Source organism: Zosterops lateralis, assembly GCF_965231275.1.
Source record: "Zosterops lateralis genome assembly, chromosome: 2".
Classification (NCBI taxonomy): domain Eukaryota; kingdom Metazoa; phylum Chordata; class Aves; order Passeriformes; family Zosteropidae; genus Zosterops; species Zosterops lateralis.
Window position 1 is genome coordinate 66,752,542 of NC_139763.1, and position 72,089 is coordinate 66,824,630.

The 72,089-nt window shown below is 40.4% G+C and overlaps 2 protein-coding genes across 4 annotated transcripts in view; one reads left to right on the forward strand and one right to left on the reverse strand.

Annotated features, from left to right (window-relative positions):
* SMAD9 (SMAD family member 9) overlaps positions 1-17,240 on the forward strand; it is a gene marked incomplete at its 5' end in the record, with an annotated part of 22,222 nt that extends 4,982 nt beyond the window's left edge. Inside the window, 5 exons of one of the 3 annotated variants that reach the window (XM_083881852.1) lie at positions 1,854-2,111; positions 4,903-5,040; positions 6,836-7,057; positions 11,182-11,438; positions 15,578-17,240. In XM_083881852.1, the coding sequence (XP_083737978.1) occupies positions 1,854-2,111; positions 4,903-5,040; positions 6,836-7,057; positions 11,182-11,438; positions 15,578-15,721 (1,019 nt within the window). In that variant the 3' untranslated portion in view covers positions 15,722-17,240. The remainder of the gene's footprint in view (positions 1-1,853; positions 2,112-4,902; positions 5,041-6,835; positions 7,058-11,181; positions 11,439-15,577) is intronic. The other 2 variants (XM_083881853.1, XM_083881854.1) reach the window with 2 other exon arrangements.
* Positions 17,241-27,224: 9,984 nt separating this feature from the next.
* Positions 27,225-34,288, reverse strand: RFXAP (regulatory factor X associated protein). The gene is made up of 3 exons (XM_083854343.1): positions 33,731-34,288; positions 31,078-31,185; positions 27,225-29,155 (listed from the first exon to the last, which is right to left on the reverse strand). Exons 1-3 carry the CDS (start codon positions 34,175-34,177, stop codon positions 29,045-29,047), a joined length of 666 nt encoding a protein of 221 aa, XP_083710469.1. The 5' UTR covers positions 34,178-34,288; the 3' UTR covers positions 27,225-29,044.
* Between the last annotated feature and the right edge of the window lie 37,801 nt (positions 34,289-72,089).

Sequence of the window (72,089 nt, forward strand, 5' to 3'; positions counted from 1 at the left end):
CAGGTATCCTGGTGCCTGTGTTTCGAGGCAGATAAGAAGATAACTTCTGCAGTGAACTCCCTGCCACCAGTCCAATCTTTTGCATAGTTTTAGGGCTCAGTTCTTCAGGTCATGGGTAACTAGCAAATTCCCAGTGGTATATTCCAGTGGGTGGGGAAACACATTGTTTTAACCCCTCCTCTACTGCAGCATGGTGCTACATCAAGCAAGAAGCTGTAAACCCATTGTTGGTACCAGGCACTGTAAATGCCCCTGCTCTCTGACTGACTGATGTGCATTCCAAGCAGAGTTCCTGCATCTTCTTCTCATGCACATGTTTTGCATTATCTATACATTATTTGCTTTATTCAAAAGCAATTATTCCACTCTTTCATTAAGCTGGATAAATGAGAGTTTGCTGTAATTAAAAGTTGCTAGCTAACCAACCTAAAAAGAATTTGCCTCACCTAGATGGAGCTTTTTGGCCCAAGTGATATGTTAAAACACATTCAAACTGTATAGTCCCATCAACATTTAAAACCAAGAGTGCATATTGCTATTTGTTTCCATAGACTAGAAAGGATAGACTGGAAGATGATAATGCTGTTGTGTTTTAGGCCAGAGGAACTCTGGATACTAGGTAAGTCAATACAAGCCTGCTGAAATGTCCCTTATACTGGGACAATTCATCCTTCTCACAATAATTCAAATTGCCTCCTTATCTTCTTTGGTGGCTTTTAGATCTGCATGATAACAACTGGGAATTCATTCCCCCTACCTGTGTTGAAAACCTTAGTGAAGAAAATTAGGCACTACGTGAGCTAGTAACTAATAGAGAAATCTTAGGGTACAGGAATCACCCATTGTAGGGGAAGCTCTCCCCACCAAGGACTATGGAAGACACAGTTAAAGCCTCAGGTTGAACTCTCATATTCAAAATTATTCAGCAAGCCTCCTTGTGTTCCAGCCTAGGGACTGCATCTTCATAGGTATTTCACTAGTCAGGATTTTTAAAGTGTTTCAAGTCTTAATTCTACTCTTGCTTCTCATATGTCTGAATCCAAAGTAATTTGGATCACCTTTGGGTTTCTCAAAGGGGCAATGCTGTTAAGAGTGCTGACAGTGTGAGATGAAAGTGAAGAGAGCTTGTGGGTAAGCAGTAGCTTCTACTAGACTCATTTTTAAATGGGTTAATTTGGAATTCAGTTTTCTGACCTGCATTTTTCATGTCCTAAATACCAACCATTGACATATGCCTTCTTATGCTAGATCTTTTCTAACTATATTGTAAGAGCTAAATTGATATTGCTGCAATGTTTGAATTGCCATTTACATTTCCTTTTAAAGATCCCACTGTCTGTCTGGCAGCATTTTCAAGAACCTGCCAACATTTTAGATCTGGTGTCTGGCTTCAGATCTGTACTTCCTTTTGTCCATTTGTAACATGCTGGTAGTAAAATATGCAGTGTATTGCAGAGCACTACTAATTGTTATTAAACTTGACTGTGAATTTGGCACATTCTGGTGATAATAGTTAGAAAACTTCTGATGTGTTCAGTTTTTGAAGAAGGAATAGGTAATTTTGAAAGGGATAGATGTACCACCTGAATTTCTTCATGCCATACCTGTGAATGCTCAAGTCAAGATTCCTTATTTTGCATGTGGAACTGCTGTAACTGACTGCAGATCTGGAGAAAAATGTCCAAGAATTCAGCTTTTGATTCTTGGGTTTGGACAGGTTTGTTACTCTTCAATGACTTGTATGCAGACAGCAATATTTGAGCAGCATGGAATATGCCTCTTTTCAACTTACAACAAGGTATACTTTCAAGAATACAGCTTTAACCAATTTTTTCTGTTGTTTTTGTTTTCAGTCCTACCTCCTGTACTTGTTCCAAGACACAGCGAGTTTAACCCTCACCTCAGCCTCCTTGCCAAGTTCCGAAACACTTCTCTGCACAGTGAGCCACTGATGCCACACAATGCCACTTATCCAGATTCTTTCCAGCATCCTCCATGCACACCTTTTCCATCATCCCCCAGCCACATGTTCTCCCAGTCACCTAACAGCATCAGCTACCCTAACTCACCAGAAAGCTCTTCTGGACCAGGAAGTCCCTATCAGCTCACAGGTAAGAATGAGCTTTGGGATACCCTGACTGAGGCATTTCAGGGTCTTGCCAGGGCCTGGGGTCAGGTAACAATTTTGTGCTCCCCCCAGATTGTAGCTGCAGATCAAACTGTTGGATGGAATGGACTTGGAATGTGATTTATTGTGACTGTCTCTTGTATATTGTGTCTCAGTCCTTCTGACAGATGCTCAAGAGATTGAGAACTGTAGTCATCCTGCTCCTAGAAGTGCCTGGGTGAGATGCCATGATTACTATGGGGGGAAAACTGAGGAGAGAAGCAGGTGTGCCAGGCCACCTTCTATCCAAAGCTGCCCATCCAAACTTCTGGCACAATTCATGGAAAAGAGGACTTGCAAGACCTAAGTTAGGGACCTAGGATGGTCAGGGTAAGAATCTTTAGGAACTCCATCAAGAGACAGGATAAAATGGGGAAATTGGTGTGCAGAAGATTTTTTAAGTTTATGGCAATCCCACTGACTGTATAAATTTCAGAAAGTTAAGGTGTTTAACAATCTGGCCCAACACTTGGAGAAGTCACCAGGCAAGTTCCTATGACTTTGGAACCTGTTCCACAGTTCTGAGATTAGCAGGTTTATGTCACTCAGATTGATTGTGTTGTGAACTCCTGACTTAGTACAGCTCTAATTACCTGAAAATTTAACTGTGCTTTTGCTGTTAATGCAACACAGCTAAGAGTTAGTTTTAATATCAAAATATGGTTCAGATTCACTTCAGCACTTTAACTTTCAAATAGTTTCAGTTATGTCAACTTTTTCATAATGATGAATTCAGGTCAGAATCATGTAATCTGAGATTTTAGTGTCTCAACTATGAAGCATTTAAATTCAGGTCCTTAATGATATGCCTGTTTAATTTTAAGTGCAAGAAAGATGTTTATTTTACAAGGTGTAGCATTTGAACTTCCTTTTAAGCTGAATACTTTCAACAGTGTGATGTTTTTCCTTCCCTCTTCATTCACTGAATGTACCTTCATTCATTTCTTCTCTAGATATGTATTTCTGATTAAATCATATTTAGCAACACTGAAACATTTCATCAAGTAGTAAGACTTGTTTGTCTTCTCCAATATTTTTCTTTCACCTCTGTATAACTAATCTGGATTTAGTGGAGCTGGTCCTGACAGGTAAATCAGGCCCATTCCAGCTGTGTAATGCCTCTGACTCGTGCATTTAACTGAACTTGGGACCTTGCAAAGCTACTTAATAATGGAAGTGGCTCAACCTGAGCTTCAGTATATCACAGCACACGCATACTGATAAGCATAATTTGCCTGTGTAACAATCAGTGATGGAAGACTATCTAAAGCAAACTGGAGTCACATTGAGAACCTTGAGAGGGATTGCTGTGACCAAATATAGATGTCAACAATTCAGGTTTCTGCATGTCATGGAATTGTCTCTACTCTCTCTGTAATCAGTAGAGGAAAACAGACACTCCTAGAATAAGATTCATTGCATCTTCTTGTATACAGCCAATACACTGTGTCTACAGGTTTCTATTTTTATTTAGTGGGTATAAGGAGACCTAATGTGACTAGTTTAAGAGCAGACATTAAAAATACTCATATAACCACGTGATTCTGTGATTGTATTCCTTTCTGTAACTTATTTTCTCTTCCACTATTTCTTGATTTTGTTTTACTATTTTTTGTTGGAGGGTTATGTCATCTAAGTGTTAGAAATGTCATGTAGTGTATGAAATTCCTAGGTCCTGAGCAGTGCTTAAATAGAATAGAATAACATGGCTTACTTGGAAGATTCAGTGGCTGTCTCATGAGACAGTTCACAGTTACCCACTCTGGGTCAAGTTCTTCCATTTTGAGGGCCAGCCAAGAGACCCCGAACACAAGAGGGAATTTCATTCTGGAACAAACTTAAGCCCTTCTTAAAGAGGCCCTTGGCTCTGCAAGCTTGTATATGGCTGTAATTTGCATATAAGCCCATTGAGTTTCTGTTCAAATGAGACAAAACTACACACTTTTAGTGCTTATGCACTGAATGTTGACATTTTATAATATGAACATTAAGTCGTTTTTAATTTGGCCTTCTAAAGCCTCCAGCCTTTCTGGATAATCCCTACTACAGAGTCACCTTCTGTTTTCTAGCTCATGTTGTTGTAAATGAAACAAATCAGGAGCTGAGCAGTTGTGACTTGATAATTTTCCCCCCAATGTTTTTATGACATCTATTGGTCTTTGATGGGAGAGTGAACAAACCAGGAGAGGGATAGACTTCCCTTGTAGGACAGAGGAAAAAAGAACAAGTCTGGAGGGAGTTTTGCCAAGTCTGATTTTTATAGGTTTCCACAGGCTTTTTCTACAGATTATGAAGAAAGAGAGCTTTCTCCCAAAGGATCAAATAAAGTGAGCTTCTGCTCTTAAATCTTCCTCCTCAAGTTATAATTAAAGAGAGAATTCTGGAAATAACAGATGAAATTGCATTACTTTTTTAGGGTAACAACTGGTGTTAACAGAGAACTTGATTTTACATAGGTCTAGGCCAGAGGCACTGTTGTGACCATCCCTCTCTCTTTCAAGCTCTGTATGTCCAACATGACAGCTTTTCCTTCCCATCTTTGCTGAACATGCAATGGCTTAATCTAGAGACTGACAGGAGCTTAGATTCAGATTTGTGCTTTCTCCAGTCTTCTCAAGCTAAACGATGCTGAAGTAAATAAAATATTCACCAGGAAAAAAACAGAAGGAAATTATCAACATGCTGACTAAGGTGTCTTCCTTTCTTTCTCCTTTCTTTTTTCCTTCTTTCTGTAGTGGAAACTCCACCTCCACCCTACCATGCAAGAGAACCTCCAGGAATCCACAATGGACGGTCAATGGATGCAATAGCTGAAAGTCAACTAGTGCTGTCTTTGCCCAGTGGAGGTAAATCTGCCGATGGAGAAGCTGAAAGTAAATAACCATTTGTACTATTCTTTAAATAAAATCCCTTAAGAAAGAAAAAAAGTTATTTGTACATGGAGATTTAGTGATATGTAATAATAAGTTTCAGGCAATTTTGCAGTAAGGTTTTGTGCTAGGCCCATCCATTATCTAGCAGGATAGGTTGATGTAATATTTCCATGAATTATGTGCAAAGTTACAGAGTTTAAGCCTTATTTGCATCCATGGACTATTACACTTAAAAAGCTGTTAATGAAAACAAACCTTGTTATCTACATTGTAAAGATAAACATATCAAATCAAGGATGGTGGGGCAATATAACACACAAAAGCATTATCAATATCAGAACTCATTTCTTTATCACCTTCAGCTCTAGGTTTCAGGTACTTTAAAGCCTTATGGTAGGGAGTTTTTTACTGCCATCTTTGTGTTAATGTTACATTACTGGCTAGCTAGAAAAATAAAGGACATGTTCTAGTGGAGTGCAAAGATATTTTGACAGAAGACCAAAGTCTTTGTCATCTTAGAAGAATTCTTTAGTGGGAGAGGTGTTAATGGTTTAAGAAGGGTCCAGGGTCCTGCTTGTGCCCCTCAAAGCAACTTGATGACCTCTCCAGCACAGCCTCTGCTACTTTTGGGCTAGTACTGGCTAGTATTGATGCCCCCACCATTCAGAGCCCATTGCTACAGAGTAGGAAGGGGAAATTGAGTTCCTTTGCTGGCTTTATGCTTTGGCTTCCTGCTACTGCGAAGGAAAAGTCACCGTTGTTCTTTTAGTCCATCATATTGTGTTCCGAAAGAAATGTCATTTCTAGAATGAGGACTGAACACTGCACACACATGCACATTAAAAAAAATATTGCCAGCCTTCTGAAACAGCAAGGAATGTGTATGTAGCATGGGACTGGAGCAGAAGGAAAGTGGAGGGATAGTGCTAATTATGGATGGGGACACAGAATGGCTGGATAATAACAAGTTATCAGACACCAATACTTTTAAATAAATTGTCAAGCTAGTTTAATCTCTTTATCACAGCCTACCATCCCTGATCACTAATCCTAGTGAATATTAGTTGGAAGTTTATTAGAGGTTATGCAGAGAGGTGCTCTGGGGGCAGGCGGGCTCACATGTCTGTGGTGAGCAGGCAGGATAAAGTTTCCTACTAATTCCTGTAGGACAAATGAGGCTCAGTGATTCTGTTACATTTTTGAGTCTTTCTCTGTCTCTGACTTAGAAAACCTGGGCAGGGATAGATCCAAAAGAAATGACCTTGCTGTCATTTCTGCTTATAGTCTCATATGGAAGAGGAAAGCCTGAAAGTGTGCAAAAATTGAAGTGATTTATTACTTCTGAACTACAAAGTTTACTATTAGGCTGAAGGCCTAATACCAAAAACTTGGCTCAGTTTTGGCTTGCTTTAAGCCCATCTGTCATCCCTATCTCCTGCTGGTGTGCAGAGCAGATGTAACCCTTACTATTTTCAGTGTATAGTTTGGGTCTCAGTTCAGTGAGGAATGTCAGGGCAGTTGATTTAATGCAGTGGAGTTTCCACTTTTAAGAAGAAGTTGGGCTCCTCAGAGGCTTAGAGTTAAGCTGGTGCACTAACCTTTTGCATGTTTGGGACTTCAGTCATAAAATCAAGAAGCAGTGGAAGCTGCTGTTGGAATAAAGCATGACACAAGTATGACTGTTTAGATGAAGAGATGGTGGGCTGAGAGTGGGAGAGAATGAAAGAAAACAGAGAAAGATTGTTTAAAAAATATTGCTGAAACCTGAGCAGCTGCTTAACTTTATTTCCTACAGACTTTCGGCCTGTTTGTTATGAGGAACCCCAACACTGGTGCTCAGTTGCCTACTATGAACTCAACAACCGGGTAGGGGAGACTTTCCAGGCCTCCTCTCGAAGTATCCTTATAGATGGATTTACAGATCCTTCAAATAACAAAAACAGGTTCTGCCTGGGTCTGCTCTCAAATGTAAATCGCAATTCTACTATAGAAAACACCAGGAGACACATAGGAAAAGGTAAGAGGAAATCCTCTCTCCTCAGGAATAATATTCAGAGCTCAGAAGATCCATGCATTGCATTAACAAACCTAGCCGATTCATCAGATGTGCTTGCCTTAAAATCAAACCTCTGACATTACTTCTGAAATAGAAGAAAAGCAGAGGATTCTTTTCTGACTGGATAACAGAGTAACTCCTTACAAAGGCTATTTACTTGGCCAGCAAAGAGAAAAATGTTGTTTATAGTTGTATGTTCTAATTTAGCAGTATGTATTTTCATTTTATTTATTAGAGCTTCTGGCAACTGGGAATATTGCCATTAAAATGCCACTAAAAGGATAATTGCTGGTGCCTGAGGGCTGCTTCTCCTCCCACCAAATAACAAAGGGAGATGGATGAAACACTTAGCAGTTGAGTTACTTAGCTGAAGAACTCTGGTAGAATTATGTTTGTAGCTTCCCCCCACCATTCCGATTCCCAGCTTTGTCAGCTTTTCACTAGTAAAACTAAGGCGATTATTCTCCCAGCAGTGGTTGGTGGTGCAGCTCTGTATGCTGCACCTCTGGTGCGCAGATGCCCTCAGCATGCAGTGTGACATGCTACTGGTGCCAAATATGAGGAGACCACACCTGGACACGCATGGCCACACACTCTGTCCCAGCTCCCCAGGGCTGTGTAGGGTTTAATATTCTCCCAGAACTTACTGTTGTTTGTGGTGGTGAGTCAGAAGCCCTGTGCCAGCCACTTCTCTATGCAGATGAAGCTTTGCCTGTTCTGGTATATCCAGTCTAAACTCATTATCTTGCCAACCCAACCTCTCACCAGTAGCTGCCTGGGAATGCATTTCCCACTGGGCTAATTAACTCTAATTGTTCCACTCCTATTATCTTGTCAACCTCACCTCATTTCCCAGGCCTAGAGCAATATTTTAATTGGCTCTTGATGGTCTAGTGTTGAATGACTGAATAGGAGGAAGCTCTGAGACAAATGTGATACAGTTTTTGCAAAGAGCAGTGAACTGAAGGCTGGAGCAGGCGATGTTGTGCCTTTTCTATTCCAGTTTTCCCTGGAATAGAGAACGCTTATGTTGCAGATGCTACAAGTGTGTGCCATAGTGGTTCACAGTGCAGAATGCAAATGTGTTGTACATCTAGTTCTAACTTACTTAGAAACTAAAGCAAAGATTTACATCCTATCAGTGTAAGCTGTCAGATATAGATCAAAACTGAGCTGGGCCCTAAAAGAAAAATGACAAAAGATCCCAGCTGTCATTTGGTGATGTTACAGCCTGTGACTTTCTGCCCCAAAAGACAAAGAGACAGAACAGAAATAAAGTTAGGGAAATGTTAATGGTCTTCATCCATTTAAATGTGAAGATCTGTCTTAATTGATTAAAAGTCCTTTAAAGTCCTACACTAGGAATGTGCCCAAGGGAAGGGAGCAGGTTGCTCAGAGGAGCTTAATATATCAGAGATCCTTAATTTTACTGCTCTTCCCTGTTTATGCAAATCCTAAAAAACATATAAAAGTGGAATACAAGTGGCACCAGTGCAGGCCTGCAGAAGAGCAGCTCCAGAAGGGTATAGTTCAAAGGCATGGTGGACAGATGAAAGCTGCTGAAATGGATACAATTGTCTCATGTTAACACGGGAGGAAAAAAAGAGTGAGTAAACAAGATTAGCTCAGTAGGATAAGGATATGTGATTGAATTGTCATCTAGTGTATCAGTGTTAAACCATTTCCTGGAAATACCACATCAAAGCTAAAAACAATCCAGAACACAATGCAACATCTACCAGCAATTGGACCTGTTTCAGCAGTCAGACTTCAAGGACAAAAAAGAAACTTTTGATCAGTGTCAAAAAGATGTGGGTGCTTGGAGACTGCTGAATTTTCAGTTTTTGCAGGGAGGAATGATTACCACCAAAACATATGGACCTTTGATTTGATCTTCTACAAATAAGTATTTAGCTGCTTGGTTTCCTTTAGGATGCTTTCCTCTGGTGAATGAATACTAGAATAATAGGAATACACATTAATTAGTGTTGTATTTATTGATTTAAAAATTTCACAAGAAAAAAAAAGATTTGTAATCTCTGCTTTCAGAAGTGACATTGATGTTTTTGTTATTATTATTGAGCACAATATTTGGGCAATGCCTTTGAAAGCATTCATTTTTTTCAGAAAATGAGTTACTTAATATTCTTTGAAAACCCAGCCTTTAAAATTTTTCACCTTAGCACCCACTGTGGTGACCCTAAATCTGTAGCTACACCTGAAGATTTGAAATATGGTGCACGTTTATGTCCTTATTCTTCTCTCCCTACCGTCTGTTCTCTCATTATTTCAGAAAACTATAAGGACTCCATCAAGATCCTTTCTGTCCTTCCCTTTTATCCATTTCCATGGGAAGGAAGGTCAAGTGGCAGCAGTCACAGTGTGCAGCTCCCCAGAGTGGCTGATGCAGTTGGAGCTGATGCTTTCCTGTGGCTGCTGCTCCCAGTGCAGTACCAGAGTGTGCTCCGAGCCACACCCCTGCCACTTGCAGCTATTTCAGATCCTGTGGGTGCTCAGAAGTCAAGAAGACAGACTTTAAGGTTCCCATCTGAGTCACTCTGGAAGACTATGGGAGAGTGTATTTTTCTCAGTTTCTTTTCCCACTCAACCTGCTTTCCCCTGTGCCATTCCCACTTCTGTTTAGACGTTGTTTTTGTCCTAAGGATGCGCTGCTACCCCTTGTTATTATGGCTGCAGAATGATGAACACACTGGGAATATATAACAAGTCTTTGTTTGTGTGAAAGACGCCAGGAATAAAGCTAATTACAGCTGCATTATTAAAGCACAGTTACCAGTAGCTTTGCAGGCAGTCTACCGAGGTTCTGTGAGCATTTGTGTGTGTTTGAAGGGTATACCTAGAATTAGACGGGAGGATTTTTTAATTTAGTGATAGTTTTTACAAGAACAAAGAACTGAGTTCTTCCACCTCTCTTGGCCATGGGAAGGGTTAATTTCCCCTAATCTAGCCATGGGGAGGGTGACTGTCTGGGAATTTTCACAGGATGACTTGGCCCCCTTCAGGTTGTGGCTTCATGCTCCCGTTCAAGCAGTCAGGGTCCCTATTGCCACATTTGCACTGATGAAGATCTCACAAGATCTCACTGAAAATAAATTTCGGCTTGTTTGTTTTTAAATTTATTAGCTGGTTCACTTCCTCAGCCTGGACAGCAGCCCAATCCTCAGCTGTTGCTGCCAGCATGAAAGCAGGTGTGCCAGCTGGGGCAGGGAATGGGAGAGCCTTTTCAGCACCTGCACAGGACTTCCATGGCTTTAAGTTGGCTCTGAGCCTGCACTCTGTAGCAAATGGAGTGAATCGTCTGGTCACAGTTCCTCTCTCCATCTATCAGCTACAGAAGGCATCTACACAGTTATCATCTTACAGATGATTCCCAACTTCAAGCTTGCTGAATTAGGCTAAGATAAATTCTCCCACCAATTCAGGAATGTTTTCGTGCAAGCAAATATCCTTGGTGGTCTTTGAAGGGATAGAAGTGCTTCCACCTTAATTTCCTCAAGTCACAATCAAAATTTGAGTTAGTATTGGTAAGTCACTTGAGTACTGAAAAGTTCAGAAGAAAATCAGTCATTTTCTTGCTAAAGGTCACTTGGAACAGGATCTGAGGAGTAAATCACATCACGTAAATGCAAATACATGGTTCTGAAGTGGCAGATAAAACAAAATACAGAAAAGCTATTTTCAGTACACACCATGCTGTGTTTTAAATGTATGACAGTAGGATCCTGTAGTAAAACAACAGTGTGCAGTGAAGTTGGTCTTGGCCAGTATGCACTTGCTTAACAGTGAAAATACATTTAGCTGTGTAATGCAATAGTGATTTTTCAGTTCTTGGATGGTTTTGATTGATGTTTAGGATATGGTTGGCATGTGTTTGATGTTTACATATGTGTATTTTGTCATTAAGTATTAAGCTGTTGGGTAAAAGTAAAGCAACCTGCACCAAGAACCAAAGATCCTGGAAGGATCCTGGGCTTGTATGCCCAAACCAGTAAAAAATTAATTACTGGCATAAAGTGTGTTGTGAACAATGGATAAATAATACATGTTATATTTGGTTTTTCAAGGTGTTCATCTTTACTACGTCGGTGGGGAGGTTTACGCGGAATGTGTCAGTGACAGCAGTATTTTTGTGCAAAGCCGCAACTGTAACTACCAGCATGGTTTCCACCCAGCCACGGTCTGCAAGATCCCCAGTGGCTGCAGCCTCAAGATCTTCAACAACCAGCTCTTTGCTCAGCTGCTTGCCCAGTCAGTCAATCACGGCTTCGAAGTGGTGTATGAGCTGACCAAGATGTGTACTATTCGAATGAGTTTTGTTAAAGTAAGGATTCTTTGCTTTCTCTTGCATCCTTGCTAGCTTTAGTGCAAAACTAGATTCCATCAAATCCATTCCAAATAGCAATTCATACTTCCTGTTTTCCAGTGTTGCCTTAAACTTACAGGTGCTCAAAATCAATAGCTTTTGTGGTCAACCTGAAAATCTCTTAGATTACAAAATGTAGGTATTCTATAGGCTCTTTGTGGAAAATAGAGAATGCATGGTGATATTCCTCCACTGATTGTTCAAAAAGCTCAACTCAGAAGGGCTTAGCAACACACAAATGTTGTAGCACATATCTTAGGCAGTTGTGATCTCTCCTATTGTTACTGGTTTGCAGTAAAGCTTGATAAAGTCATTGATCTGAAAATAATGTCCCTATGTATTTAGGCTAATTTACAGTCTCACCGGTACCATAGACTTGTATATATTGTCTCAGTCAAGAAACACTGGGTCCTATTTCATCCCTCAATGAGCTTGCAGAGAATTCTTGTTGTTTGCCATCTGCCTGATCCCTGACAAATAATGTCTTACTTTCTGATAACATTCACTCTGGCCAGCCACAACCAGAAGGGTTTCTTGCAAGCAGAACGGAAAACTCAAAAGAACATTTGACCTTTGCCCTGTTATTTGGAAGAGACAGGAGGCCACCAAAGCCATTACTGTTCTGATGTCCTTCATATCTGAATTTCACAGTCTGCTCTGTGGGAAATCTATCAATCTTTGTGGGACTTTCTGAATGGCCTTCTCACCAGAACAAGATCTCCCAACTCCTTTTAGCACTTGGGATTTATTTACATGCCTGTTGTAGCATCTAACCCCTAAAGAATGGCAAGTGTTTCTAGACAGTTTCCAGATGATGCTGGACCACTTGCTATAGTGCTGCTGGGAGTATTCAGCCTGCAAACTAGAGCAGTTGCACCATTAGAAGCCTGTGGTCCTGCTAGATACCATAAAAATTGTTTGAGCGTGTTCCTTTGTCTTGCAGATTTGTTTATATACAAATGACTGAATTGATATGATTAAATTCACATCTAAGATACCAAAAAGTGCTTGAGGCTGGAGTCCAGTTTCCTCAAGTTCTGCAGAGCCAATAAGCTGAATCTTATATATCTTTCTGGTCTAACTTTTTCTAGCCATCCTTGAGGACCCATCTTCTTAAGTCTTCAAGATTATAAAGAGTGCCCTGTAACCTCTCTCAAGAGTTCAAGCCAAATCTCCATGCCCATGACCATGCTGTTGCTTTGTTCTTGGGAGGGAACTGGTATCTTGTTCACATACAAGCATTAGGGCAAAAAAAAAAGAATGCAAGAAACCCAACAAACAGCATTTTCTTTAATGGAAGACATGAATGGGCATGTTGTTTGCAAAGGCAGTGTAGCCAGTTACACAATATTTTCATTATCTCAGCCATTCAGGGGCAAACTCTTTGATGTGTTATCTGCCTCCATGCCCAGCATGGCAGCAGAAATGGTCGTGTTGATGCACTTCATAATGCTGCTGCCATATTATCACCTTGCTTTGTTGAAATACTAGCAGTATTATTGTGCCTTAGGCACCAGAAGACCAGTGCAAGAAGTTATTTTGAACTCTTTCCCATGGTGTCTGGAAAATTACTATGCAAATCTCATCTAAGCTCTTTCTTCCTGGCCTGCAAATATGCTTTCTTGTATTTGGACTTCCCAAAATATTTTCCTCCCAAGGAGTGAGCCCTCCTGTGTTCAGTCTGGTGCCAGGAGTGACCCTGGGTATTGGGGATGCAGTTCCCAGAGGGGCCTGTTTTCTGTCAGAGCCACAGTCCAAGAGAGTTCTCGTGTGCAGGGCAGTGCTGTGGCTTCTCCACTGACTCATGTCCAGATACTGCTGGTCATGTACAGCCCAAAGGTCTGGAGACTCTGCCTCTGACTTCACCAATGCTTGAGCTACCAGCTGGGAGGCAGGGATGGGTAGGGACCAAGAATGAGAAACTTGCCAAGACTATGCCATCTTCTGGATGCAAGGCATGGGACAGAGGAAGGTGAAGTCTTGTCCCCTCTGATGCCCTTTGTGTGCCCACAGAGCAGCTGAGAGGAGCTCAGATGTGGGTGTATTCTCAGTGAGAACAGCTTCCATCCACCGAACACTGCTGATAACCAAAGCAGGATGGCTCTTGCCTCCTCTCCACAGGTGAGGCAGCTGAACTACAAAGGGAAGAGATGAAGAGTTTCAAGCCAAGGTCTGAACCCAGCACAATCCCTCCCACATTTCCCTGGGTCTTGGGGTTAAGGGGAACACCAAGACTTGAAATTCAGCACTCTGGAGCATGGAGCCCAGGCTGGAGAGAGCTGTTTCCCACAGGAGATAGGAAGTGTTGGCAGGAGCAGCAGGACCCATGGGGGTACTGGTATCCTCTTCCCACCATCTGTGGAAAACACCACTGAAGCTTGGAAAGTTGTACTCACTTTATCCCCTCATTAAGAGTACTCCTGCTCTGGGCTCCTCTCAGTCCTGGGGTGAAGGAGGCTACCTGCAATGCAAGGGTGATAAACAGGGAGCACCGGGGTCCTTGCCCTCCTGGCATTTCTCCTGGGGGTGCTCCAGCCAGACAGAATCACTGGGAGTGTTTGGGAGTTGCCAGCAGAGGGAGATGGCCAGCCGCTTGCCAGGCTCCCCCAAATTTGGCACATCGTGCTTGAGTTGCTGTTCCTCTGGATTTTCTGTCCTGCCTGCCAGCAAGGTGTGCCAGCTCCTCTGGCACTTGCTCTCCTGGCTGTGTATCTTCACTGCAGTTCAGTGCTTGTGACCTCACCATCTCAAAAGTCTGACTGTGCTGGCATTTTATGTGAACATTTACAGAACATCAGTCTGAGGGTCTGTGAATGCAAGCTCTTTCTATTCTGATAAATGCTCTGCAGTGCAGAAAAATGCTGCCTAATTGAAAGTACTCTGGGCTTTGGTGGGTCTGTATCTTACTCTTCTGTGTTCTTTCCCTTTTTCTTCATTAATTAGCATGCATTTTATCCAGACCCCTTATGGTGACATCTCATTTTAATGTTGATACTAATTTTCCAGCTGTCATCTAAAGAAGTGGCTGCTCTGGCAGCTTCAGCTTTCTGAGCTGCTCAGCACTCTAAAATTTTGGTGACTTTGGCAGCCATCAGTCTTAATATACTTCCATGTCCTTTTTTTCATGACAAGAATACTGATCTGCCTGCCTGTCATAATGACAGATATGATTTAGGGTCTGATCAGCATCCCACAAATGAAGATCCTCATCCTGTAGTGGGACCATGTTTTGCACATTGCCCCGTGGAAATCTGAGTTCAGTTCTGCCAGTGAGACAGCTGGTGAGCTGCAAGACTTTGGGCTGTGACTGGCATGCCTTGTGTTGCTGTGATGTCAGGCTGCCTGCTTAGCACTGCTTAGACCCTGTGCCTGCTTGAATCATAGCATATGTTGAGTTAGAAGGGATTCATCAGGATCATCAAGTCCAGCTCCTGGCCCTGCACAGCACTAAGAGTCACACCCATGGGCATTGTCTGAACACTTCTTGAACTCTGTCAGGCTTGGTGCTGTGACCACTTCCCTGGGATGCCTCTTCCAGTGCCCAAACACTCTCTAGGAGAAAAGCCTATACATAGGCTAAGTATGGTACATAGGAACTGCTGGAATTTCCAATAAATACTTAGAAATTCTAACAGACTCACAGGATGAATCTGTACCAATACATGAAGCACTGCCCAGGACCATTGCCACTTCCTGTTAATGAAAGAGGCTGGCCTGCTTTTTGTTGATGCCAGACAGCAGGCTGCCAGACTTTCCTGTGTATGTCCCTGGGGTGCAAACAACAGGACCATTCCCCACAGGCTATTTGCAGGCAGACAAGCTTGGAAACAGGCCTTTCCATGCCAGTTGTTCTCAGCACCTGGAAGTGTGACTGAGATTTTTAATTTAATAGCATCGAGACCCTGGTAATTATGATAACAATGACATTAAAAAGGAGCAAAGCTTCTAGAGAAAATTATCCCTAGAATAATTAAATCTTGGGAACTTGGGTGGTGGACTATCTGTAGTTGTGTTAGACTATCAGCACTGGAATTGTGATTTAATGTTTTGGGTGCTTTTTTTTTATAAAACCACCTCACTTTTTGGTCCTTTTATAGGGCTGGGGAGCAGAGTATCATCGCCAAGATGTTACAAGCACGCCCTGCTGGATTGAGATCCACCTGCATGGACCATTGCAATGGCTGGATAAGGTGCTGACACAAATGGGCTCACCTCACAACCCCATCTCCTCAGTCTCTTAAGAATCATCTCTAGAATTCCCTTAGGATAGATGCTATTGCAGGCAGTGGCTTATAGAATTCCCATGAACAGAAGCTTCTATATGTAGATGTATGTAGATGTAAATATATCTAAACATAGTCTACTCTCTTCTTTTTTTTTTTTTTTTTTTTTTTTTTCATTTTGTGGTTTCTAGTTACTCTGATGCCAGTACAGTAAGTTTAGAAATTCAGGTATAGCATATCTGTTCTCTAGTACAAAATAAGCCAAATTCCTGCAAAAGTGTCAAACATTTCCTGTGAGCATCTTCATTCCCCAGCCAAGCCAGTAAACGGTGCAAATTCCCAGCACTTTCATGTGGGTTCAGAAACCTAGATGTAGCTGTTCCTAGTAGGTGAAATTCACCCCTCTGCAGGCAACCAAAGTCAGATGTCTGTGCCATTTATATTCATCTTACATCCTGATTTCAAGCCCAGAAGAGGACCTAAGGTGGTGCACAGGACATATGCATAGAGATGACTTTTATCTGAAAGATGACTTTTAGTCTGAAAGACTAAACTGCAATTCCAGTCTGTCTCCCTACTGCAAAGCATGATGGGACAACAAATCCTCCGAAGAGCTGAGGCACCCCATCTCTCCTGGGATTTGGCAGGAGGAGGGAGTCCTGAGGACATGTTCAGCACAGGAGCCTTATCTCAGAGCATTCTGGACAATCTGAGTAGTCTGATACTGTTAACACAGTAGGGTATGGTACTGCTGCACTGAAAAGCAACAAGCTCCTAAGAAAAAAATAATAATTGAAATATATGTCCATGAGTTAAACAAACTAATTAACTTCCAGTGCTTTTTTTGCAAAGTACAGACATACTTGCATATGTGTCCAGCATGTAAACTGAATTCTATCCATACTACAGTACTGATGTAGTTTGTTTTAAAGGTAGGACTGTCTGTATTTAAACTGCTGTGCTGATATCAAGGGCACACCTAAAAGGGACTTGAACTGTGATTCAGAAAAGGGAAATTAAAGAAGCATTGGAAAAGCAAATAATTACTTTATCATCCCTCTTGGGAACAGGAAGCCCCACACTCAAAGGAGAGTGAGATGACTCCCACCTCACGCAATGAGATCCCCTGTCCTGAGCCAGTCCTCGGGATCTGACTGCATTCTCTGTCTGACTGAGGGGGCTTCCCTGCCAGTAACTCCATACATCCCCGTGGATGGTTTCTCACCTTAAATAGAGGCTTCTTCATTTGCTGAGCTTTTGCCTTGCCTGCAGAGGATGGTGAGGTAGTGTAAGCCACAAACAAGTGAAGAGTGAATCTATGTGCAGAACCTTGTCTCTGTTCCTTCTGTAAGCAGGAAAACCTATTGACCATGCCCTAATCCCATCCTTGCAAAATGCTGTTCACTTGGAAACCTTTCCTAAGAAGACAGGTGAAAGAAACTTTTACTACATTTTGATGGTCTTTCCTTTTGCTGAAAGAGTCAAGTATTGTTTCTTTCTAGGCATAACAGTCCACTGAAAATTTGGTTTATTTAAGGGTCAGAAAGAGTGATAACAACTCCAATATAATTCCTACATAGAACACAGTAGAAGTATTAGTGGAAAAAAATGTTTTTCAGAATATTTCTATTCTTCTCACATAATATCTGGTACTACACATTTTACTGCATAATTAGAGGAGGACTCCTAAAATCTTCAGCTGTATCACACATGCAAAAGGAAATAACATTCACTGGAAAGTTACAGTGAATAAACTAACAGTGTTACTTCATTTCAATGCATCTTCAGCTGCCTGCAGCATTAGCAGGGCACAGAAGGATAAATTGTTAAGTTTGAGCAGTAATAGCAAGTTTTATGGGAAATTTGTTAATGCAAAGAACCCTATTCTGTCACCATTTGACATCAGCAGTGTCACTGTGAGATAGGAAAAACTTTACAGTCTCTTGCAGCAATGAAATCCAATAATAATAATAATAATAACAATAATAATAAACAGAAAGTCCAGCTGTGCCATTTACTATTTAGCAGACTTTAGAGACATGAGTTTGGAAAAATGCATATTCCTCAGCTCCCTCTGTCATAAGTGATCAGGTACTGGTAATGTTTTTTAGCATGTTTATTGCCCCTCTTCTCCAGTTGCACCTTTGGTCCAGGATGGGCACCTTTTGATTTTGCTCATTCCTTTTTTTTTAAGCAGCTAAGAACAGAGGAAATCACTTCTACTGTCCAGGATCTATCTCTGTTCCTTATCCTAGATTCCTCCTTGCCATTTAGGAAGGAGGCTTTAAACCTTCTTCCCTTTTAATGTAGAAAGGAGCTTAGGTGTTCCTTTTAGACATTCCCAGCATTGTCATCTTCCTCAGAGAGAGCAAAAGGAAATGTCCCGAGGTGCATCTGTTCTTGGGCAGCTCCAAAACTCGGTTTTCTGTTGATGCTCTGGAGAAAAATTGGCTAGCCAGTGAAAAGAAGCAGCTTCTTCTAGAGCATTATTTGTTTCACCACAAGGTATTTCAAGTAGGTGAAATACACTGCACTCTGAGCACGCTTGTATCTTCCCACTCAGTTTAAGGGGAACTTGGGGTCACAAGCTCAAATGCAAACCACTACATTGGATGTATTCAAAAGCAGATGAGTGGAACCCTAATGAAGATGTGGTGACTTTCCCAGCCTAGTAATGATGCTGGCCCAGTAGAGTGTTTGTTTGGTTTAAATGAAAGTTGGTAAATTCAGAGAAGTTTTTCCTTTCCTTTATGTCTACCTTTATAGTAATCATTTTACAAAAAAGGTTTGGCTTCCTTGCTATCCATACACACATCTCATTTAAGGCAGTCACCTTAATACTGCCTTACCAGTAAGAAAAGAGCCATTTCTGGAGCATGGTTCTTCTGACCCATTTAAAACACCTGTATTAGGATGAGAGAAATTTCAGCAAATCCAACTTTTTGCTGAAAACCGCTGTGTCAGTTGTTTCCTATTTTGGTGGTTTCTGGGGGCTTACCCCACTATGCTGTGCAAACATGCTGACAGCTCCTCCCCAAAGCCCACAGTACACAGGAGGAGTGGTAACAGTGGATGAGATAAAAAAGTAAATAAGATGACCCCTGCCCAGATGCAGAGATAAGAAGTAAGGCTAATAAACCATATATTTCCCTTACTTTCTGAACATAATTTCTTTTACAGGCTTCTCTAGTATATGCGTGTTGAAATTGGTTAAAAATTTATGTTTCTTACAATTTACAGTAATATAACTTTGTATCTCTAATGTCTTCCCTAGTTTGGAAGGAGATAATTTCTGTTGAACGGTTTTCATGAACCGTTAAACCTGTAGTCAATTTAAGGTCTTTATAAATGTACTACCCATTAATACTCAAGCTTTGGAGATAGTCTTCCTGAGAGATTTAAAACCACTTACAGCAAGACTACTTAGTTGAAGGCAGATTTTTAAAATGTGTTTTTTTGAGTCATCAACAGTTCATAGCCTCTTAAAAGTTTCTGTGGAGGAGTACCATGCATCAGCAAGCAGTGGTGGGAGTCTAATGAGACAGAGGCATAAAGCACATTCAGCATGGTACGTAGACCACTTGTTTTCCTATTAAATAGGAAAGATGATGAGAGAAGATGGCTTGGCTTGCTGCCAGTTCTTCAGCAGCACCAGTATTAATGTGCTGTTTGTTTCCAGAGGTGTCTGGAGCAGATCTCTTACCCTGACTGCCTGGAGCCATTCCATGGCACTGCTGCTTGGGTGGCTCAGTCCCATCCTCTTGCCGTGGAAAAGCTGCCCAGGTAGGACATAGCTGTGGCTGTAGCATTGTAAGGTGCAACACATGCTTTCCCTTTCCATCAGTGAGTATTCCACCAACGTCTTTACTCCTCATCAGAATGCTTCGCTGAGCTCACTCTGAAGGATAATGTGCCAGAAACATAAAGGGGAACCAAAGTAGCATCAGCTGGAGTTGAGGAAATCCCTTCCATGTCTCCAGCAGGTACTGTGTCAAGACTTTCACCGCCCTGAGCGGCCTTCTCCAAGCAGTCTCTGTCTGGAGCAGGGTGTCAGACTTGATGCCATGGTGAGATCCCTTCCAATATACATTATCCTCTGGGTATCTGTGGAGATTTGGTGCTAACTGTTTGCCACAGGAAAGAGCTCTCTGTTAGCGGCTGTTTCAGGATGAAACATTTTTCTCCCTAGCTATTTTGTATTACTGTACTCTCACCATAAAATCAGCACTCCAAACATCTCTTGCTGCAAACATCATTTTCACCACACCCCTCTTAAAATGCAGAAAACAAGGCATTTGTGATTGTCACCTTATCTAATCTGCCCTTGTTTTCTTCCTGGCTTAAAACACCCACCTTTGTCTATCAGCTCTGCAGATCAATCTCACCAGTGACTAAAGAGTTGCACAAACATCTGGATTCACAGACACAGCTCAGGCAGAGACTTTGCTTCTTGACTGCATGGAAACAATTAATAAAAAAGCCTGAATAATTTAGGAACTTCAAAGGAGTATCAAGTATAAGACTAATTTTTTTGAACCAAGACTGCTCTGGTGCAAGTATAACTTTTAGGAATACTTTAGTACTACATGATGCTCAGCAAAGGAAAGAAACTTTACATCCTCTGTACTATTCACGTCTTCCCTTGGCTCCTCATAATCTAACTTAATACAACCAAAATCAAACACAACAAAAAAAGATCAATGAGTCATAAGATAGAGTAATTAAATACCATTTTTCAAACTTGAGAAGTGCTGCCCAAAATGTAGATTTATATCACAAGAAGGCCATGTAGTTATAGGACAAGTGGGTAATGGCTTTAACTGAAAGAGGGTAATTTTAGTTAAGATATTAGCAGAAATTCTTTATTGTGAGGGTGGAGAGACACTGGTAAAGTTATTTTGAAGAAGTTGTGGATGCCCCACTCCTGGAAGTGTTCAAGGCCAGGTTGGATGGGGCTTTGAGCAACCTGGTCTACAGGAGGGTGTCTCTGCCCATGGCAGGAGGTTGGGACCTGTTGATGATCTTTAAAGGTCACTTCCAACACAAACTATTTGATTATGATGATGATGATGTCCCAGATCGTTGCCAAGCCAGAAGCAAGACTTTCTTCCTTGCTATGGAGAAATCTGGAGAACAGGCTGTTACTCGAACATCTGAACCCAAGCCCTTCTGAGTGAGTGGAGATCTACTGAAGGGGCTGAGAAAATTTTTATAGAGGATTTACAGTTGATGGGTGTTCTGGTAGCCAGAAATGCACTGAGATGATGAAGACACTGAGGAGGAGGAGGAGGGAGCATACAACTAGATAAGGTCATTGCTGGAGATATTAAAGCAGTACATGCTCAGGCAGCCACTCTGTTCACCACAAGCTTTTTACATTCACATCTGAACTAATCATCAAGGCTTGTTTTAGGAGCAGCTTGAAGTACCACAATCCTTGCTTAGGTTTTTCCTATACATCCAGCCTTGGAGAGTGTGCCAGCTCCCTGATTAAGCCATTCAGTATAGTGAGGCAAATGGTGTCCCCTGTGCTCCAGAGAGCAGGCTCTGGTTTCATTTGGGAACCACACTTGGAAGATCACCCTCTGCCTTGCCACAAGCCTAATGAAGAGCTCATCTTTGAGGCACTGTTCAAGGACACTATAAACATACCCAGGATGTGCTCCTCAAAGAAAGATGCAGTTTGAAAAGAAACTGCACAACTGAAAGATGTGGACTATATATAGAGAGAGCATCTAACCTGGGAATTGAGACAAACCAGCTCATTTCAAGATAAGGTGGGAAGGAAAGGAAAAGTCATCAGGAACTTTCATGAGGACTCCTGACTATGAAATCACATTTTTAACAATACATAAGGATGGACAAGTGTGCTTCCCTAAGTGCAACTAAGAGGTCAAGTTACCATGAAAAGAGAGCGTGACAGAGTTGGTCCCATCTTGCGCAGGGAGAGAGATTCTATGAGACTTTAGATCTCTGAATAAAAAACTTCTCAACCTGGAGGCTTCATTGCAGCCACTGAAATAGGGCTCGTTCCTCATGGCAGCTCCAGGAGTACCTTTCTGCAAGATACAGGAAGCCTGAGTGGGCATTTAATCTTTGTTCAGCTGAGAGAAATCACTTTGCATCTCTAGTACAGACACTTCTGCATGTTGGGGACCAGCACAGAACACAACCTTGGGTTTGTATCCATCATCTACCCATAGGAAGCTCCAGAACAGCCAGGAACAGCCAGAATCCTGTTACGTGTTCACCCCAGGGCTTTTCAGACACCTTGCCCAGGCGTGCCTTACATTACATTGCCATACTAATGCCACACTTCTCTGCCAGGGAGGAGAGGCACATGAGAATCTTAGCAAGAGGACACCTCCACTTGCACCTGGGCCATGCTTGCAAACTTGGTGCCTGTACCAATAACAAATCTAATTTGCAGGCCATGTCTCTTACGCAAGGTAGACAAAACCACTATGTCCTCCAGAGTCAGCTACTCTTCCATTACAGTTAATGTGAACATTTGCAGCTAATTGTGAACACATTTTAGATCTTCAGTCATAGTGTTTTTATTATCCATGGATGCTGCTATTTTATATTCTGTGTTAGTATTCAAATAATATTGCATATAAATAGTATAGGGTGAAATAGACCAACCAGTTAATAATTTTAAATACAGACCTCATCAGCAAAGAAAAGCTAGAAAAAACTTGGTAAAATCTGACCCCTTGCACTTTCACAGTAGAGAACAAGCACATCATATTTGAAAGTGGTTTATTTGATGCTAAAGTGTGTTGTCTTATTAATTCACAGTTATATCCATGAGAAGCTTTGCAAACGAGAGCAAGGGAACAAACATAATGATGAGCAGAGATAATGTGCATTCAGATAAATTTTCTTCACTTACTCAAGCAATTGGAGTTTTTAATTATTTATAATACTTTTAAAGTACAAGTTAAATGTACCATAACCTGCTTTCTGCAGATAAGTCAGTGTTAGCAATTTAAACCTTCATTTCATATCACCTCTGTGATATAAATGGGGTTGAGAAGTGAGACAAGAAAGTGAAGAAACGCCTTTTTGTGTGGATCAATGAAACCATGAAGTTGCAAAGCTCTATGCAAGGGGCTAAAATGGTGGATTTGAGCAAGGCGTGTTAACTATGGGGTTGTGTTAACTATGATCTATCAGTCTAGTGAGAAAAGCACCGTGAGTCATCCGTAGATTAACAGGAGTCATTTCTGTCTATGAATAATTCTGCCCTCTGTTTTCCATCAGAAGCAAAGCAAAACATCCGCACTATCCACAAGTATTACTCACGGTTTGTGATATTGTGGAAACCAGCATAGGTCTCTGTATAAAGAACAATACTTGGGCTCTTGCCTCTGGAGAATGAAAGATCACAGACACAGCTTCAGGAGTGCGAGAGATCCAGGCAGCTCAGAGCCCTCAGCCAGCCCCAGAGCACTCTATTCCATGCTGTGTTGTACCAAGAAGGATGGAACAACTGCTAACCAAGGAGACACTTTCATAAGCATTCCTCCTGCTGCATTTGATTTGAGGCATTCTGAAGACAACACATTTGGTCTGAACAATACACTTTTTAACGCACTCCACTTTCTTTGGCCAGAATTATTCTATTGTAAAAGGGATTATGCACGTCTTGTGTTTTACTGTTAATAAAGATATTTCTGTTTTAAGAGCTCCTTCCTTTGTTGTCTCCCACTTTCTTTTAAAGAGATTGGCTGTAGGTCTCAGTATGACCACAAGGTTCTTTGGGAACGGGAGCATCTAGAAAGCCTTTATTCATACAAATCACTCTTAAGACAAGAGGAATCACTAATTGCACTGAGTAATTGGATGCTTGACACAAGAAAATGTATTGAAAATTAATTCAGCCTAAAATTTCCATGTACAGTATATGAATCTCTCACTGTCCTGTGACAGATTTAATGATTCAAGTGTATAGTTCAGTTTTCTTTTGATGGGGACAGCTCTGATCTGACAGGCAGTCAGTGAACAGCAATGCTGCCCTGTGACAGAAGCCTTCCCTCTGGACCAGACTGACAGTGGAAAGACAGACTTGCAGCTGTGTGATTCTTGAACTGCTCAAGGACAAAGAGAGATATAGTAAGAATGTACTCTTACAGAAGTGTTGTGTTTTCATCTTCCTAAAATTCAGTTTTTGTTCTGCAATAACAGAAGGGACTAGACAACATAATGGGGCTGGGAGCTACACAGACAGCTCTGGTTTGGGAATCCCATCCTATCTTCTCCCCGAACAGGAGAGCGCGGCTACCAGCACATCTCCCAGTGTCTGCACCAGTCCGACGGTGCTGCTGTCACAGACTACCAGAAATACAGGATAGGTCAGCTGCCTTCTGCTGAACATCTCTATGCACAGCTCCAGCAACTTCCATTTGTTTTGACATAAACAACTTGTTCAGCACTGTCTTAACAAACACTCCCTGTGCCAATTTTTTGCCCTGAGGGTTTGGTTTTTTTAAAAGTTTAATCAGATCTGTCCAACCAAATGAGCTGTTCACCTATTATAAATTGACCATTTAAAACAAAATCAAATACGTTATTCTACAATTTTTGCCAATTATGTTTTCACATATACTCTTACACACTGAAAAGTAATCTGATTTTGCTTTTATCTAAAATTACTTTCTATAACAAGACCTTGAAACACAAAATACCATCTAGTCAGAACTGGCTGTTTTAGAACAGGAAGACAAGCCCATACAAATTTAACAAAACAAAAAAGAACAGACTTTTTAAAAAGAAAAACCAAATATTTTACTCACTTATTGGTCCAGAACTGTTTTATACAAAGTTTTTCAAGTTCTTTTTTAAAGAACAACTTTCACAATGCTAAATACAATAAATCCCTACAGAACAAGTTTTGTACATACAAAAAGCACAGCTTGTAAAAATCCATAAGACTAACAAATACTGCTGAAGAGATATTATTTAGTGGATCAAACTGCTGCAATATGAAAGTAAAGTAGTACTTGATAATAAGCACCCAACCCATTTGGATAAGCTCTCTTCAGAAATGTGGATTAATACAAAACTATTTTTATAAATAAAACATGGGATTTAACACTTACATAATATAGTGGTTGGATTCTTAACCCAATCAGTTGCAAGTTCATTTTAATTGGCTGAAAACCTGTGAAGTCTAGCACTGCAGCTGATTAGAGATCTGTTGTCTTAATAAAAGAATTTTAACTATACCTTTTTGAGAAGAAAAAGACTAGATTTTGAATTATTTACTAGTATGACTTAAAAGCTTCAAAATTTAATTTTAGTCACTTAAAAATTAGGGGTATTCTAATCTGTAATTAAGTTATATTTCACATATAAGAAGTTAGTAATTTCAAATAACTCCCTGTAACAAGGTTCAACTCCCAGTTTCATACTTTTCACCTAATACTTTTTAAAGCTTTTTGCCATTTATCACTTAAGGAACTTTTATATGCAAATCCTTTTACATGATATGCACAATGAAGCATTTCAAACCTACTCAAGTTGAAGGCAATGAACCCTTGCACTTGTCCAAGATCACCTACTTGTAGTTTTCTGAACTGCTGGATTGACTTCTTGATGGCATGTTGTCTTTGCGTTTCGTGCAAGATTCTACAGGACATAAATTTCTCATATCCCTGAGCAGTTGCTGTTAGGTAATGCCACTGGACTGGCTCAACTTCAGAACTTTGTTTCGCAATGTCCACAGAAAGTAATTGACTTCCATTAATGATTGTCATCAAAGAATGACTTGTTTAACTGTAAATGTTTATATAGAAAAATGTTAATTTATTATAACTTTGGTAGGAAAAGAGTGTACAGCTAAACACTGCTACCATGAACAAATTTTATTAACGAATTAAATATTAAAATGAAGGTTTACAAATAATTGGATGAGACTTCTTCAGATTTTAAAGGAAATATCCCCTTAACACATCCCTCAGCCAGTGCTACATGGAGTAAGAGGGTAGCATTGATTACATGAGCTCAGTTGGGAATTCTGGAAGAAAACACAGACTGGCCAGAAGGCAGAGACTTTGGAGCATTGCCAGAGACTTGTGCACAAGAAGCACCCCCACATAACAAGTTACCAGAAGATGAAAGAGGCTATGCTCTATTTAGTCATGGATCCTGCTGTGTGGCAGGAAACCATCAGAGGTGGAGTAGTCACTGAGGCTGCTGAAGAAGCAGGTGAGTCAAACCAGTTTGCAGAGGTGAAAGCTATCCAAACAAGCCCTACAGATTGTTGAAGGAGAAAAGTGACCTGTCTCTCCTGACTCCTGGATGGTGGCTAATACCCTATGGAGGTGGCTGCAAAAATGGAAGACCAATTGGCAATGCAGGGATGAACAAATCTGGGCTGGACTGCACCTGCACTGGGGCAGGACATCAGTGCACAGGTCGAAAACATGACTGGAAAGGTACATCAGGTAGATGTTCACATGCCCAAAATACACACCGCTGAAGAACATCGAAACAATGAATAGGTAGATAAGGCTGCCAAAACTGAATTAACTTAGGTACACTTGGACTGGGGGTGGAAGGGTGAGCTATTTATAACCTGAAGGGACTATGCATCATCAGCTGCAACAGACAGATGGGCTCATCATCAAGGGGTGGACCTGACCATGGAGGCCGTTGCACAGAATGAATCCATGAATGAGAAGCATGTGCTGCAATCAGCCAAGCCAATGAAGTAAACTTTTCCTGGAACAGAGGGCAGCAGCTGGGTTCCCAGTATGGTGAGGCCTGGCAAACTGCACCAGTGCCATGAACACACCAAGGCAAGTGTTACATACTCACCACGGTAGAGGCAACAACTGGCTGGCTGACAGCACACCCTGTAAACCACTGCCACTGCTCAAGACACCATCTCAGGTCTTGAGAAACACATTTTGTGGTGACACAGTACCCCAGAGAGAATCGAATTAGACAATGAGACTCATTTTCAAAATAATGTCATAAACTCTTGGGCAAAAAAACATGGCATTGAGTGGACATCACACCCTGTATCACCCATAAGCCTCTGAAAAGATTGTGTGGTATAATGGACTGCTGAAGACTATGTGAGTGTTAGGCATGGAAGTATTGAGGTGTAAATTTAACAAAAGCCACTTGGCTGGTTAACACCAGGGGATCTGTGAACCTCCTTGGTCCTGCCCACACAAAACCCCTACACACTGGGGGAGAAGATAAAGCCTCCATACTAAACAAGTGAAGTGGCTCGGAAAATCAGGGTGGATTTCCCTGGCTCTAGGAAAAGGCAAACCCGTTTATGGGATTTTCTTTGCCCAAATACCTGGGTGTACTTGGTGGGTAATTGTAGGAAGATGTGGGAACACAAGATAGAGGTAGTGCTGAAGGCAATCTTGCCCCTGATACATTGCAGCTGTGTTAATTACCCAAGAGTGGGAACAGCCTTGCCCTCACAGCTGGGTGTGATAAAGAGTGAGTTAGAAGTTGGGAGTCTGGTGGCCTTGCTGTGATGAGGTAGGGAGCTGCCTGTGAGAGCAGAGAGGGAAAGAGGCAGAGCTCCTTGGAGCTGCCAATGGGATTGCAACAGAGGAAAAAGTATGAGACTTTTAAATAACAAGCTGCTGATTGAAGGCTCCTGAAGTTTTATTGAAGCAGCACTCCAAGTCTTATGGCCAACTCAACTGCAACAGGTAATGCAGAAGGATGGGGAGACCTGGTGTGTCCTCCAAGGAGATTTAATCTTGGAGGGGAAATAATTTGTGGTGTAACTTGTATGCTGCAAAAGTAAAGCAGCAAAATGACATGAGCTGATGAAGTGTGAATTTTGTGAGGAATAGAGCAGGAGGCACAGAGCCCAATGTTGTTGCCCAGTAATTAAGCGTGCTGCTTCTCCTGTCCTGAGCATTCATCTTGATGGAATCTAGCCCAAGTTACAGCCTGATTTTGGACATCTGGAGGTGTGGAGGATACTCTTGAGATGGGAAAATAATACCTATCTGTGAAAAGACAGGGGATAGCAGGTAATAAAAATTTATAAATCTGTATGTCCAGCCAAAGTCGACCCATCACAGCCCCTGTGCTGTGCTGTGCTCTGCTCTGGTGAAACCCCATCTGGTGGACTGCACCCAGCTCTAGAACCTACCACACAGGAAGGACATTCACCTGTTACAGCAAATCCAGAGGTGGGTCAGATGTTGATTAGAGGGATGGAAGACCTCTCCTATGAGGTAAGGCTGAGAGAATTGGGATTATTCAGCCTGGAAAAGAGGTGGTTTCAGGGTGACCTAATAGCTGCCTTCCATTATCTGAAGGGAGCCTACAGGAAGGATGGGAGAGGGTTTTTTTACAAGGACATGTAGAGACAGGAAAGGGGGAATGGGTTCACAGTGCAAGAGTAGATTTAGATTAGCTATTAGGAAGAAATTCTTTCCTGTGAGGGTAGTCAGGCACTGGAACAGATTGCTCAGGAAAGGCTGGGTATGTATATCCCTGCCTGGGAAGTGTTCAAGGCCAGGGTGGACAGAGATCTGAGCAACCTGGTCTTATGAAAGGTGTCCCTCTTCACAGCAGGGGAGTTGGAACTTGATGATCTTTCAAGGTCCTTTCCAAGTGATCAGGAATACATCTGATGCAGGTAGCTGATTTATGAGATGCAGACTGAGATGCAAATTGAGCTCTGGGTGGGAGTGAAGACAGAAGGCAGTGAACTGACAACTCTTTGCATAACAAAATGTGGGAAGATGAGTGGCTAGACAGGTGAATGGACACAGGGATGTGGCAGGAATGGAACACTCGAGAGAAAGAGCAAGGCTTGCCTTAGACTGTGATGGTATAAAAGCTCAGTGGTTCCTTTGTCTGAAATCCCTCCTCAGAGGCACCAGCCCAGGCTGCTTCTGTGTTATTACACTGCTAATAAATTGCTTTATGGAACAAGGTTGTGCCCGAGACCTGGGGTCAAACCAGTAAGGAAATCTGGTCTGACTTCAAACTGGGTATGCAGGGAGTCAAGTGAGCACCTGTCAGATCACTGGAACTACCCGTAATGAAGGAGCTTTGGTCCCAGAAGTTAGTCTGGTACTGGGAGAGTGACTGTCAGAGAGTCTCTTGAATGGTCAGACTGGGAAGTTTGACCATAACACAACCTAGGCCATTCTATGATTCACTCCCAAGTTTGCAGACACCCAAGCAGCCCAAAACCTCAAAAGTGCAAAAAAAGAAACAAATACGTAACAACACCGACTTCCATTTTTGTTTAAACACTGAGATTCTTTGTATTTATACAAAATACAGATCCTGTCCCTCCATCAGCACCAGACTCATCTGCAGATCACTGATCTTTCCTCGTTACCCAGGTGCTCCTTGAAACTGTTGTTGCCTTTGTTCCAAAGCTTGTTGACTTAACAGTTGCTGTTGTTTCTGAAGAAACTGCACTACTTCCGGGCTTCTGAGTAGGGACTGAAAGAGAGAAAGGGAACTTTACTTTACATATGTTAAAAAGGTATCACAGTAATATTTTTCCATTACATGAATTTGCACATTACCTGCTGCTGTTGCTTAATATCACAAAAACCCTGTAAGTGTAGCAAAGAGGAGTAATCTATTAACGTACTAGAACCGAAACATCTTTCAGTTGTGCTTCAGTTCTAAAGCTGTGCTTCAATTGAGCTAACTTCTGCATTTCCCACTGCAGATAGCTCAAAAACAGTTTAATAAATGAATAAAATACTGTAATCCTGCAGCAAAGCTCATGTGCCTGTCAGTGTTCAAGCATCAGAACTGTGCCTGTAGCACATATTTTAGTTTTAGGCAGTCCTGTGAAGAGCAGAGAGTTGGACTCGATGATCCTTGTGCGTCCCTTTTGACTCAAGATACTCTATGACTTTCACTGACTGTCCAGAATTTCCCAACATTTCAAAACAGCAGTCCATCCACAGGGAACGAGTTAAAAAAACTTCCCTGCATTCAATCAAAAGACAAAAGTATCTAAAAGTATTTGCATCTGGCTCCTGGCCCGAATAGTTGCAGTCTGTAATCCAACTCTAGTTAGTCACACTCATTTCTGCAGGGTGGCAGCCCAAGTGATTGTAAGGTCAAATGGAAAATAAGGTTGGGAATTTATCCTTCCAAAAATTAATACAGGAAAAGGGTTTTTTTCAGCTGAATGAATTCCCTAGATGCTTGCCCATTATCCATGATCAATTCAGTGATACAACCAAAGACCTACTGCAACTGCAAGTCAGAGGAGAAAGAGAGAAGCAAGAACCAGATCAAGGGGAATCTGAATTTCAGATATACTGAAAGGAATCCCGAGTTCTTAAAGAGCCTTGACATAATTAGTGCAAAAGCTCTGACCATCTATTAAAAGAACTTCTGGTTGCTGTACTTCTATAAAAAATAATGTTTCATTCATAAGATATCTTTCAAATTTAATTAAAAGCCACATCAATAGAAACAGCCAGGAAAGGGGATAGCAAGCCAGTAAGTGGGGCATGAAGAACAAGATAATATCAAAACTACTCCATAGTTCATTACTTGTTTTCCTCATCAACACTGAAAAACTATGAATAGCCTCTAAGTTTCAGACACAATAACTAAAAAAGTGCTATCATTGAGAAAGGATTATCAAGAAATACATCTAGGTAGCTGTATACTTAAGACTGACATGGTGTTTCTTTTATGGCTTTCCAAATTTCTGAACAAGCACTACAGCACTATAATGAGTATTGTTAAATTGTGTTGCACAGGTAACAGAGAGAAGACAAACAGTCCCAATAGCTTTTGAAGAGCAGGGACTGCCAAATATGTAACAAAGAAAGTTGCGATGAAGAAGCCAAACAAACTGCAGGTACTGAATGATTTCCCTTCACTGGGCTTAACTTGATAAAGGAGAAACCAGTGTTTAAAAAACTTATGAGACATGCCATTCATGCAGGCTGCAGATATTATAAATCACACTGCTTGCTTAGAATTTGTTTTATCAACACACATATATACAACTTTAAGTTTGATATGATACATCTACAACTTCTAAAACCCACCATAGTAAAGCTTACACTGGACCTAAAGTCCATTCATTGTTCTACCTAAGGCTTTGGCTTAACAAGCTAAAACCATCTCAGTTATACTGTAGGCACTATTTACCCTAAAGAAACCATCACTGTTACTACCAAAACTTCAGATCATTAAATTCAGTCATCTTAGTGTTCTTCACAGAGAGGCTGAAGCACATATCTGTGAAGAATGTTTCAAATTTGAAAATAGGTACATGCAGTGCATGCTCGTTAAACTGATTTTCTTTCTTCACAACAGTGACAGGTAAACATTGCTGCACTCCTTTTATTTATTTAAGTTCAAAACCTCTTGAAAACAAGACTTACCAGCCTCTTTTTATTCAATACTTGTTCTAAAAGAGTAGGTCTTGCTGGGCGATCTCCAATGGATCCTGATCTCTGTTTTGTAACAGACACTGAACCTTCAACATTATCCTGCAAATGACAGAAAGCAAAAAAAAAAGGGGGAGGTCAGACTATAAACTCTGATAGAGTGATACACAGAAAATCACAGCAGTAAAGACCATTTGCCTCCTCAATCTGCAGAGGAAAGTAACAGCACAGAAATGGAAATCTATCTATTCAAGACCTGGCCTCTTCTTTCTACCTCCTCTCACTATTTCAGCAGCAAGAGTGAAGCAATGCAGCTGAGTTAGTCTTCTACACTGCAAAACTGAACAGGTTACTAGGGTGAGTTAATGGCTTCAGTTTATTTGATTGCATTTCTTAAAAATGAACTAATTCACAACAGGTCAGGGTCCAGCTTGTGAAAAAGAATATTTACCATTTGTAACTGGGCAGAAATGACAATAATCCTTGTACTACCAAACAAAACATACTTCAGAACACTATGATGAACTTGCCAAAGCCATAGGCTTTTTTTTTTCCCAAGTTTATTCTGTTCCTTTACAATCACCAGTCATCTGAATTACACATACTAATACAACGTGGCTCTACAATCTGCTCTAAGGAAAAATTCAATGTTGAATCCTATGTGTACTACATTCAAAGCTTACTGACATTTCCATTTACCTGAAAGGGTTCAGAAGCAGGAACAAAGAAAACTATCCTAGAATCTTTCACTTCTATCCTATCCACAGAAGTGAAAAATAAAACTCCTACTAGGAACTTCTATTGAAAATGGCCTTAATAAATACAACCGCAAAAAGTAAGTTTAGCACTAAATACCTTGCTTTCTTCTGCAAGTTTAGGCCCTAATTTCCTTACATTCAAAGCAACCTGCACTTGCACAAACTGGGAAAAGAAAATCCACCCTATTCCAACATGCAATAATCACTATTTCATGCTACAGATCAAAAAGTTTTAACCCATCACTACACGAAATGCAGCATTTTTACTCTTCTCCCATCTTGTCCCCTTTTCTGAACTAGCACTAGTATTTGTGTAGACACATTGTGAATCAAGCAGGATGAACTATCAAGGAAGGAAGAGAGAAGAGGGAAAGTCATGCTGGTATATAAACGTAGAATTCATTCTCCTCTTGAATAATGTGTGCAGCTTCTCTTACTTCTCTTACCTGAAAAGAGAAGTAGCTACTAGAATTAGAAAAGGCTCACAAAACAGCAAAGATTATAAAAGTGCATAACTTTTTCCTTGGAAACAAGCATGCTATGCCTTTTTAATTCAAGAAGGAAAAAAACTTAGAGGCAAGCCTTCCAAATATCACAAACACAAGAGGAATTGTTCTAATGTAAACACTGCCTGGCAAATTAGGTTGACACCAACAAGACTCAGAAACAAGGTGAGTATTCACACCAGGTAGCAGAACCGAAGAAACTACCAAAATGTAACAGAGGCTCAGAGCTTACAAGGGTTCAGCAAAAATCCAAAATACTATATGGACCACGTATCACTTATAGTTACAGAATACATCAGGAAAAGCTCAGCAAGTCCTTTGAACTGAAAGAGAAGGTGAGAGAATATTCTCTAGCAGCATCATGTACACTTAGCTTTTTTCAAGGACCTGCCTCATGGCTTTTACAGACATACAAAAGAAGATTCTTTTGTGTGACACCCAGTATGGTTACAGTATATTTAAATGAAGAAAGAACAGAAACAGGAAAAGATTTTGGTCGTCAAGTTTCCAGTTAGATCAGTTCCCAGTCACACAACTCCAGATACAGCTGTGATGACATAAAAGGGTTGTTTTTAGCAGGAAGGCCGGGTAAGATATTTTTTTTTCCTCTGGCAATCACGAGTTTTCACCTGCTGCTTTGAGCACAAACCACTCAGCACCTTCAAGTGTAAAACTATTTCCCTTTTTCTGTCTCATCTAAATACAAGATCTGAAACACTGACTCTGTACAAAGTGGCCATCCTTGTAGTCACTTAAGTTGCCTAGAGAAGTCCTAGCCCAGTGGTCCTAGCTGAGTCCACAAACTGTAGGAAAAAGAATATTTAAAAAGTTGAACGTTACTGTCAGTTTTCCCGCTGATAGTATTTCCCCATCTAAACAATACATATAAGCTTATGCAAGTTAAGTATGATGAACTAGCAGTGGTCGAAATATTTAGCTGCCATTTAATATAGAAGTAATACCAAAAAAGCATCCTGAAGAACCTACACCACTGATTTTTATACACCTGATCCCCAACGGCCTTGGCGACTTTAAAACCCCAACACTTCAGCACCAGCTGAGAAACGAATCTGACATCTCTCTTGGATCGGTACTTTCCTACCGCGGGAAAAAAAAAAAAAAAAGCCACGCTGCAAGCGAAGCATCTTCTACCAATATTTCTATACTTGGAATCTTCTGGTATAGCTGTAAGCTTCTACAATTCATGTCAGAGCTGAAAACAAGCGGAGTTTGCTCTGGCAAGCAGGAGGAAGGGCGAGTTGTAGGACGGCCCTAGACCGCTCCCCTTTTCTCTGGCCGTCTGACAGACAGAGCCCGGTTTCCAGGGAAGCCCCCATTCCCAGGGAAATCCCCATTCCCAGGGACAGCCCGGCCCCGGCTCACCTCGGCCCTCTGGCCGCCCCCCGCGGCCGCCGCCCCGCCGCCAGCCCCCAGGGCCTGGTCGCTCTTCTTGCGCTTGTACTTGTCCTTGTAGATCTTGTTGCGGTGCCGCTTGCACATCCAGGGCTTGCGCTGCTTTACCACCTGCGTGGTGGTCTCGCTGCAGCCCTCGTAGGTGCAGCTCTTGCACTCGCCGCCCGCCGCCGCCTCGCCGCCCGCCGCCGCCGCCGCCTCCTCCTCCTCCAGCTCCTCCGGGCTGGCCGTGCTCTCGCCGCCCGCCGCCTCCGCCTCCTCTTCCACCACCTCGATCTCGCTGGCCGTGCCCAGCTCGTAGAACACCATGAGGCCGCCGCTGGCGGACGGCGGCAGCTGCGGGTCTGCGCTGGGCTGCAGCACCACCCCCGCCGCCCCGGCCGCCGCCGCCTCCTCCTCGCCGCCGCTCGGCTGCATCACGAACAGCGTCAGCTGCTGCTGCTGCTGCGGCGGCGACGAGGAGGAGGAGGAAGAAGCGGAGGAGGCGGGAGCGGCGGCGGGGCTGCCCTGCAGGGCGGCGGTGCCCAGCCCGGCCCGGCCGCTCCCGGAGAGCGCACCGCGCAGGCGCCGCACGCACCGCGCATGCGCCCTGGCCGTGCTCGGGGGCGGGACCCGGTAACGGCCCCGGTAACGGGGGCGCTGTGGAGGAGACCGGATGGCGCTCGCCCTGGGGCTCGCCCTGAAGCCTTGAGGCCGTGTGGGAGCTCCAGGGCGGTCCGGCCCTGGGTGGTAGATGAAAGTCAGAGGGTCTGCAAGCAGTCAGAAAGTTTTAGTCCCGCTTGACGTGGGAATTGGTTTGTTAGTCCCTGAGCTACGGCGTTACGGTAGTGGGTTTTGGATATAGGGGCAGGGTGAAAGGAGAGAGAGAAAAGGTGAATTAAAGAGGGAGTGAGGAGTCAAAGAGAGGAAGAGAAAAAAGTGAATTAAAAAAGAGAAAATAAAAAAGAGGTACTGCCTAGACTAGGAAGAGAGTAGCTTTTCATGGACAGGTTTCTTGATTTCTGTGGAAATTAATTACTGTGTGCAGTCTGTTCTTTCAGATCTTTTGGGAAATAGCTCAGAGGGTTTGGAGGGACTTGGATGGTCTTGATCTCATCCCACAGTCCATACCCACATCTTGCCCCCATTCCTGTGCTGTGTTCATCTCCAGGAGCTCCAAGGCTGCTTGTCCTGGAAAAGTGCCGCCCTCCCTCCGCGTGGCCCTGTCTCCAGCAACATCTTGTTCTTTCTCACAGAGCGTTAAATTAAATGTGAATTGTTACAGCAATCCTTGTCTGTTAGTGTGAACAATCCTTGGTTTTCTCCGTGGCTATCCAGCTATGTTTTTTTGAGACATACGCATTATCTTATACACATTATCCCGTTATCTTCTGGGATTCTACACCTGCCAGCCTGCTCAGCCTCCTGTCCTGCTGTGGTCCATCCTGTGTGATGTCTGTCCAGGCCCAAGCCTTCCTGCCGCTGATCTTCAAAAGTGCTGTCTCCAGGCTGTACTTGTATCCTTGCTCTTCATCCACTGTCACTTGAGAGTGCACATACAGGGACGCAGTTTGGCTTCTCCCACTCAGCCTTTTTGTTGCCTCTAGTGACTGCCCATGTGGCTGTCAGTGGGCTGCTCCTTCCCCTTTCTTCCTTTGGATAGCAATTCTGTCCTTGGGTTACTTCTGCATGGCTGCAGAGAAGTCCCACTGGCTACCATCTTCTTGATCACCTGCTGTTGGCCTCCCTTTGTTTTGCCTCCTTACTTTCCGTGGGTTCTTGCCTTTCTCATTGCACACAGCAGTTCATCTCATATTAAAGGACACTGCTGACTCCATTAATTCCCTGGCAATTACTACAGCTCCCTTTTCCTGTCACTAAGACAAATGATTATGCTGTTTGCAGTTGTAGCCGTTCTGTTTCACCCTCGATCTTGTCATAATACACTGCTCTCTCATTTGTCAAAGTGGTTAATGATGGGTATAGTCCTAGAAAAATTGCAGTGAACCGAGTAACTCTGTCCTCATTGCCTTTGACCAAACAGTCATGGGTGAGATGACCTCTAGCTCCATTTAAACTGGAATTACAGACTGTTTTTGTCAGTGAAGACTTACTTTCCCCACATCTGCTTCAGTGTCTTTCATCTCTGTTACAGCCATGCTGGGACAACGTGCCAGAAGTTTTCTCTAGGACTCAGCCTTGATCTATGTCAGTAGTGAAACATACAAAAATTACACATAGCCTTATTTTCCTCCTGCTTATTAACTATTTTGATGTCATCACAAAATTCTTGGGGTCTTTTTCCCATTTTAGGTCTATTGAAATAATTTTGATTTCTTTTGCTTTAAATGGATCTTGAAAGAATGTTTTCCTAAAATTCTAAGTTCTCCTGACATTAATTAAAATAAAAATCCAAAGTAAAAATGAATCAAAATAAATCACATTCTTCTCCCCTGTGAGCCATACTCCTTCCATACACATGATAACTAATTAAAAGAAACAGGAAACTGATAACCTTTAAATTCCAGGAAGAAGAGTTGTTTGGGACTTTCATCCACATCTGTGAAGCCCCACTGAGACAGCAGGATTTGGCATGAGCCAGTCTGATCAGTAGTTAAAGGCTACATGAGAAAATTATTCATGGAGTTAAGGTTTCCAACCAAATGCTGTGCTGAAAACTTCCTCTCTTGTAGAATAAGTTGAATTCTACCTTAGACACTCTGGTAACACATGGGGATTTCACTGGAGACTATGTCTGGAAGCATACTTCAACTCCATGGTTCTCATTTTCCTCTTCTGAAGAACAAAGAGCAACAAAAAGCCACAGAAACCCAACAGTACATTACAAAGATATTGAAGGTGTTAATTAATTAGTAAATCAATTTGATATTAATTGAGTCTATTACTGTACTGGAATGTGAAACATTATCCAATTTTTTTTATTTTTTTTAACCCCAGAACCTTGTAATCTGCTTGCTTGAGGGCATAGAAACATACACAGTAGTTAGGTAGTAAAGTAGTAGTAAAAGGTAAAGTAGTTAGGTAGTAAATTACTGACAGCTAACAAGGCAAGTCCTTCTTAAAAAGCTGCCACTGATGTTCTCTTCTGATTTTCTGCCTGATTTGCTCAGAAAAGAGAAACACTCTGATGGAAAAGAAATCAAAAAAAAGAATTGTTTCCTTGGGCTGCACTTCTGTAAATCTGGCTGCTGGAGAAAGAAGATCATGTTTGTAAAATTTTATCATCAGTCTGTCCCTCATTGCTGTCCGGCCAGGTGCAGTCATGTCTCATGTTTTGTATTCCCAGTTGCAATTAAAAGGAGACAACAAATAAAATTATTGAAATGTAATAAGTTCATTTACTGAAATGTAATAAGTACATTTGTGCTTAGGCTGACATCTCTAACTATTTAAATAGATACTATGATTTTCTGCTGTGTCTTCATTTGTGTTTGTGAAATAATTCATTTTAATGTTCTGGATTTCTGTGCTAGTTCTTAATATCCAGTTTTTAATTGTCTCAGAAACAACATGGTTTAAAAAACAGATACAGGTTAACATTCAGAAAGGTAATAGTCATTGAAGAAGCTGATTTGTCCTGCTTACAAACCAAGATAGTACTAATGATTATAGATGAAGTAATATTTTCAAATTGTTAAAGTTACTTTAGCACTCTTCTATAAGGGATGATATGAATTTTGTTCAGTTAATTTTCTTTCTTTCTTTCTTTCTTTCTTTCTTTCTTTCTTTCTTTCTTTCTTTCTTTCTTTCTTTCTTTCTTTCTTTCTTTCTTTCTTTCTTTCTTTCTTTCTTTCTTTCTTTCTTTCTTTCTTTCTTTCTTTCTTTCTTTCTTTCTTTCTTTCTTTCTTTCTTTCTTTCTTTCTTTCTTTCTTTCTTTCTTTCTTTCTTTCTTTCTTTCTTTCTTTCTCACAGAAATGCATTTGCCTTTATCATGTGCTGTAAGAGCACAGGCCATACTAAGAACTTCTGTGAGGCATGGGACTCTGAATTCATTCATCCAGTATTGTGGTATCCCTACAAACATAATCTAAATGCAAAGTATCTTGTGACTCTATTGCTATTGGCTATTTATCATTAAATTAACAGCTCAAGTCAAGGAAAGGATTTGGAGTTTTAAAACAGAAACGAGTGGTACTTGAAAGATAAACAGGCATGAATGGGAGGAAGCTGGGAACTTACAGATTTTAAAATACATCTCTTTAGAAACACATCATTTGATGAGAGAGTCCAACTGCAAGCGTACAGTCAAGAGAGATTTTTCTGCTTTGTTGTATCTTACACTGCTTAGTCAACTCCCCATTTATTCTTCCTACTTGCTCTTGATGTTCAAGCCAAATTGAACAGTGATACATCATGGAAAGATTCAAAAGCTCAGCAGTCTGAAAAGAAATCTGCACTCAAAGGAAGGTGAAGCACAGTGATCAATGTGCTCAGTGATACAGATGCCCAGGTGCCAATGAGTGCTGAAGTCTTATCACAAATACCAAGGCAAAGGCATTTAAGGCACTGTAATCAATCTTCTACATCTTGCTTTTCACGTAAGTGTACAAAAATTTGATGCCAATTTCATCAAATCTTATAAACATCTCTGTTAGTACTGTTCAAGTATACAAAATGAGTGTAATCAGAAATTCATTAGGCTTTATGAATTACAGACAAATTTATTTTTGCAATCATAGAAATAAAAAACCTAACTAAATGAAAGTTTGGTTTCCATTATGATATGTATTCTGTTAGTATATGTGTGACAAAAATGGCCATTAGAGATAGGTTTTTTTCCCCAGGCACCTCTCATTTTACATGGTTACCTTTATCCCATGACTACAGATAAATTAAATAGGTATGCTGAAAGAAAATCTCCCCTTCCATATATTTACACATAATTAGACATAAATAAATCAGCTTTTTAAATAAAATTAACATTCACGCTCTAGTAAAACCAATCAAAAAGAGACATGAATAAAAGTGTGCAGGGCAGGCCTTAGGCTATACCTCGAACCTCACACTGGACAGTTATTAGCTCCTGTTCTCTCCACAGCTTTAGTTACTGGAGCACTACTAAATTCCAAAACAGTGTTTCTTTGATGTCCTTTTAAATTTCTGAAGTAAAACTTAACTGCAGCCCATTTGGTTAGTCTAGGTGATTTCCATTCACAGTGAATGGATTGTGTTTATTGCTTTTAGCTTCTGGGTAGGATCAGTGTAATTCTGGATGTTGTCCCCCCATGCAGAACCAACATCCTTGGATATGTCCTGAGCTGTCTCCTAGTCTATGTGAGTTGTTATATATGCCTTTGTGATATGGAACAGTGAGCACCTTGGCAGAGGTCAGCATTGCTAATTCTGATTATTACTGTTTTGCACGTTGACTCCCTCTCAATCTAAATCATTGAATTTAGGCCTACTTTCTCCCTATAGCCAAGAAACCATAAATAATAGAAAATTGCTCTACTGTGGAAAAACTAGGCATAGTCACTATGCTTAATGAAGCAGTAAATATCAAAAATTGGATAAATTTGCAAAAATGAAAAAAGAAAAGCAGTGAGCTCAGTTTTAGGCTATGGAACATTCTCTTTCAGTAAAAGCAGGGAGAGCCTTGCTTATTAAGAAAGTTAAAACTAGATGGAAGCAAAGCTCTAGCTAAGAGAAGCAATCCTCTCCTGGCAGGGAAGCATGTCACATTAGCTGGTCTTTCCATTGCCGACAGCTGTGGCTGCCAAATATGAGCAACTCATACCTGTGTCTGAACATCAGCATCTTTTCCTTCCTATCTTATAACAACTGGTAACATTGATCATGTGTTCTGGCCTTCAGGCTGACGTTCATAGAATCACAGAACGGTTTGTGTTGGAAGCGACCTTACAGATCATCTAGTTATAACTTCCCTGCCACGGACAGAGACACCTTCCTCTAGACCAGGTTGCTCAAAATCTTGTCCAATATTGACCTTGAACACTTCCAGGGATGGAGTAGCCATAAGTTCTCTGGGCAACTTCTGCCAGTATCTCAGCACCTTTAGGCTGGGAATCCCAGAGATGGTTGCAGCACTTTAGGTGGGGTCCAACAAGAGTGGAGTAGGTGGGGCAGAATTCCCTTCCTTGACCTGATGGCCAGCCCCCTTTTGGTGCAGCCCAGGAGATGATTGACTTTCTGGGCTGCGAGAAAACAGTGCCAGGTCCTGTTGAGCTTCTCACCAGGGACTCTGTTTCATGATCTAAGGGAGTCACACCTTGGGGTCACTCACCAACTTATTCACAAGTTGTGTTCTGAGTAATATTTTATCACTTTAATCAAGCAGTGAAGTATCTTCTGTGTAGTTCTCGTGTTTTGCATGTCATTTCAAGCAAAAGCTGGAAGATTTACATTTACTTCTGGCATAGTTATCTGGACAGCAAAATTTATATTTTCTATTTTTGGCTTAATGCCACACATTTCTCACATGTAAGTGTTATCAAAAGTGTCTAGGTTTTCTGAAAGATGCATTTCACACTTGAGAATCCCCTTAGTGGAAAGGCTGCCTCTAACATATTAACAGGAATTTCTTTATTGAACTAGAGCTATTTTTGCACACTTCTCTAGCATTTTATTGAAGCTGTGAAATAGCAACTTCGTCCCTCCTTTTACCCAGTCACGGAGGCTTTTTGGTTTTGTTTTTCAGTATCAAGTGTGTGTGGGGGGGTGTTATTTGATTTCCTCTGTTTAAGCCACCATTCTTTAAAGAGCAAGAGCATCACAATCACTGTCTTCTTTGTACCGCAGTGATATAGAGGGCACCCACAAGGGGAAGGGCAGTGGCATAGACTGTTTCTCACACAAGAAAATCAAGGTGCCCTGGTTTATGTAATTGCATAGTAAGAACTGTCAGTAAATAAGATTTCTTGGGTCCTCATTTATATGCTTTCCTAGCCCACTCTTCCTTTATATAAAGGCAGAGAGAAAGTAGTCCAATTCATGGCATATAAAATCTTTTGTTATATCTGCTCAATAACTTATTCCTGTTCTCTTTGAAATGCTTGGCAAATACAGGTACAAAGGAAGTTCATATGTAGGGACTTTATTATAATCTGATTCAGACTATCAGAGACTGAAAGGAATTAATTTTTGCAGGATAGAGGGGAAGGAGTTATCACTGTACAGGACTGAAGCATGGCTTGATCCTCAGTAAATCATGTATCTATGCTTAAAAAGCTATTTATTCTCTCCTTTCTCAGACTGACATTACAAGACTTTATTTAGGTACAGGAATAACATTTTGAAGACATATGCTGGTTTTGTACTGTATGCATACAGCTATTTTGCCTTTCATCTTGGCAAATAAGAACATGTCTGATTTGGACTTGAATGCTGGCCGTGAAGCATCCATGATCAACAGCCTGTTTGAACGGCCTTGGGGACCCAGCTGTTTTCAAAGCCATTCTATTAAAGCTGGATGTTTAAACAGTTTAATTTCGGAGGAGTCAGGACCCAGATTTCCAACTACATCAAGCTGATTCCAAGTACAGGAGCCTAAAACCAGCTTTCAAGGAGCTCAAAAGGGATTCATTAATGGGCCATTAGCACACAGCTTTGTCATTAGCTTATATCTTCTAATTACAATTGCTTTTATCCTTTTTCAGAGACCTAGGGACAGTTCCTTGGTTAGTTACCAGATGCCCTGGGACTGCTACTTGACATGAAACATTTTTCTCAAACACTGAATTTCTCGGTCCTGTCATGCAACATCACCTCAAGGATTTTTACTGATCTACAGTCATTGTAGCATTCTTCCATTGCAGCTACATGTACCTGATGCACATATTTCTGGAGGCGTGTCACACATTTGTACTTAAACATCAAAATTTCTAGGCAAAAGAGCTCTTCCATGTATTTTTACGGAAGGTTTTTGTGAACCCAGAAGTCCCTGGTGTCACTATTTGGCTGAGGCACATCTGTTTCTGCATAATTTTTTATGCATTCCTGCCAGAAGGATAAATGTTGCAATCCACGGCTTGAAATTCTACCAGTTGGGGTCAATGTGTTGTATTATTCAGGAAACACTTAGACCATGTCCACATCCTGGTTATTGTTTTAGAAGTATCTATTGGCATACAGAAAAATAGAAGTTAGTTTGGTCACTGCAGACTTAGTAGTTATGCTGAGAAATGCTACTGGTTGCATATTCTGGTAGAGGAATGTTAGTGGAGATTATGTCCCTTTGTGCATTGGAGAAGGTCAACTTCAGATACAGAATTTTTCCAAGAAAAGGCAGACAGACATTCATGGAGCTTTGTAAAGGAGTTACTGTGTTACAGCACTCAGAGGAGACAATCTCCTTAAAGAAGCGTGGCACAGTTTTCTCCTTTGAACTATGCCACCCCAACTGCTTCAGATTTTCTGTAACTCTGTTCAGTACAGGAAAATCCAAGTGTTGGGGCTGCAGTGATGGGGTTCTGTGTAATGTCTTTTGTGAGTTGGCAATAGGTAATGAACATTATGGATGGTATGGAGTAACTTGCAGAAAAGTATGTTCCTCGCTTCTCAAGGGCCACAAGTAATGTCCTAGAGGAGAAAACGTTGAGTCTGCAAGTCTACCTTAGAAAGGAGAGATTCATGGATAACTGTATGGGAAACATGGGAAAAGTGTGGAGAGTTCTTGGCATATTAAATATTGAGAGAAGAAAGCAGATTAGGAAGCATAAAATGCAATTTGAATATTCTCAAACCATTAAAACATTTTATTCAGTTCCCCATTTATTGACATAAGGATAATTATGACATTCTCTTTTCAACAGAATATTTTACATAAAAAATTCTCACCACTTCTAAATGTTCCTCTTTATATTGCAACTGTTGTACAATCATTATATTGCAACTGTTGAACTATTCTTTGTAATAAAGAAAATGATTCCCATGGTATTATTTTCTTATTATAAATTATTCTTCACACAACAGCTTCAGTGAAGACAGTCTTATTCCAAAAATTTTTTGAAAGTTAACTAAGGACCAAGTAATTCTTGCTCAACTGCTTTTTGTCAATAAAGAATTATGATTCATTTTTAGCATGTCAATATCTGAAAACTGTAAAATTGTTCCTCTTTGCTTCTCTTTGGCACTGTCACTTGATCAAGAGTTTTCTCATTTTTCATACTGAAATGAGGAGGACCAGTAGTTTTGGACCAGTGCTCTGAGGATAAAACTAATTGACATTCTGCAGTGTAAGGAGTACACAGATGCAGATTTTGGACTTGGTTAGTGGGGGTGAAAAATGCCAATGCTGTGTTTTATACAACACATGTTGGAAGTTTAAATCGTTGTGCTTCCCTGAAACCGCCTGTATTTCAAAAGATTTTTAGATGCAGAGAATCTAGATGTTACAGTCTGCCCTTTTTTTCTCTTTTAAATAGGCTCTGTTGATTTGATTGTTTTCAAAACAGTATGAATAAAATGAGTGTATGTCTACACATACTTGTTCACTGTCTAGTGTGAGGAATGGCTAATTGCAAAATCCAGCTCTGATTTCAAGCCATAACAGCCGCAGTAAAATCAGTAAGAACAAAGTCAACCCTGCCAATTTCCACACAGTTGCACAAATACCACTCAAAGCTGAATTTGGACCTACAAGCCCTTTAATTGTTGACAGTCTCTTCTACAACTCAAGCCTTACTTTCAAGGAAATCACAATGCCTGTACTTACTCAGACAATATCTGGAAGATCCATCTTTTTTGTGGAAAAAAAAAAGGAAAAGGAAATAGTAAAACAAAAATAAGTCACCACTCCTGATTGCAGTGGGATCTCCAAAGGCTAATAACTTATTTCTCTGTGTTTAGTCCTCGTAGTTTCCCCATGACCTGGATCTCTTGTTACAAGGGTAAGTGTGTCAGATGTTTGCAATTACATGAACAATTGCAACTGAGTTTGGCCTATTTCCACTATCAAGTCAAGCATCAGACTTGAGCTTGTATATAGTATCCTTAATTTCTTGGTAGCTTGCTGACAGCCAAGACAGCCAGCACGACTTTTTGTATTAATGTAATCCACAAGAATTGCTCTTTAACCCATGTCTAGCTTTGTTGGTCTTATCTGCTTCTTTACTCCCACATAATAAAGTGATTCTACTTAAAGTAATGGCCTTTCAGGCATTTATCAGGCAAATCAACACAACTTTTGATCTTTTAACAGTTTATAACAAATACATCATTCTATTACATTAAAAGCATAGAATACCAAGGGAGGGGTTAGACTGCCAGTGCTAAGGCATTATTACACCTTCTAAAAATTAGAGACAGTAATTTACTTACATGAGGGATACTAAGTGCCAGATTATTATAAAGAAGAATTAATCACAGAGTAGAAAATCAGGGAGCCAGTAATCAAGACTAATTGCAGGCACTGTGGAAAAAAATTACCCTGAACGGTGATTATAAAAAATTATGCTACACATGAGGATGCACATCACGTGTGTAGGAGTTAACTTTAAAACAACAACAACAAAAAAAATGTGAGCAAAATAGCTTAGGAAAAAAAAATAGAAAATAGTTGATTTTAAAGAAGGTTTTATTAGATGGTAAAAAAAGACAGTTCCCATCTATCCGAAAGGGCAGCTTTGGCTTAGAGCCAATCTTGGCCCAGTAATGAAGCCAAGGGTAGGCCGTGTGAATATTAAATTATATGTAATGAAAAATAGGTAAGGAGGCATATATGATCATGAAATGTAGAAAAATTTTAGCATCACATATAAAAAATGAGAAGCTGAAGATTTTTAGAAAATGTATTCTTCCTAGGCCTGCTATTAAATGGATATGATGAAATTATTATGAAGGAAAAGGATAGAGGCTTAATAAATATTTCTGTTAATTCATTGAAAATATACCATGTTTTTTTCCATCATAAGAAGAAATTAAAAGTGTTTTCCAGTTCTTTAGCAACTCCGGGGGATATTGAACATCTGCAAAAGAAAAATTGTTAAGGTCTACAGTCCTGTATAATTTGTACCCAGAGATCTGAGGAACTGGTTGAAATTCCTTCCTAATAAATCTTGGATTACCATAGCTGTTCAAGAGGCAGGAAGACCATCAGTGCTGTAGCATATTCCAAAGACAGGGACAATGGCTCCAAGCAATACATACTAGTTATCCTGATGTGGGTCACACATATATAAATCCTCAGTAGTGAAGACTAGGCATGAATTATAACTATTAAAGAGTTGTGTATGAAATACAGAGTAAGTGTCAATGAAGTATCTTTTTTGTTGCAAATATAACTTTTGAAGTTTGGTTTTGGTTTTTTATTGTATTTTTAAGATAGTGTATGTTTGTTTGAGAGAAGTAGAAAATGTAAGCTATTAAGGCTTTGTCAAGTTATTTGGCATTAAATCAGTGCCTTCTGATTAATATCAGTATTGTATACAATCAGTAAAGGAACAGTAAGAAAATAGTGTGGAAAGTGATTTTTAAACAGATTCTAGTCATGAATTGTCCACACAGAGCCATAACTGAGTATGAACATTTGTAGCAGGATTTTGCATAGAGTAGTAGTAATCCTGATATTTTTCAACATTTGAGTTAATTATGTGAAAGTAAATACAAAGAGCTGATGAAATTTTAAGAGTGTATAAAGATGCATAGTATGGTAAATTACAATGAGGCTGTGACTATGTCCCTGCCAACCTCAAAACATATACTTTACCACAGTAAAAACTAAGAACATGAATTTCAGACTGAGCTTACAGAATGGTGAACTTTTACTGCAAGAACATTGTTCCGAAAATTATTTAAAGGTCACAATATGCAAACATTTCACCAAACACACTTACTGTGATGTTCAGGTAAAAATGTGACTTTCAATACTCACACTTAGGGAGACAAGTCCAGTTTCCTTTAGAACACTGGCGAAACTTCATTATGAAATAAGACTAATGAGTCACATGAGCTTTTCTGTTTTAAAACTAATTTATAAAAATTTAATATATGCAAAAAAACCAATCAAACAAATAAAACCCAACCCCCCCCACACCCCCTTTACAACAGAGATTAAAGGGCAGGAATAACTTTGGAGTGAGATATAAGTTCACTCAAAAAAAAAAATCTGACATGTGGTACAACATCAATATAAATAGGTTTTTGAAGATAAAATAATAGTAAGTGAATTAAATTAAGTTGAATTAAATAGGGAAAACCTCGTGAGAAAAAAAATCCCACCAAAAACCCCAACCAACCAACAAACCCCCACCATTTTCTGGAAACTAAAGTCATACAGATTCAAATTTTACAGTAGGCACAAAATTTTAAGAGTGAAGCTGATTAACAGCTGGATTAAGCTAATGAAACAGTGGAGGATTCTCCATATTTCTGTTTTTTGGATTCAAGCCTAGCTAAATTGCTGGAAAATGTGTTTAGCCAAACACAAGATAACACAATAAAAGAGGAGCTGTGTGATGCATCTGGGAAATGGCCTGTGAAATACTGGACATTAAAATCAGATATTTAATACCCATTTCTCATGGTAAACTCTGTAAACCCTTCAGTCAACTATAGGTATCATAAATTTTACTTTTGATATTATTCGGGTTATTAATATCAAAAGACCATAGATCTCAGTCATATTAGCTAGAATAGGTTGTAAAACTGCTATTTAAATATACTGGTCAAACCAAATCTAGTGGGAAGATGTTCTGCAGGGATTTATTTTCCTTTCACTCCATTCTTGGAAAGGAATATTCCTCTCATGTAAAGTTGTGTTTTCCTCACTGTAGCAAAGGGGAAGCTTGTCTTATTTTCCATGTCTTCCCTTATATTACCTCTGTAGTTGTTCCCTATACTCACTCACAGGAATTTCCCTTAGCAGGACAATGGTCAGTACCGCTGCCTGTGCTGTTCTTGTCTCCAGAGCATTGAGAGAAGCAGAGATGGGATGTTCACAACTGGGTATTTCCTTAGCTGTGGAGATGGCCTCCATGGTTTATGGAACCTGTCCATAAACCCTGCTCTTCTGTGCAACTACTAGTGCTTTCCACAAAGTTTTTAAATCTCTTCACATTGGACAGCAGTTTGGGAGTTTGTATCTGCTTTTGTATGAATTAGGTGGAGCAAAGCACACCTCGTGCAAAACTGCAATCGAAATAATGGTACTACTTCACATTTCAAAATAGGCTCAGCAAAGAAAGACCTGGTAACTTTGTGTACAATCAATTATATATCTGAAAAGGTCCAACCTGAATGATCTTTCAAAAAGGAACATTTTCTTACAGAGAAGTTGCTGGTGGAATGACTGTCCAGCAGGCTGAGACCACAGCAATACAGTCAGGGCGAGGGACAGCTTTTGCAGATTATGTGGGAACAACAGAAGAAACAGGCAACATTTTCTGTTTCTGTCTTTCCTAAGATCCAGGCAACCCTATGATGCTGCTAGTTCTGACAGCCCTTGCCATGAAAGGACAAAGCAATCTCACAGCAAAGGTCACTTTCTGAAGCTTTTTATTCTCTCCTAAGATAGCATTTCATCTTGCTCTTTCCATGTGTAAGCCAAGAGACAGGCTTCCCAGCAGAAAGGCTTGGCTGAGGAGTTTCTAGCTGGCAGAAATCAGGAAGTGTAATGTACATTGACACAATTCTCTACCATGCAGAGTGTCATTTCTACTTTTCAGAGCTGTTCTGTGACTTCTGGCCCGGGGGAAATAAATTGGACAAAATTCTAATTCTAAATATTCTTGGCCTGGGTTTTCCCATTAAAGTTTTTGTATGAAAGCTAATTATTTTCTAGTCCCACTGTCTGGTAACAGTCCATACTGATATCCATCTAAAGAAATTAATATGTTCCAAAATTAAAGATTGAAAGATTCTTCTAGCTTGAGAAAAACTGTTTTTGCAGCTCTAGCTGTGAATGTTAGGTCATTTGCAGGAAAGACACCTTACTTCACAGAGAAGAGAGATGGAGGAGAGGAATGAGGTATGATCCATCAAGAAAAATTTATTGAAAAGAAAATGTGTTAGGTTTCTATTCTCATGTGGTTGAGATACGTTTTACCTACTGGATCATATTCTGTCTGGTACTTACCCAGAAATTCCTGTGACACAGAGACTGTCTCTGCCATTTGTCATGCTGCACCTACCAAAAGTCCCAGAATCATCAACTGACATTGCCAAGAATCATCACAAGAAAATGGCATAAGCTAAAATTATCTAAATAAGCTAAAAGCCTGTTAAACAGGCTAAATAAAGTTAAAGCCAAAGACATACAGATGAAAAATTTGTTAAATGCCTGAACGAAGTCTAAGAAATCAACCTTTCTCACTACTTTCAAAACACAATAATAAAAGAATCAATTAGAATAAATGAAATGTGATAATAAGAGAGGACCACTGCTCTCCTTCTGAATAGAGTTTGCTGCTCTCAGAGAATGTGGTGTCAGGAAGTAAACTACAGTGCAGTAAGGAAGGAGGGCCATTCACAACCCCTGTATGACCAGAAACTCCACCAAGGATAATTTCATCCAGTAGAAAATTTCATTCCTTTCTTTCCCCACTCATTCTTGCAAAGTCTAGAGAACTGCTACTGAAAAAGCAAACTCTAGTCTTGATTTGAAATTACCTTACCATCTTGATTCAAAGATAAGGGATTTAGATTTGTCTTCAGACAACTTCATAGGATTCTCCAGTGAATTAAAATGTTCCAAATTTCCTGAGAAAGAGATGCCTCACATTGTGAGTGCCACATGATTCTGGTGGAGCTGTGAAAGGTTAGTTTGGTGAGTCTAAATGTAGAATGATGTGTGAACAAGTGAATGTATTTTTAAAATTTTTACTTTTTTTCCATTTTCTCCACAACAGATCTGTTCCATAGTTAAGGTCCAAGAACTGGAAGTGTCCCTTAAGCATCAGTATCTCTGAATGGCTTCAGAAAGCAAGCTGAACCTGGTACTGAAAATATTATGGTTCATCCAGACCTAATTTTTAATTAGTCCTCTCTCTCTTAGCATCTTTTTCCTTTTTTGGTTATTCTCAAAAGACACATTTTTTTAAATGTGTCTTTTCCCAGTTTTCTTATGTGTGCCATAGAACTCTCTCTAAATCTCTGATAGCGTGACTATGGCACTTCTGGTTTTGCTATCATTCAGTTGATGCTAACCTGTCTCTGTTCTTTACATATTCATTTTCTTGTTTTCCTGATTAAAATTCTGCCTGTCATGACTCAAATTTCAAACCCTAATTACTTGTCAAAGTCATGAAAATTCAGAGAAGAAGCCTCCTCACAGTGCAGTTCTCCAAATAGTGCCTTGTGTTTGTGTTGACTCCAACCAAATCTATATGGAAAACACTGAATTAAAATAATTACTTAAACATTCAAAACCTTTTGCTGAATCAAAATTAAATCCATCTTGATCATTGTAATTATAAAATGTGGAAGCATTTCCTCCCAAATAAAAAACTTGGAACTGCTGGAGGCACCTCTCTGGGGTGGTGGCTAACAGTGTCAGGGAGCAGCAGCCTCAGAAGCCAGGTAATTAAAGTTCCTTAAGAAACTATCCTCTCTGAGAACTGTAGAGTCTTAATCTAAATCTCCTTCTGGTCCAGTGAGTCTTGAAATACTGCTCAAATGCTGGCCTCTTGGCAATGTCATAGCTCTTCCAGAGAGCAGTAAATGCTGTCAGGGAAATCATGAGGTTAATCAAAACTTTATTTCTAATAAAACCTCTCATCTAAGACAGTTCCTCAGGGGTCAATAAGAGGTGTGAGTTATGAGCATATGTATGACTTCTTTGCACCTCTAGCATCTTCGCTGCTCTTGCATTTGTTATCCCAGCATCAGTTCATTGGTGCTAAGGAATAATCTAGGCTATTTTCCTATTATTTTCCTAATATTTTTCTGGTTTTTTTTTTCTGTTTGCAAGCAAAAAGCAGCTAATATATTAAAAATTATTGGCACAGCTATATCAAACAAAACAGAAAATAGTAGGCACAGTGTGAGCACCTACTAGGAGGTGCTCAGTACCATCCTGGTTCTATATCATGGGTGATAACAAAATGAAGAGGTACAGAGATAAGGACAGTCAAAAGTATAGAACTGCTATATGATAAATAGACAAGTTGAATAGACTGGCTGAGAGGGTAGAAAGGTCTGTGAAAACAAGTGGCTAGAAAAGACAATTATGAATTTTTATTATAGACTGTTTCATCCAACACAAAAGCAAGAGACCTTCAAATGAAACAAGCAGATAAGTAGATGAAAGCAAACAAAAGAGGTGAAATTTCATACAATATTGAATCAAGCTGTAAAAAGTTTCCCTGTAGAAAGTTGTGGTTGCTACAAGTTTACATAATTCAAAGAGTGACTGGACAATTTCACAAAAGAGAAATTCAGCCAAAGTAAAATGTGAACCTGTTGTGTTATGTACAGTGGTACTATATGTAACAGTACACAACATGTGTTTAAAATATCCATTGTGTACACCACAATTGTATTAAACAATTGCATCATACAGTTCTAATATACATAGTGACCATATCTCTGGCTCAGGAAGTCCTCAACTGATTATTTGCTGGATGATTGCCATGAGAACATTTGGAGGAAGCACTACTGTGAGTGTACTGCTCTTATTGCCTTCATCAACTATGCTAACCGCTGTTCTCCTGGGGATTGTTGTTGTTTTCTTCCTGTTCTTCCTTTTTTTTTCCTCTCAAGAGAAAACTAGCCTCACTGAATTCAGTGCTACAATCTGCTCTATAAAGTGTTTCACCAAACATCCCTTAACTAGGGGATATTACCATCTGTTCCTGGCGCCTTTGAAGTTTGGCTCCTGTCACGGGCACAGAATTGACTAAAATGTTGCTCCACTCCTCTGGATGGTGCTTTTGTCAGTGAATGGGAGAAAAGGGAATAAAGAAGGCCTCCCTTCCCTCCCTCCCTGCTGGACTTTCCTAGGGCCTTATCTATCACTGCCTTTGTATTTAGATTCTGTGATTTCCAGCAGCACCAGCCCTATTACCAGTTGTTGGATATTGGCAATTACTTATGATCCATGCTTCTGGGAAAAGAACAGTTATTGCCAAGAGGAACATAACTACACTGAGGCCAAATGTGCCACGTATCAAGTGCTACCTGTGACAAACAGTACATTAACACCTTTGGAAGTCTGAATCCTGGGCTAGTTGGATCCTTCTGACTCTTCTGGCCAATTTATTCTTAAATAACATGAGGAAAATATTTTTCCTGATCATACTACAGTTTCTTCTTAAGCTGATTCTTTCATAGTAACATTTATAGGAGATTTGGTTCAGACTAATAGCTAAATATCCTAGTGAATATGAGGTTTGTGGGACAAGTATCTTGAAAAGGATGCTGTGTTGGTTTGGAAAGGGTATTGTGGTTTTTGTAGACAGCAGCTTGCAGCCTGTCTGGCCATAATTCCATATCCATTTACAGCTGGATCAGCAAGGAATAGGCTCCAGACTTGTGTCTGTAAACTAGGCTTGAGTCCACAGCTCCAGATCCACAGCAGGAGACTTGATTGAATCCCAGGGGTCCTGCATTAGCCACAAACAGAGTAATCAGTGGAGTTCGTTGTAGTTTAAAAAAAAAATAAAATTTTTTGTTTTGTTTTGTTTTGTTTGTTTTGTTTTGTTTTTTGGTGTGGGTTTTTTTTTTTTTTTTTTGTTTCCCAGAAACTGAAGAGGAATAGGAACAACAAAACATCTAATTCATGGGGAGTTATGAAAGTGGTATAGGAAATTGTGCTAAAACCAGCACTTCTGGCTTCCTAATAACTCCATCTGATACATAAAATTATATCAGGGAAAAACTTCTTTGCAATATTTTGTAATTTTTTGAAGCATACGACTAGAACAAAATTGTCACTATAATTTCTTCCATCTGCTCCCTTTGGCTACAGGTACAAGACTGTCAATTCATCATACACAAAAACCTGGGGCCAAATTCTCTGTTGGCATAAATCCACATAAGTCTTGGACTTGATCTTCCCATGAAGAACTGATTTGGAAAAATTCAGTGAAAAAACAAGAGAAAAATGGAAATAGCACTACATGACCTTCTCTTCTCATAGTTCATGGAATCAGATAAAAGATCCCAGGGTACAGTTTGTAACAGATTTCTGAGGCAAATACCTTCAAGAAGCAAACACCAACAAAGCACTGAAGCAGGAGGCCATGCCTATTTCCATATGCAATAAGGAATGCATGGCATCGTGTCTGTAGCAGATGCTGGAGGCATTGTCATAGAATTTTAATACTTGGCCATCCCTTTCTGCAGATTGCTGTTCTTGCCATCAGAAACACATTTGATCTCTATTAATCAGTCCGTGAAATGTTTTGGAATAAAATATGGACAAATGGATCTGATGGGGTTCATAGTTTTTGATGCCAAATCTAATATAAAAAGATTTTAGAAGAGGAAAATGGGCCCTCTGTTGTCTTTTGGTCTTGAAGTCTGTTGTTTGTCAACTTTAGTATGAGAAGATTTTCTTCCACTAAAACATTTTGAAGAAGAGGCTATCATTGTTACAGGAAATTCTGCAGAGAGCTTCAAAGAAAAGACATAAATGGATTTTGAGGTGGGACACCCCTCCTCCCCAAATATCACATTCCATATGGGGTACCTTAAGCCCTGAGGATCTTGAGTGGAGTCAGTGTGTCCACAGTAGGCAAAAGATTTTCATTTATGGTCAGTGTTGTCTCACCTGAAAAACTTAAAACATAATAGTCTGAGAGAGTTGTGCCTGTTTAGCCTGAAGAAGGCTCTGGGAGAACATATCACAGCCTTCCAGTACATAGTGGGAGCTTATAAAGAAGAGAAATGTGAGTTTTTACACAGGCAGATTGATAGGACAAGGGGGAACATTTTTAAAGTAAAAGAGGAGACATTTACATTAGTTGTTAGGAGGAAATTCTTTATTGTGAGGATAGTGAGGCACTGGAACAGGTTGCTCAGAGAGGTTGTGGATGGCCCAACCCTGGAAGTGTTCAAGATCAAGCTGGATCAGGCCTTGAGCAATTAGATCTAGTGAGTGGTATCTCTGCCCATGGGGAGAAGGGTGGAACTAGGTGATGTTTAAAGTCCCTTCCAACACAAGCCATTCTATGTTTCTCTAGAACTACATGGCAAATAATAGTGGCATCCAAAAGAGCATTTCTATATAAACTCTGTCCTATATCGTTGATCTGTTATTATCAGTTACAGTAAATATTAGCAGTGTCTAAAGCATAGGTGAGCCTCAGTGCTCTAAGAGCCATTTGTAAGAAAGAGCAGAACGTACAAAAATTCCAGAATAACCATTCTGTGTTCAACTGCTAGTATTGGAATTAACAAACTGCAAATTCCTGTTTGGCTTGTAGCACCTGGTTTTCCTGCATGAGAATGTAGATATGTACATATTTTTGAATGGTCTATGCTGGTATGAATCTGCCATCAAGGCAGGATGAAAAGATGAGAGAAAATTGCCTTAATTTGTACCAGAGGAGGTTCATATTAGATATTAGAAAATTTTTTTCCACTGAAAGAGTGGTTAGGCATTGGAATAAGTTGTCCAGGGAGGTGGTGGAGTCACCATCTCTGGAAGTATTGCAAATGTGTCTGGATGGGGCACTTGAGGGTCTGGTTTAGGGGTTACTATGGTGGTGTTAGACTGTTGGACTCAGATGATCTTGAAGGTCTCTTCCAATCTTGACAATTCTGTGATTCTGTGATTTTGCTATCTGACTGTGTCAATTCAGGAAACAGGAGCTATATCCCAGGAACTGTAATTACACATAGGTCACTGCAACCCAAATGGGATCAGCATCTCTAAAACTGTAAGTTGGCAATTAATTGTGCACAGCATTTGGTTTGTCATGACTCATGATTGACTCATAATTCTCTTGCAGATGCAGCTGGCACCAACCCCAGGAGAGGTGACTGGGGGTGAGAAAGTAAGAATCTCATCATGGGTTCATAGGATTGGTAATGTATTCAGAAGCTGGGGAACAGGGATTTTGAAGGACTCTGTGATACAGGTTCCAGTAGCAGTTATGTATCTGTCTTATATTTAGATTACTGGAAATTAGGAATCTAACTATAACAGGGAGTTTGGACTAAAGTTAGTGTGATGACTGAAGCTAATGAGACTTCTGGGTTAAAGTTAATTTGAGAAAGATCCACAAGACCTGCTGATATGCCTCCCAGATAGGTATTGTAATAAGAAGTAGGCCTCTAGCCTTAGCAAAGGAGTCAGAGCATGTAAATTAGGAACTGAGGCAGACAGTGTGAAGAAGGAAGACATGGAGTACATGAAGCAATGCAGGAATCTGCTAACAGCATTGTTAGAGTGACATGGTGGAACACAAATGCAGGAGAGCATCCAGCACTTCATTCTGTTTTTTACATAAAGCATAGGCATGTTCTGGGTCATTTCCAAAGGGCAATCTACAAAAAAGGAGTAAATGCATGGGGAAAGATTGGTTAAACTCCACTCCTTCACCATTAGAGATAGAAACCCACATTAAGTGCATGCATCAACTTGAGTGCTACATACAAGTACTTCACAGAGCAGACCTCACCTCTTCTATGAGTCTAAATCATCCAGAAAGTGTGCAAGTTAGATTGAACATCCTCCTCAATCTCAGAGGAGTCAAGTCATCTACCCTTCCTTCCAACACTCTTGGCCTTAGTGCTGCACACACAAGGGTCAGGGTACCCACTGCACCTCTCTCCAGGTGAAGCCTCTAAGCAGCCAGGAAGTCAAGCACAGGGGGTTCAAGAGATGAATTCTCAAAGGCATCTGAAGTCTCACAACTGAGAAGTTTATAAGGTGAAGATCTGGTTTCCCTTCTCTGAAGTGATCACCAGCTTACAGAGTCCTTTGGTAAAACCAGAAGTTACCCAGTGATCAGGAACCCTAACCCTCAGTTCCCCACACTCCACAGCACACCTTGTCTATCACATAAAGTGATCTTTGTAAGTCAGTGCTGAGTTCTGGCATGGCAGCTTTTGCTGCCTGGGGATTCACATAAAAAATGAGGCTTCTGTGTCCCCAGGGGAGGGCACACAGCAGAAAACCAAACATGCTCAAGTGCAGGGTGCTGTGGAATTGATGGGATAACAGATGTAGGAAAACTGTAGATGAGGTTGCTGCTGGAGTTGGGGCTTTGGGACGACCCTTGTGATAGGACAAGAGAGAATGACTTTAAAATAGAAGAGGAGGAATTTAGATTAGATATTAAGAAGAAAATCTGTCCTATGGCGGGGGTTAGGCACTGAAACACGTTGCCCAGAGAAGCTGTGGATGCCCCACTCCTGGAAGTGATCAAGGCCAGTTTGGACTTGGAGCAACCTGATCTAGTGGAATGTGTCCCTTCCCAAGGCAAGGTTTTGAACTGGATAATCTTAAAGGCTGCTTCCAACCCAAACCATTCTATGATTCTATGATAAGTTGCAAAATCATTCACCTTTAGATTCAAAAGCAAGAAAGCAAATGATCCAAAATATTTTAAAAAGTAATGACATGGAGAATTTCAAGGGTTTTTAGTGGTCTGTGTGGTGATGGAATTGCCTCAGCCCTTGACCTCTTGTCTTGCTGTGTGTACTAGCTATTTGTACAAAGAAAATAATGGATTTATTAGGAGTCTTTAATTCCCTCCTGAAACATGGCTGGTTCTTCCAAATTCGGAAGGAAGTAGCTCAAAAAAGAAGTCTGTGTAAATGTGTAATCATTTTGTTGTATCATTAATGCCCGATAACATAGCTACTTATGTAAGACCACACTTTCTTATTAAGAGGCAGAATGATGGCCCAGGGAGACAGCCAAGATCATAGTAAGGATTAAATAGCAGCAAGGTAACAACAGCAATCCATTTCAGAGGCAAATGAAGATAAGGAGAAAGCAACAGTTATTGGACTCACTGTTCTATAACAAATATAGGGATGCAGACAGTTTTTGCTCAGCTTTCTGCTTGTTTGCCATTGCTACACCACCTCATGCTGTCAAAGGATCACGCAGTGCTATTCAATGAATGGAGCCATCAGGGTTGCTCCTGTAACAGAGGTGCTGGCATGTTTCCTGGCAGGTCACACACTCATGGAGCAACATAAAGTTGACCCGCATCCAGACCTGAATCGTGACAATGTCGGGCAACAGTGAGGAGAGAGAAAAAATTTCATAAAGTTCCTCATCGTCTGAATGCAACTGTAAAAGCTTTGCTTCATGCCAAGGGATCTGCATGTACAGCAGTTTTCTGTGCTGCTTGATAATCCATGTCGGAGGCATTTTATTGGAACCCTCTTTTAGGACATGCCAGCTGTGTGATCAAGTACTCTGTAAAGTTCAGTGGTTACACTGCTGCAGGCTTTCAAGAAACCAAACCATCAAGCACAATTTATGGCCCAGCTCTCTCTTTGCTGCCTTGTTTTGCTCCTGATGAGATGCAGAATCCCTGAGGGCCTGGTCTTATATCATGTGAATGAGTAAAGCTTTGAAAAATTGATATTTTATAAAATCCATTTAAATGATAACACTACCCAGGTCACCTTCCAAGCTTCCTTGACTGCCCCACATCTCTCATTCATTTAAAATGAATTTTGTTCTTCAGAAGTACACAGTAATTCCCAGGGGTGATTTTTGCTGATAGCTTATACTAGAGCTCAGCTGTGCTGCTCCTGAATTGCTGATGAGCTTAGCAATGGCAGAACTCTTGTCAGAGAATTGCACTAAACCTATTTCATATTCAAAACTAGACAAGCAGAAAGACCCCCATAAAATATTTTTTTATTAAAAAAAAAAAAAAAAAAAAAAAAAGGGATAAAATAAAAAGAAGTGAACATTTTTCACCCATGGGGCATGCCTTCTGTTAATCCCTGGAAGTTAGCAGAAGGAATGAATGACTGGCTGCATGAACAAGTTACCACAGGGCAAGTTTATACCACAGATGCTATTTTGCTGTGGGAGCCTGTCAGAATGTTTTCAACCCAAAGAAAATGTGAGGCATCTTAGCCTGTACTCACCAAGGTACAAAACCTTAACCACAATTTAAAGAATAGTCACTGCAGTTGCAAAGTCACAGCTTGTGTTATGTGTCAGTTGTTTGTGTTGCTGCATTCAAAGTAACAGGGAGGTTATCATCAAAGTGGTCTCCTCAGGATGCCTAAATGTTGTAAACAGAAATCAGATACAGTGTTTGGCTGTATTTTTGGATGCATATTTATCGTATTCCAAGTTTTTTTTCTGCACAGACTGGTCAAAGACTTCCTGATGACCTTTAGCAAACCGCTTTGTCTCCAATCCTCAGAGATAATTAGTCCCACACTTCCACTGAATTAATGATTAATCAACTTTGGTGGTCTAGGATTAATCCTTCATTTCCTCAATTGAGGAATAATAGCAGGAGGCAATAACATCCTTGTTATCCTTTTTGTCTATACAGCCTGTAGTGTTTTTGGGAATAAACCACAATTACTGCAGTGACCACAATGTAGTGTAGATCTGTCTAGATTTCAAGTAGGTGTTTTTGTGTTTTGGTTTTGGCTTTTTTTCTTCAGAGTGATAGCATGGTGGGAGACCGTGTTATGAGGTTTTATAGAGACAAGAAGCATTTGTCTTCTCTGATGGCTGTCACTTTGAAACCAAACCACCTCATTTAAAATTTGTAAAAATGGCCATTTACTGATCCTCACATTCAAATGTTTATTTGTCTGTTTGCCCAAGCAGGGATATATGCCACATTTGCTCAGCAGTTAGTGAGGAATGAAGCTCTCCATGACACTTATTTTGGATTTTGATGACTAAACTAACTTCCATCTTGTGAACTGGATGCAAACCTACTCTGAAAGAATCTAACCTTTTATTTTCATTCTAGGCACATTCACACCACAGATACCTCAGACCATTTAACATTTTTAAATCAGTGAAAAGATTAACTTAAAACCTGAAATGGATGCACTTGTTGTCTGTAATCTCTGTAATGAGTAAAAACTTCATTTCAACAGGACAAATTGGTTTAATTCTCAATAATCCTGTGTTTAAGGACTGAGAAATCCTTCAACTTGGTTTCATCTATCTCTGAAAAGCATCAATCTATTGTGAAAGGGCAGTGAATATTATGCAGAAAACCCTACACAAGGAGACACGAGTTCTTTTCTTGTCCTTTTCTCTCAGTGGACCTGTGTCAAGTTGGCCTAATCACACAAATCACATTGCACAGTTGTGGAGGGATGTAGAGAACAACACCATTGCAAGAGAAATAAAGAATTTCTGGGTCCCCAGCCTATGCTGAAAGTATTAGGATGACTTATGTTCTATTAGTGTCAAATACCAAATTCAAAGTGGTTCTACTACTGGAATACATTGATGTGGGGTTTATGTCTTTTTGTGTGAACTAGCACAGGGTTAAAAAGCTTAGGAAAGTAGGCTGACAGAGTATGAACCTACAGTCTGCCGAGCTGCTGAGCCATCCACTTAGTGTTTCAACCGCACAGCGCTCTGGATAGATGTCAGTTTTGGTTCCCAGTGAGACAATACAGGGTTTACCTTCCTGCAGGTTCAGAAATAATTGTCCTTTAAGAAAACCCCCAGGGACTTCAAAGGCAAAATTTAGGTGCTCCTGCATTTAGAAAGAAATGTATTGATTCAGAAAGACGAAATGAGCATTGTGTCCTGAATTGAAGGCATTCAACAAAAAAGAATTTGCAATTTGGTTTATCCCCACACTTAAAATTACTAATGTGAGCAAAACATGCTTTCTCAGCAGACAACTCACTTTTGAGCTTGGAAAAATTCCTTAATTCTATAATTCTATAGTTCTATAGTTCTTAATCTTAATTCTATAATTAACTAATCACTGGGGATTTAACAGCAAATGCTGTTGCTCTACCTGTCATTGCTATGGCTTAATTAATTTTACAAAATATATCAGAGTGCCTTAGTCTGATGTATTGTCAAAAATAATTATTGTGTATTTAGACTATGATTATTAGTCATAGTCTAAAAAGCAGATATGCAAAAATGCCATCTTCTTACACACAGATCATTCCTGTGAACATATTGTCAGATCTGCCTGTTTTGTGACAGAAATACTCTTTTATGTGTTTTGGTTCTACAAGCACCTTGTTTACATAATAGCAAAAAAACTGTATGCGTTGAATCCTTCAAGGGCATTTTCATCACAGTGTTCACCAAACCTGGGGTCATGGAGTTGTGCACAAATTTTAGAAAAGCACAGCTGGAAGATCTTAGAGCTGATGAATCTTGAGTGAATTCATAGCTTGATTTTCTATAGGCATTAAAGCAGACATAATGAGAAGATAATCTAGTCTGAATTTTAGAAGGCAGGCAGAATTTCCAGGGCTAGCAGAGCACATCTCTTACTGACAGAAGCAATGTGTTTGATCTGAAAGTAATTAAGCTATAACAAATATGGAACCCCAGAATGCCATTTTAAATTACTTCCATTTTCAAATAACACTGTAAAATTAATCTCTAATTGTTCAGTGTAACATTTGATTGTGCAAAAGCCTTATTTCAGTGAGGCTACTCTCTTAATCATGTTGCTTCATTAATTAATTCATATAACATTCATATTAATTCACATAACATAACAATACATTGTAGGATGTCCATCTTTGTTCATTGTTGAGTTCATCCTTAAAATGCTAAGTAACTTAATTTCATCAGAAATATCACACCAGCCTATTACCTACCTCCTCTTCCAGCTCTTTCCCTTTTTATGTCAAATACCAAAATGGTCCCCCATAGCTCTCTCCAGTCTGAAAAGGAAACAATTTCTCCTGTTTTGTTTATTTCTTTGCCATTTACTCATCCATAAAAGTACTGTCCTCCTTGCTCCATGGTTGCTTAGTGTCCTAAATGATCTTTGGCAATGGGCTTAGTCAAAAGTCTTTTGGAAATCCAAGTAGTTAGAAAGACCTTGATCATTTCCATCCATATTTTTTTTTCTCTCACTCAAAAGCCTTGCTCATAAGGAAGTATTTTTCCTTATAAAAACCTTGATTATTCTGCTCAACTGGATAATTTTTATTCAAGTGTCCACTAGTTCTAATCTTCATTATACTTTCATTTAATTTTTCTAGTAGAAGCATCAGGATTACAGACCTAGAGTTCCTCAAATCTTCTCCAGAGTAGTTTTCAAAATTAGCATCACACCAATTTGCCACCCTCCAGGTTTTTGGTATGAAGACAATCCAGCACAACTGCTTCCCAGACTACTGTGATTTATTTATTCATAGAAATGTAACAAGCAGAGAAAGCAAGATTGAAGCAAGCAGAGCCTTTATCCTTTTCCTTCTTTCCCAACTCAGTTATTTTATTTTAAAATTTAGGTTCCTCAAGACTTACCCAAGCAAGTCATCATATAACTTATTTTGTCAGTGTCTCTGCCAGTCTTCCTGCAACATGTTGCTGACAAGTCACCTCTTTTAATTTCTTCAGGAAACTGTATAACTCTTTAATAACCCTTCAGTCTTTTACACCATTTTTAAACTTGGTTTGGAGTTTTGATATTCCCATTTTGCAGACAATAGCAGATTGTTTAATCTCAATTTCTTTTTTTTCCTCCCTCTTGGGTTGTTTCTCATTCAGACTGCTGCCCTTCCTACCTGCAACAGCCTGGTTACCAAAGCAAGCCAGTATTTGCTCCACTGTGCCATAGCTATTCTTTGTAAGTACCTAGGAAAATATTCATAATGCACTCTCCTTGGGTTCAGGTATGTCCCACAGTGGAGCACTGCAAATGAACTTCAGGTGGCTTGAGTAGCCTGTGCTGGTTTCCCAGCATGGGCCATGAAGCCAACAGGACAGGATCAGGAGACAAAATCAGCACAGCTGGCATAGTTCAGAAGCCAGCCAGCAAAAGGAAACACATCCTTCTCTTGGTTCATGTAGTGGTAAAAAGGAGCTCAAATTTGAAAACAATTTGAGTGGTTTAAATAAAAATAAAGCATTTTTTTCTACCTTGAATAATGCAGTAAGGCTTGAAATGTGGTATCTGATGCTCTATTAACTTTTCCTTTAGAAAGACAATCACTTTTTTAGGTAGTCTGTCAAAATCTTTGTGTTTAAAACAAGGAAAGTAGAACACATACAGAATACTGCTGTACTCTGGTCACCTCATAGGGCATGACACCTTGTGATAAGACAAATGCCTCTGATATGACAAAACACCTTGAAGTATTTATTGTCACTGCTGACTTGGGTAAGACAGAATTTAGTGTAGCAAATAATTCTAACACCTTGGAAGGTTAGTTGAATTTGTGATTCTGCAGGAAAAAAAAAAGCCCTTCTGTGATTGTCACATATTTTCCAGGTGCTTAATAGCAATTTCATCAAATAGTCTCTCTGAATAAAAGTAGAGGTATGTGCACAGAGATTGCATGCCACTAGCTGGGAAGCCAAGTGCCTTCAGTGGCCAGGAGTGAAGTTTTCTCTTAGCATCGTTAAGCAACTCATACCAGAAGGTACTCATGATTTTATCAAGTGTTTTATTTTGTGATTAGGCTGAAATCTCAGGAATGTTTTCTGTTTTGCTTCTTCCCCTCACCCCAACTTCAGGTTGACACTACTAAGCTAAACAAAAGAACTGAGATTAAAGAAAACCTACAACAATAGAGGAAAACAAAAAGAAAGAATTAGCTATGGCTTTTAGGGAAAAAAGTACAAGTAAACAAACCAGTAAAAATGTCATTGGAAATGGTCAAAGGACAAATGAAAAATACAACACATTTTAATGAAGGCCACTTCCTGCCTGAAAAAAGCCTGCCACAAAAGAAAACATGCAGAAATTGGTGAGGGGACTAAATTTTGCACAACAAGAGTTTTATCTGACTATAAAAAGGTTATGTCATAATGAGAAAGGAAAATAGGAGCATTTAGGAAGTAAAGGAGATCTAATAAAAGACCTGTTAATTGCCAAGCCAGACATGGGCTCCCGGAAAATATAAACATAAAAAAGACAGTCAATTCAGGTCATATGGGGACTGTGGTATTTATGCAGCAAATGTAAGGTTTAATTGGGAGCAGCCACATTGCCAGTTCCTGCAGAGCCTGAGCCAGCTGAGACGGTGTCTGGGAGAAGCCATCAATCCCAAGTAGCTTCAGTGACACTGCCAGACTTGGATGTGCTTCCCAGACAAAGGCTGTCTGCTGAGACACAGAAGAAAAGGAAGTTTGCAAGAGACTTCCAACAGTTGTTTAAGGGTTGGATCAGGAAGAAGTGTATGAAGAACAATGAAGAGACTGCCTCTTAGTTGTTGATGTCAAACTTAGGGTGAGAGAAACTTTTCAGTAAGGCAGCTCAAGCTCTAAGTTGTGTGTGAACAAGAAGAGAAAATCAGATGTAGTATGGTTTCTCTGGAAGGGAGGAACAATCCTGGCAGTTATATTTGGATGAGGATAAGCTCCCACCTCACTTTGTGCAATAGAGGGAATTCTGAGGAAAGAAAACCCCAGTTAACTGTGAAAGGAAAGCAGGAGCCACTGAGGACAGTGCTATAGACATTCCCGGTCCAGTGCAGGAGTGTCTGCTCCACAGTATCTCATGGCTCCATACATGTGCTGCCCAAGCACCTTTCTTGTGCCCAGGCCCTGGCTCTGCCTCTAACAAGCAAAATTAAGGAGAAAAAAAAGCAGGGGGCATAACAGCAGCAGGTCTTTGAATGTAACATGCCTAATTCTGTTGATAGCTCTGACACTCTAACCCAATATAATTACATTTCAGTAATGCACTAGATAGAGTAATTTATGAAATATGATTCAGATAATTGTCTTAATAGTTACTTTCACTGGGATAAAAACTCCCTGAATTGTAAACAAATAAACATTAATGTGTCAGGTTGGGGCTCGGTGGCTCACTGCTGAGACTGGTATTAATGGAGGCTTGTTTAATGATCTGAATAAGGGTGTTAACAGAGTATTAAAAGAAATCCTGAGGGTGAACTGAACTGGAACAAGATGAGCACAGTGGAGGCAAAGTACTGAGGAAAGAATCTTTGAAGAAAAGATGGTTTGGGATTATTCGACTGGACCAGGGTCCCATCTTCTGACTATATCATGCACAACCTTCCTCTGCCCAGGTTTTCAATGGTGTTGATTGATTCCAGACTCACACAGGTGATTTGGAGTTAAAAATTTATTAAACATGAGGTTACTATAAGATATGGCAAATTTGGGTCTCTTTATGCAGAAACATCTCCTTGAAAGCAGGAATCCTGCAAATACTTTCTGTGCCTCTGGGGTGTCAGGAGCTGCAACACCGAGTGGGATGCTGAGCATCTTCCTAGAAGAGATTGGAGAATTCAGAGAAGAATGACAGAAGTGACTGGAAGGATTGAGGAGTTTGGTGGCATACACACAAGTACACAAAAATAGATGTGTATGTGAGAGTGAGAGAAAGTAAAATGAACTAATTTCGCATTGTCAACAGACATTTGCAGGATGTCAGAAAAATTTATGCTTCATCGTATGTACTGAAGAAAATCACAGGGAAACTTGTTTTAGTCCATAGCTTTGTGAAATTACAGCCTTGGCAAATCCAAAACCCTGCACTGAAAGTGTTTCTTTAATGTCTTTAATCCAGACTTTACTAATGGATTTTGCAGGGCAGCAAAATAATCCCTAAATTATAAAGATGACTTGTTAATTGAAATTCTGTAATTCAACCCTGTAAACCCAAAAATCTTTGGACATTCCCAGAAAACCAGGATGCAGTGGTGAAGAGGTCTAATTATCCAGAGGGGGGGGAGGTTCAGGGGAGTGTATGAAAAGAAAATAAAATGTATCTGAAATAACTTAGAAAAGAATGTTTTCAGAATGCGTATTTTAGGGTAACACAAGCATGGAAGAATTCTTTCAGAGGTGATCCTATCCCATAAAGCCTAGGTTTCCTGAAGTTCACTTAGCAATTCCTTCACTGTGTATACTCAGCAATAAGTAGTTTTATTTGCAGCGCCCACCCTGGGATGTCTATCTATAGCTCTATCGTCTTATCTTTAATATGAATTATTTCAAACTGAAGAAATTAAATAGTCCCAACGAATGGCAGTAAAGTATGTAGTAGTGGTAGTGGCATTTTCATAAAAGGGCTCAGAATTGCGGCAGCACCACCTTTAAAAGTTGTAACTAATTGATCTTTATCTAACCTATCAAACGTATTTCCTAAAATGATATTTACAGCATTTCCCAATTTAACTGTAGGGACTTTTCCCACTGCATGCTCCTCAGGTAGGCTCACTGAATTTAACAGTACTCAGGAGATTCTTGAAGAATCATTACTGATAGAAATTCAAAACCCAAATGAGCTTCTGTGTATTGCTATCCAGATGAGAGGTATGTAGCTAAAAATACTCCTTGTCAGCCGTGGTTTTTGTTATGCACCAGCTCCACTTGAAATTTGCTACAGACAACCAAGATGAGCAGAGTCTGCTTGCAAGGAATATTTTTCCCTACCCCTTTGATCTAAAGCAGATGTTACTGATTATCATCAGAAGGCCTGTGTTGCATGCTAAGAGTCAGTACTGCTCAGTAAAGGGTATTGGTAAAGCCTGGGAGGGGATAGGCCATGTATTACTGCTGTGAAATTACCCGACTGTTCCACTGCAGTTTTTATTGCAGAGGTTTTTTCTAGGCTCAGTAAAACAGTGGGAGGTCAAGTCACACCTTATTACTGAGCCAGAGAGTTTCAGATTGCGTAGCATAAAGTGTCATATATATAGGACAGGCAGTAATTTCGGGAAAAACAAAGAAACTAGGAAAACCCAAAGAAAATAGGAAAATGGTGGGTTCCTGAAGTACCTCCATACAAGGGGAAGCAGCTGAAGTCAGTGTCATACTTCATCTGAATAAATCCCAACATACTTTATGTCATTGGTGATGTTTTTGAGTCTCTTCTTTCCCCCCATGTAGGCTGAATTAATGGGTAATGTGATTAGATCCATCCTGTGGACAGCTCGCAAATCCCTATCCATAATGGAAATTATCTCCTCTTCCTCTGTACCATCCAAAGGTCTCTGCATGGCATGGCTGCACACGGTTCAGCTATTGACACTCAATTTCTCAAAGCAGATGTTTTACACATTTTCAGGGATGTGGTTTTCTGAATACAAATTAGTAGAAGTGGCAACGGAAATGGCAATCGGTGGCATTTGTAACTCAAATGAAAACATTCACATTTACCAATTGCTCTGTTTCTGGAGCTCTAATATAATGTTAGCTATTTTTCTTATCTGATTACATTCTCATTCCAGCATATATTTCTTTTTCCCATTAAAAGTCAGTAACTTGGTCTCTAAACAGCGGAAAAGTTAAACACCAATTAGAGCAATTAGAAAATCACTAATTTTGTCTGCTGAGTCTGGTTCTGCATTCCCTTTAGATGTGTAACTTCCAAGGAGGTCAACAGGAGGTCTGTGTGCAAACATGCATTAGGATCTAGTCATAAAGGAAAATTAGATTAAGGTTTTATAAATAAATGACTTTTTTTTCCTCAATTGATTAAATAATTGAAGAGACTCATCACAGGTCTATTTGAAGTAAATTTTCTTTACAAAAAATATTCTATTTTTGAAAAAAATTAAAATTTACTTTTTAAAGAGGGTAATTCAAAAAAGTTAAACAAGATTGTTTCATTTAATCTGTATAGACATGCTTTGAATACTTAATTTTAAATAGATATGTCTGAGTCACCTTTAAATATAGTGAAAAACAATCTGAGACCAGTGCTTGTTTCCAAAATGTTGTAATAAAACATTTCAATTGATAATGGTGCTTATTTAATTCAATTTTGACAGAAATGCATCAAGCTCATGACAGTAAACCGTGACCTGTGTTTTCCAGTGAACAGAGAAGACAGGAAATACCTGTATAGGACTCTGCTGCAGATTTGGCTGCTTGGAGGCTAATTCCAGTAGGATCACTGCCCAGAGCCTGCACATTATTTGCTTCAGAAACAGGACATGTATCTAATCCTTTTTTTTTTTTTTTCCTGCTGAAAACCATGCCTCCTACCCTGCTTTCCAAGAAACTTTTAGTTATCTTTATATTTAATGGAGTAGTAGAAGGACTGTTGGAAACAACTGAGTTGCTTCACTGTAGATCCTGTGATCCTTGAGGAAGATGTACAGCAAAGTCAGTCCCTTACTTCTGTACTCTGCCTTACTCTGATTCTCCTTCTGTTTCTTTATTCTCTTTGCCACAGTCCTCATAGCAGCAGACATTTCCAGTCTAACACAAGTCAGCATCTTCAGATACAAGTGAGTGATGAAAGCCTCTTGTTTTTTCCTCCCAGACAAGAGAAAAGCTAGATAACTACTTCAGGTGACCACAAAGCTGTCCTAAGGCATTTACAGCTGGTCACTATGCAGATGTTCACAGGAGTCACACTGTCTCCCAGAAGCTCCTACAGCATCCTGGCTGCTGGTAAGAGGGAAGGCAGTGTACGGTACCCACCGGTCCTGGGCATGTGAGGATGCCAGGACAGTCCCTGAGGCTGGCTGGAAACAGATAAGGAGCAGATCCTGCTTGCTCAAATCCCCCTCAGAGCTCATGGATCCCAGTGTTAGCAAAGGCAGAGTCCACCTGCCCTTTATTCCCTGCCTGCAGATCTGGCTCTGTTTCTCCGTCCTCTCTGGCGCATTTCCTGCAGCAGCTGAACACACATGGACAGAGAATATACCATGCTCCCCAAACATTTAATCATATCCATTTTCCTAATTACCCTTCCATTTATCTATTTTGCATGGTGGGTTTCTAGCTGTAAATAGGAAGCAATTGGTGGGTGGTTTGCCTCAAAGCATAATTATTTTTTTCTCTTGCTTTTCTGCAACTTTTTTTTTTTTAAGATAGAGAGACAGAAGAGGTGCAAATTCAGTTCAGTTCTATCTACACAATTTTCGACTCCTTTTGCTTATTCTCTGCTTATTTATTTGTATATCTATTTATTTATATATCCCATTCTATTATCATTAAAACTTTCTTGGTTTTTCCTCTTCACTTTTCCCTCTGCTGGGATGTGTCTTTGGGGAAGAAAACCAGACCATCTCAGAAGACCATCCCAGCAGGATTACTTTAAGAGGACAGCTACTCAGATGGACTAGGGCACAGGAGGGAGCAACAGTAGAGTTCTGCCTTTTTGATAACCACTGAACAAATCCAGATGACAAAGGATAGGAGCACCCAAGCTGAGCAAAGGTCAGTCTGTCTTTCTTCCTGATTTTTCCACTTTCTTTTTCTCTCTGCAACAATCTTTTTATTACAGCATTAGAATCCAACATTAAAACTATAATTTTCTGTAATGCAAAATCATGCAGTTTTTTCTTTTTTTTGCTGCCTTCTCTTCCACTTCAGCTGAAAGCACTCTGATTCTAGTACCCAACTAATTGCTTTTGATCTTGCCAAAGTTCAAGTCACAGTATCTGATTTTTTTTTTTCATCACAGCAAACTCTATTTCCACTGAATTAATGTTGATGAGTTAGACACCAGAAAGTGCCTTTGGTCAAACAACATGCCTTGTTCTGAATTATCAGTAGATCTAAGCAATTATAAATCTGTCAGTACAATCTTTACTTTCAAAATTAACTACAATATTTTTAAATAAATTTCTAAAAACTTTGTCAAGAGTTGTTTTTTTTTTCCTGGAAGTGTTGTTGTTTTTTTTTTTGGTTGTTTTTTTTTTTTTTTTTTTTTTTTTTTTTTTTTTTTTGTGTAGCATAGGGCAGCAGGGTCTCTTTTCAGTGTACACATTTATCTGGGCATGGTCCTTACAGATCCTTCCTGGGCCACCAGCCCATGCAAGAGCAGATGATGAGGGACAATGTGGCAATGTGGGAGGAAATCTGTGTACTGGATGCCCTTTCAGGACAGGTTAGGACCACAGGATCTCACTTCACCCACTGTGAAGCACAGACTTGCCCCTCATTTGACATTAGCAGGACTGATATTGTCTTACAACCAACACTATGAAACCTGGACTACCTGTGTCTAACAAAATTGTCTGGCAGATCTAACTCAGCCTTTAACTCACTGTTAGGAGCAGATATTAGGGTTACCCTTTTCCCTCACAAGCATTTGTTTTCATAGTGATGGCTGAAATGGCAAATTTAGACATTTCTTCAGGAATATAACATAGGACCATAATCTGAAATAGTGTATTTTCTCAAACATAGGAAAACTAGTGAAGGAAAATTATTCCTGCAGGGATAGAGTGACATGTTCACTCTGGTGTTGTTTCTGAATAAAAATAATATCAAAGTATGAATGGAAACTGAAAACCATGAAGCAGCTTCTGTTTTAAAGAAACTACTGAAAATGTGTGTTACTCATTCTTCAGACTTCTTACTGTGGAAATTAGGCACACTCCTATGGGTTTTCCAGTGATGTTACAGTACCATACAAAATTACTGTGAGGATAGAGGCATTTCTCATTGAAAAGCCCTCTCTGGATATGTAAAGAACAGTTTTTGAAGAGCAGATAGTTCCAAATGTGCTGAAGTGTGCTGTGGAGAAGGAAAGCTGGGGCAGGACAAGTGGCAGGACAGGAAACACCAGCTCAGTGTGTCCAGCTGAGCAGGTACCTATCCAGCTCCTGCCCAGCAGCCCAGGCTATGCAGAAAGGCACCATGACAGCCTGGGAGAGCCTTGTGTGATATCCCAGATGAAGTGCAATTTATTTGGCAATCCTTTGGATGCAAAAAAAGAGCAAAAAAAAAGGCACTAGAGTATGGGGAAAAAATAGGACTCTCATGTGCCCTGGGCTGAAAATGCTTTGTCAGAGGCAAGGGATTCAGGAGCAGAACAGCAACAGCTAGAGCTGCAGCAGGAGGGAAGTGTGTGACTGGGGCTAGGGGGGAACTTCCCATGCGTGGGCCAGTGCAGTTACCTGCTCAGATACAAACCTCATTTTCCCCTTGCCCAGTAGCTGTCCCTGCGTGGTCTCTGAGAGTGGCGCTGAGAACAGGAGAAAAAGGGGACCATGTGTCTTGTGAGGGATGATAGCCTTATTTACCTTTTTGCTGCAATATTGCCTATTTGTGCCTAATTCATCACATCTCTCATGAAAAGATGCTCTTCTGTCACTGCTGCTCCTTGGTAGTCCCTTCTGAGTTTAGGCCTGCCCCAGACACATCCATTTTTATGTTTTTTAAGCTGAATCTCCTTTTGTTCCCTGCCATGCCTCTGTTCTTGCTAGGGTGCCTTTGTATCATCATTCCTTTTTCCTGGCAGGTGTTTTAGCTTGTCCTAGTTTAATAAGTTTCACTTTCTGCATCCTGATGAAGCTGGTTGGAAAAAGGGAGGGTATCTTGGCAGAAATCTCCTGGAATACAGTTCCTAGCTCTGTAGCAGTCCCCGGGGAGCTGGAGCAGGATTGGCCCTGAACAAACTACACAGGGAATCTCCATCATAAATATGCTCTTTACACTAATTTCTTACCTGTCAGCAGCTGCTGAGCCCAAGCTCAAGAAAAAGCCATGCAAACGATTTATGGGTTGTGGCTAATATTTTAAAACATACAACGAATTGATCCCTGTGCTGAAGGAGCAGTGACAGCACAATTCATTAACTAGAAGCTTAGTCTCCATCTTATATTTAACCAATAATACACTATCACAAACAACAAAAAAAGAGAGATGTAACTGTACTCTGGGACCAGGTCCATATGGCCAGATCAGCATTCAGTGCTAGGAGTGCAGCTGAATAAGTAAATATGTGTGGCAAAAATGTCCTGACAGACACCTACGCTTGTTTATTGAGGAGAGCAATAATTGAATAGAGTAATTTTTTTGTCCCCTTAAACACTAGAATGTCTACCTAGAAAAATCTGTGGGCAAAAATAATGTCAGCTCAGCTGGCATAAAATGCTTAATTTAAAAAAATTCAATCATATAGGCTTTCTCTTTAGAAATAGATACTTTGCAAAAAGTTTAAATTTACAAAGGAAAGATTCTAAGTTCGTTTGTAAAAAATCTAATACATTAGATTAAACTTTTTAAAAGTTTATTTTTCTGGCTCTGATGTTTTAGCTGAAGCTGTTTAAAAACATTTATTGTATTAAAACTGCACTTTTTGGTGCTGGAACAAATGCAGCCACTGTGCTGCTGTCTATAAGGGACAGAAGGTGAAGTGAAGCTATGCAAAGGAGCCAGTCCAATTTTCAGAAGGCACCTGCGGATTCTATATGTTGATTGCCTATGAGCCACCAGCCCATTTTCAGACTTACAGTGGGTGATCATCTCCCACTGATCTAAACCAAAGAAAACAGAAGTGAAAAATAGCTCATCTCACCTGGCCCTCGCTGTCTCCTGCACGGTGATTATTAACACAAGGCTTTCCTGCCCTTGGAAGTGGATACACAGGAGGTTGATGCTGCTTTCATCTCCAAAGCAGTACTGGGAGGAGCCAGTGTGATAAATGTGACATTGGGGTAAAAATTCATGATGAAAAACATAGAAATATATGTTAGATTGGTGTTAATATAAAAATGTGAAAAGGTATAGTCTGTTGAAAAAAATTCCTCTCGAGCTAGCTGTCTGCCACTTCCCAGCCTGAGACAAAGAGCAGGACAGGAGCCATCAGGATGGACAAAGACACTGGCCGACCAAAATAAGAATCAGCATCGTACCCAGATGGAGAAATTCCTCCCCAAACAAAGAGGAATTCTCTGCCAGAGACTACACATTGGAGTACTCATGGACTGGTGGGCCCAATCCGCATGTGAAAGGACCTTCCCGAAATACAATTTGCAAAGTTCGACAAATCCAGGAAACCCATCCAAAGATGGATTTGGACTATTTGCTGGACTATTCTCCACACCTGTTTTGCCTCAGGACACGAAAACCCCTATAAAACCCCGGGCTGCGATCTGCTCCGGGTAGATTTGGGAAAATCTGTACCTTAGGGTGCGGACCCCTTGTCCACCCAGCGCTGCACTGCCCATCCTATTGTGGTTTCTCTCTTTATCGGTGATTGGGTTGTTTTTCTAATAAATTGTTTCTTTATTAATCCAATTTTTGCCATTGCATTTATAACAGCCGGGAAAACACCTGCATCTGGCATCAGGCAAGGGACCTTGGCCAGGCCCCCCTTGGCCAGTTTGGGTGGTGTGAGCGGGCCAGGGGTTTTGTGGAGCGAGCCCGGGGCTGTGGCCGCAGGTGGATCCCGCTGGCACATCGAACTGTCTGAGATGGTAAAGCAGCATGAGGGCTGCTTCAGGCAAGAGCAAGCCCATTATTCTTAGAGACGAAAAAAAAGGGGGCTCCTTCAGGCTACTTTTGCGCCTTGGATTCGGGGCATGTAATCCTCTGCTGTAGCCACAGAGCGGGGCCCTTGTCCTGGGGAGCCAAAGGGCAGCGGGCGTGCAAAGGGCACTGAGAGCCCTGGGATGGAATTCACAGTGTCCCGGGACAGCCGCAGCACACACAGCGAAAACGGCCTGTCAAGAAGAATGGGAGATAAATAAACTCATAAATAAACTTCCAACAGATATCTTTGTTAGGGCTCTCACTGGAAAAAAGTAAGAAACACTGAAGGAAAAAAGCTCAAGCGGAGTGGAACATGATGTTCCTTGTGCATTCAGCCTTGCCAGAGTACCATGGGCTTAGACAGTGAGAGGAGTAACACTTGCTCCCAGGTTAAAAGACTTTTTTTGGAAATCCAGACAAGACTTTCAGCTTATACACACCTTTCAGGTGAGCTGGCAGAAAAGGGCTGAACAGAGGTAATAATTTTACTGGAATAAACTCTTCACGGAGCTGAAGAGTTGCTAAGTGAAAAGCATGGCACTGTTTCAGGGTGGGAATAATGTGGTAATCTTCAGGGCAGATAAATATAATGGGCTAACTTGACAGTAGGGTTAAGGTGACCAACAACGCAAGTGAATCTTAGATAGAGAGGCTGCTACAGCTTTCAGCAGGTACTCTGATTAAATATGCTTGAATTAGCCATAGTTGGTGAACTAAAGCAAAATAATTTTTCTGTGTGTCCCAGAAACTCCTTCAGTTCTTTCCTCAGCCATGTTTTATTCATTTTTTTTTTTTTCTATAGATGTCCAGGTATCCTTTGCAACTACCTGATGCCATGTAGTCTTGGAGTCATATTCTAACAAAGTTAATGACAGTGTTTGAGTTAGTGACAACTGAAAATGGCTTAGGGAAAAAGCTGACTGTGAAATGTGAACCCATGCCACAAAAACACAGCGGAAAAGCTGGAAAAATATGTGGTTGCAGGGAGGAGGGGGAATTCTGCTCTTTAGCAACAAATTACTGAACTAATTACCTCCCAATAAAGATATTGTTTACTCAGCTCCAGGGATGAGAAAACACATCAGAAGGAGGCAGCAAGCCAGAAGCCTCTGAGTTTTTGCACTAACATGA

Coding starts and splice junctions, on each gene's coding strand:
- RFXAP (XM_083854343.1), bottom strand. CDS start 34,177: ATGCAGCCGAGCGGCGGCGAGGAGGAGGCGGCGGCGGCCGGGGCGGCG. Junction 31,186..33,730: donor GGGGCGGCCAGAGGGCCGAG/GTGAGCCGGGGC, acceptor TGTCATTTGCAG/GATAATGTTGAAGGTTCAGT. Junction 29,156..31,077: donor TATTGAATAAAAAGAGGCTG/GTAAGTCTTGTT, acceptor TCTCTCTTTCAG/TCCCTACTCAGAAGCCCGGA.